At 49.8% G+C, this 71703-nt stretch overlaps 3 protein-coding genes across 3 annotated transcripts in view; 1 reads left to right on the top strand and 2 right to left on the bottom strand.

Moving 5' to 3' along the window:
* The window catches only part of LOC119101331 (protein vestigial), a 24030-nt gene extending 7347 nt beyond the window's left edge, over nucleotides 1-16683 (bottom strand). The window contains exons 1-3 of the mRNA XM_037224637.1: nucleotides 16410-16683; nucleotides 6027-6172; nucleotides 5398-5489 (exon numbers count right to left, since the gene is read on the bottom strand). Coding sequence (XP_037080532.1) covers nucleotides 5398-5489; nucleotides 6027-6172; nucleotides 16410-16535 — 364 coding nt within the window. The 5' untranslated portion in view covers nucleotides 16536-16683. The remainder of the gene's footprint in view (nucleotides 1-5397; nucleotides 5490-6026; nucleotides 6173-16409) is intronic.
* A 21807-nt stretch (nucleotides 16684-38490) lies between these two features.
* On the bottom strand, nucleotides 38491-61036 carry LOC119099839 (glycine receptor subunit alphaZ1-like). Its single transcript, XM_037222934.1, has 3 exons — nucleotides 60975-61036; nucleotides 45157-45598; nucleotides 38491-39228 (listed from the first exon to the last, which is right to left on the bottom strand). Exons 1-3 carry the CDS (start codon nucleotides 61034-61036, stop codon nucleotides 38491-38493), a joined length of 1242 nt encoding a protein of 413 aa, XP_037078829.1.
* A 4570-nt stretch (nucleotides 61037-65606) lies between these two features.
* Nucleotides 65607-70877, top strand: LOC119099838 (mediator of RNA polymerase II transcription subunit 15). The gene is made up of 6 exons (XM_037222933.1): nucleotides 65607-65684; nucleotides 66753-66838; nucleotides 69225-69680; nucleotides 69753-69899; nucleotides 70235-70476; nucleotides 70874-70877. The coding sequence occupies exons 1-6, from the start codon at nucleotides 65672-65674 to the stop codon at nucleotides 70875-70877; spliced, it is 948 nt and encodes a 315-aa protein (XP_037078828.1). The 5' UTR covers nucleotides 65607-65671.
* The last annotated feature ends 826 nt before the right edge of the window (nucleotides 70878-71703 follow it).

The following is a 71703-nucleotide window of genomic DNA, read 5'->3' as shown; positions in this document are numbered from 1 at the left end:
GTTTTGAAACTGCTGGGATGGTTTGGTAATCGATGTTTTCGTATGGCTTTCTTCCTGGCTAAATACTAATTTAATGACAGAAATTCATTTGGCATATGTTTCTTTGGCAGGAAACGTTGCTGGATAAAGCAGATAAGATCTGAGTTGTAGAAAGCTGGATTGGTTTCCTGTTACGAATTTCACAGAAATGGTCCAGTGAGGCTCATCCTCTCAATTCAGTCCAAGGGTTGGCTGGTGTTCATTGTTTAAACATGTCATAAGTAGTTCAATCAATCAGGTGTGCCTACAGACCATTGTGTGTATGCACGTTATCTGTACAATCTGCGACCTGCGATTTATCGGCAAAGGTGTGTAAAATCATGAAGTGCAGTTTTGCGAAATATGATTGAGGTAGGCTGAGCAGGAATAAATGTCTAAGTGGTTGTCGTTCCTAAAGAGCTGGAGCTGGAGCCAATTAAGCGAATAGGAAACTACACCCATGACAGAATCTACCACTAATGATGGTTTATCTCAGAATGGCTCTTAGTCTTGAGTTGGTATTTCATTCTCTCGGAATGTATCGTTAAGTATCTAACTGTACGTTGGAGAGTTATTAAGCTATGTTAGTCTACTCTTGAAGCTACAGCAGGTAATAGACTATTGTTTGCGGAATAGCATGCATTGCATTACTGGAAAGCTTAACAATGAAATGTAACTTTCCTATTTCATCACTTTTGTACAGGCAACTAACTTCTCTTTCTATCAGCCTTAGTATCAGCATTTGTCAGCTAGTTAGCTACAAATTTGTGTCTGATATAACGCAAGTGGGATCCTTTTACATGTAGAATGTCTCCCAATATCCGCAATGAAGCCAGCAATACGCGCTAAAAGTCCTAAAAACTTTTTAAATTTAAGCCCGCATGCTCTGGGCCTGCGGGCAGCAAAAAGGCGGTACTAGCAGGTCAGATCGAGCTGTAGCTACGGCACACACACCATATGGTGGCATTTAACAGCTGTCGTTTTTCCATGCTTTCATTTTCAGAAAACTAGTTTACAGACGACACTTTAAACTGAGAATGCATTATTTGGCCACTTTGTATGCGTGAAGAAAACTATGAAGATTCAAATAACAAATTAAGTATGACATTGTAACAGCTATGTTAGCTGACCATATCAACTCATGTTTCGTTTGCATTTACTTTTGGTCAGCTAGCATTTTTGCTGTGATAACTGTCTTGAAATAAGAACCGTCAGAGAGAAAATCAGAATTATTACAATTTATTCATAAATGTACAGCAGAAAATTCGGCGATCTTTTTCAGAGATGAAATTGCAATTGTGGCAGCTGTGTCAGTTCATCCTGTCGGCTGACATTTCGTTGACATTTGCCGTAAGGCTGCCTCTTGGGCTTCTCCGAAATTGGAGACCAAACCTCAGGTGACCCAGAACTTTGTTATCCATGCTGCCGGCAACGCCCTGAACAAAATGGATGAATTCGTGGACTGAGTGCACAATTTGTGATAATTGTGAGCATTGGGATGGGTAGGAATTTAAGAAAAACAACTAACACGGATGCTGACAATGAAAAGTGCTGCTTGCTTGCTAGTTTATAAAATGTTTAACAACTTAGCTGAATTATCCCATGACAGCCTACAAATCATGACAATCCTGGATAACAGAAATTGCTGTGATGCTGCCTCGTGCTTCCCACCGGCGCTGATTTTGCCATGGCCCACTCACCGCAATATTTGTAAAGCCCAACATTTTCCACTTGACTTTGCTCGAGCGAATCAATGAATGGAATGCTAAGATGCGTCGTCACCCACCGATCACTGTGCGCTGCTCAGTGGTTCCCTGTTACGTCTTTCATGTCTTTTTTCATGTCTTACGTGTATCACGTCTTTTCAACTGTCTGACACTGTTTAGACTGCAGCCATGCATACCTCTGAACCTCAGTATGAGTACAATGATGTCATTTGTACTAAATGAGTGTAAATGTGGATAACACATCTACTGATGGCAATGGTGGGGTAAGGTGCAAAAATTCGATAATATTTGGGACATAACAAACATTAAATTAAGTTAAAAACAACTAGTTTTCAAGCTGCACGTGGCTATTGAAAACGATTGGGTAAACAGAGAGAGGGTACAATACACCTTTTCCCGATTCAAACCTACCTCATTGTATTTCGAGTGTGTGTGTAGAGGGCGGGCTAAGTCTATATGCAGTTGCTGGCGAGTGGGCAGAGTTATGACTGTACGAGTAGAGGGCAGGTTTAGGTGTGACAATCTCGTGAAGGGCTCCAGCGATGAGTATGAGAAAACATGCTTTCAAGATACGTTTTTATGTTGCTCCCACAGTTGCAAATATATCATAGACAGCCAGTGTTTTTTTCGCAATCTTCCGAATGCATCGGAGTAGCCTACACATAGCTAAAAATGTAACCGGACAGCACATTTACTGGCATGGTCACCCTTGTCCTCTTGCACAGGATTAGCGTCTCGCAATAGCTGCAGTGACTCGCAGGCGCACGGCCACTTGTCAGAACACGGTGCGTTGACCCAATATATTTAGACCACATCACGGATGGCATCAATCCGCGGACGGCGAGTGGACCCGTGGGCGGGTTGGAAAGTTGTGAACAAAATTCGGGCTACACACTGATTAGGACCGCAACGTATTGAATAATTCTCAGGATCGCACGGACAGAATGAACTGAAAATCCATTAAATTTCAAATGACACTGACTGAAGTTACAGCGCTTATTGCAGCAGCCCTATTAAAATAGCTTCCATCCTACAAAAATGACGATTTCAGTCATAAGTAATGAAGCTTTATCCTAAAGTAAGGAGGATAACATATCTGGGCTATTTTTCTCACAAAAATAGATGTTCACAATTAATTACAACAGTTTGAAAGGTAGTCACCGAGCTAATGCCTACCATTTATGCAGGTGACGTAACCCATAGCTGCTTGTTAGTAATGTAGGTAAAACGCATGTTGAAAACATTCTACACAGTCACACCGTTACTAATCTACCCAGCTAAGATCAAAACAATTTCGGGTCAGTTGATGCTTGGTCCTCCATTGCTGAGATGCCCGAAAGCGGCTTTGCCCAAAGACAAACAGAATCACAACTGACACGGTCAGCAGACATAGCTGCCGCAATTTCAAACTCATTTCTCAACAAGATCGTGTAACATTTCGTACCTTACTTATAAATTCTGACAATAAGGAATTCTTCAAAGCAGCATCATTTTATGCAGGCTACCTATTTCCAAAGTCGCTAGCCGAGAAACGCCAGCAAGTCAAAGGTGAGTGTAGACAAAACGGCAGCTGACAATGTCAATTGACACAACTACAAACAGCATCCTAAAACCTTGCACAAACCTTTTTTACCGGAGCTCATGGATACATCACGTGATATTAAAATATTGCGTATGATCTTGAATCGCCCTCTGTAACTTGTTAGAAATCCTGAGATGCAGAACATTGCTATCTGTTTTGATGCGGCTAGATTTATTCCAAACCTGAACTTTCCTTTTCGCTGAACTTTTGCTTCGAAATATAGAATGAAAGAAAGAAATCACGATCGTAAGAAAATTCCGACGGACAGACCGTCGTTATGGCGACTTGCCGGGGTCGTGGTTTCTTAGCAGTCTCCACCACTGGCAGGCGGATTACCGTGCACGGAGGGACAGCAGCAGTCCGGGTCGGCAAGGGTGGCCGCCGACGGAGGGACAGCGGCAGCTCGGGTCGGCCCGGGTGCCCGCCGACGGAGGGACAGCGGCAGATTGGGTCGGCCCGGGCACTCGCTGACAGAGGGACAGTGGCAGCTCGTGTCGGCCAGGGCACCCGCCGACGGAGGGACACGCCTGGTGCCGTGAGGTCGCCCGGAGACGGTGGCCTCAGGCTACCGCCGCCACTACAGGCCGCCGCACCCGGGCACTGGCGTTCAGAGGTCTCGTTATGCTTGTTCAGGCTGTATCTAATGGCGTGCTTGTTTACCTGTGCTAGATTTGTCTGCGTGGTGCATAGCTGTCCATGACGACAGTGTGGTCAAAGAACTTTGCCGCCTCTTCAGAACGTGACATTCATTTTAATTATGTTTAGAAACAAGATTTAAAACACAGCCTCCTACTGACTTACGAAACATTCTATTGGCTTGGGGGGCGTGTGAAGCGTGCAAATTTGCTTATCTAACAGACTTCGAACAGCCCGGCAAGCCCAATGCACAAGAATACTTTTAAATCTGAATGCCACAACTTGAGAAGGATTATTGCATCGCTTCAGATGTATTCACTGTACACACAGTGCCAAAGAAGCAGCGACCGGGTCCTTTCTGCATACTTCCATACTAGGCATCCGCATACTACCGGTGCTAGCTGGTGCCGTTAGATCAGGGCTCCGCCGTAATGTGCATACATCCCGAGCCCTGACACATCTTATAATGCTCAGGCACACATCCCGAGCCATAACCCACATTGCAATACTCGGGCAAGATTGCTATTATTCTTCACTGGGTTATGGGACCGGAGCGGCCCGAACGGACTGACGATGTCTAGAGCCTGGAGCATTAATATAAGTCCTGCAGCAAGGCCAGGGGGCCTTTAACATATTAAGCAAGCGACTAACGCCGAGTAATGGTCTCGCACTCGCTGATCCAGGTCAGAGGAAGGGTCCAGGCAGAAGCATAATCGAGCGCGCGCAACCCATGGCATTGTGTGGCGGCGCGCATTGACGTCCACGAAAATGCTGACCGTTTTCTTCAATGCAGTCAATTTTATTGTCAATCTTTGAAGATTCGTCACCAATATTCAACCTGCCTGCACACGACTTAGAACAACAAATTAAGAAATCATACATGATCAGCTTGGTCTTGAATAGTCTCTGTCATCAACAGCACGCCGCACACACACTTTTAAAGCGCTGAATGGTGGAAGCGTGCACGCCATGCCAGTGCTGCACAGTGAGCCTGTAACTGAGCTGCCATGCTGATGTCTTCATCGGCGTAACACCAAGGACGTGATCATGCCGATAGCAGATTAAAAGTGGGGCATGTAACTAACAGCGTTTTTGGAATCGTTGATTCAGATCGTCATGCGATCGCACACTGTCGTAATGATGCCAATCCTTTGTCGTTTTCAAAAACGTCTAGAATGAGCGAAACACTTAAGGTATTGGCAATGCTTACAGACTTTGTGAACAAACGGGCCAGATAAAGATGAAACTACCGCTGCCACAGATGAAAGCCACTTGCAACCGGCGATAACAATTCAGGGAAATGTGCAACACGCGTTCACTGCGAGATGGAAAAGATAAAACACCAGCAAAAGTAAGACAACACACTGTATCATCAGTGTTCTACGGTCTCGCTTCATAGCCACCATGTGGCGAAGACAACACAGGTCGACCCACCTTTATCAGAAGACGACACGTTCAGGGCGCGGGTGAAGTGGTCGTCGACCACGGACGAGGCGCTTCCGGCGTAATGAGTTACCAGCATACAGCTGAAACGGCCAGACCACCCTGAGTTACCCATGTCCAGCGCAGGAACACGCGCCAGGTGAGTGATAGCAAGCGGCGACGGAAAGCGAACTGCGTACTGCACCAGCTGTCAACGGCGGGGCCAAGTGACGTCACGAGCTGTGGAGCGGCATCCGAGCCTCCCGCCGGCAGATTTAGACAAAATCGGCTCCGCCAATGTGACGTTCATGACGACAGGCGTCACACCCACCTGGAGGAAAGTCTAGGACGTCCCTCTTACTTAGAGGTCACCCAGGTAAGCCCCCTAAATTTTGAGGATGAACGGGACGTCCTCTCACCCGGAGGATAAGTGGGGAGGTACTGCTGACCTGGAGGACAAACAGGAGCGTAGGGGAGGGGGCGAGCAAGAACGCGGGGGACAAGCAGAGACACGCCACTAGATTTTAGAATAAACACGGTAACTTTGCTTAACTAAACAACAAACTAAGGCGTTTCACTTTCCCAAATAACAAGCAGTAACGACCTAATTCATCCGGGGACACCGGGGCCGTGTCACTCACCTGGAGGACAGGTACTTGACGTCCCGCTTCTCCTCCTCCTCATTAACGGGAGACGATGAGGACGGCAGCGGTGAGGACGGCGACGGCTTCAGTGAGTAGTTGCTGGCTCCACCCGCCCGGTACAGGTGCTCGTGTAGGCGCTGGCGCTGCAACGGCGCCGGCACGTTCAGGAGTCGCTTGTTTGGGGGCGACACCACGCAGACGGTGAGGCGGCAACATCACGGCTGCACGGTGGTGAAACGGGCAGGATGTTACCGACAGAACACCACGGCACATGTCCTTCAGAGAAATGACTGACTGGATTTGTTCGTGAGAATACCTTTGGTAGCCGTGCCATGTTTCTTTGGCCTGTGAATGCACGCACATTGCACCGCACGGCATTGTTGAACTCTCTTCATGCTTCATGGTGCAAATATTTCCGACCATCAGCTTTACGCACCATCATCCTTGCCAAATATTTAAGAATCTCTGCTGCCGAATCTCCCTACAATGCCCTGCAAATAGCTTACGACATGCCTACTTTAATATTAAATCATCCCATCTTCTTGACGGTGTTTTCTATAGCGTACGCAAACAAGTAAGCACCCTCGTCTGTTATGCTTGCCTGCTTTGAGGCGCCAGTACGTACGGCATGGAGTGCATTGCCCTCTTCGCTCTTCTAACCGGGGTTAGCCGACGTGGCGGTGACCCCCATCAGCAGCCTCCCCTCTCTCCCACTGATAGGGAGGGGCAGCATTGGAGGATTGGAGGGATCGCATGAAACGGAACCGACCCAACTCCGCAGACGGACGCTGGACGTGCCCCGTGTGGGCTATGCTGACCTCACAGGCAGCTGGCAGTACCCTCTGAAGCTACCCGGTGTGACCTCACAGGCAGCTGGCGGTACCCTCTGAAGCTACCCGATGTGACCTCACAGGCAGCTGGCAGTACCCTCTGAAGCTGCCCGGCGTGACCTCACAGGCAGCTGGCAGTACCCTCTGGAGCCACCCGATGTGACCTCACAGGCAGCTGGCAGTACCCTCTGAAGCTACCCGATGCGACATCACAGGCAGCTCTCGGTACCTCTGAAGTCACCCCCATGCGGCCTCACAGGCAGCTCGCGGTACCCTATGAAGACGCCCGATGCGACCTCACAGGCAGCTTGCGGCGCCCTCTGAAGTCACCCCATGCGGCCTCACAGGCAGCTCGCGGTACCCTCTGGACCCATCCGATGCGACCTCACAGGCAGCTCGTGGTACCCTCTGAAAACACCCGATGTGACCTCACAGGCAGCTCGCGGTACCCTCTGAATTCACCCCATGCGACCCCACAGGCAGCTCGTGGTACCCTCTGAAGCCATCCGATACGACCTCACAGGCATCTTGCGGTACCCTCTGGAGCCATCCGATACGAACTCACAGGCAGCTCGCAGTACCCTCTGGAGCCACCCTCGCGCCCAGCCGATCTGAACGTTGACATTGCGTGCTCGGACTGCGGGCGTTAAATGCAGAACCCAGGCGCATCGACGGCCACCACTCGAAACCACGTCAGCTCGCAGGAAAATAGGAGGTGGAGAAACACCCTTTCGACTGTCTTCAATCCATGTTCGGCCATGCAACGCCACAAAAGTTTACAATAAATGCTTGCTTCCCATATCGGGGTCGATCGCCCCCTCTGCCTCGACCGATGGCCATCGTTCAGTCCATGATCGCCACTCCCCTCCCTTGCCTCATCTTCCCGCGAGACGGTGGTGTCTCTGCGTTATTCGGCCGCGAAGGTGTTGGTAGTGCCCGTGTGTCCGCTGCGTCAGCGTGTGCGCGCCGGTTACGGTCTCCGACAGTCCTCCGTGGGTGTCGGTGGTGCCCGTGTGTCCGCGCGTCACGTGTGCGCGCCGGTTACGGTCTCCGACAGTCCTCCGTGGGTGTCGGTGGTGCCCGTGTGTCCATGCGTCGCGTGTCCGCTCGGATTACCGTCTCCGACAGTCCTCCGGTGGGTGTCGGTGGTGCCCGTGTGTCCGCGCGTCACGCGCTGCGCGCCGGTTACGGTCTCCGACAGCCCGTCAGGAGGCAAGAGCGGCATGGCCTGAGCACATCAAGCTTCTAACAGAACACCCCCATTCAACGCATGTTCCATTCCTTCATTGCAGCCAGACAAAACTGACTACCAAGTGTAATCAAACCTGTCTTGTTTTGCATGTCATCAACTGCTCGGTCAAGTACACCTTCCGTTTTTATCTCATGACTAGCGTTTTCTTCTACTGATCAGATTCCGAGGCCTTGGCTCGAGTCTGATCCCACGTTATCAATATGCGAATCCTTTATTATTCACGTTGCATCGCGCCAGTGTTCGCCGCGCAGCCGACATACACTGTGACAAGAAAGGTCGCCGCGGACTGCGTACGACAGCTGCGACGGCCAGCGCTGGAAATCGCATCCGATGATAGAGTCAAGCCAGCCAACATATGCCTATACTAATGCAAGGAGATCTACCGATACCAAGCCAGCAGATTTAGGTAGTTCTCGCACACCTTATGCATGTTTTGTTTCCGAGTGGAAAGTTTGCAAGTGTACACATCGGACAGCTTTTATTAGTGGCCAACTCGAAATGGTTGATTTACACATCCCTCATGCCATACGCTGACGGCTCAAGGCTTTAATGTCGCCGACTCTCCGGACCGTATTGCGACTTCGGCAATGAAATATGCTCGCCTTGCGCTGGGTTGCGACTCAGTTTCCAAAATCAAATATGGGTTTTCCCAGCCCCAGGAGAGACACCTCCTCGTTCAGATTGAGGGACACTGCAATCCCACGGGCACCCGAGGTATAAGCTTACAAACTTGGACAGAAACTGAGCCTTACTTAGGTTGTGGCGCATCTACAAACGTAAGCACACGAGCACAGCCACAGAACAAAAGCCCCCTAAGCCAAGGTAGAGAGGAACCTCCAGCCCAAACAGGGGGATGAATGAATGATATTTCAAATTCTCGTAGAAGGACTTCCGCAGCGTCCGATAAAGGGACGTTGCAAGGCCGAAGAAGAGAGCTCGAGCCAAGGCGAAGAGGCGGACCAAACCCAGGCAGAGTGGCTCCCCTCAGCCTTACCAGATAAGTGCCGTCGGTAACTGAAAGGGGGAGGTCGTCAAGGTAACTGAAAGGGGGAGGTCGTCAAGCGGGGGCAGAGGCAGCTTCCAAGTAAGGAGCATGCCTCCCATTGTGAAGACGTATGAGTTGGAAGTGGTACAGCGTTAAGGATGATACATCTACGCACATCGCGCAGCTGCTCACAGATTATGCACACGAATGGCCTCCTGGTGTGCTACAGGGCTCTACTCGACTCCATCTGTTCCCCGGCCCGCGGTCAGGGAAATCAAACGGAACCCTCTTCACACCTTTTTTATTATTTGGGGCCCGCTATGCAAGGAAATCTTGGGGGCGCGCCTTGTTGTGATGCCTATTCGCTTTTGGTAGGCATTGTGGAAAAAGAGCAAAATTCTACAAGCAAAATATCGAACACATACGAGGAGCAACGTGCATCTTTACAGTTAAATAATACATAGGTCAGCGAATAAGGTGACAAGGATGGTGTGGGCGCATGGACCACAGCCGTGATTTGATTGTGATGTAGTTTTTGGGCGCATCGGCCGCGAGAGGTCATGCAGCGATAGCAAGGGCTCCGCGCTTGTAGACAATCTTTCGGCGCAGTGCGTTGGTGTGTTATTGAATAGGACAGCCCAGCACGATGCTGAGCAGTGTCAGGCGACGGGTCCCTGTGTGTCAATAGCACAGCCCAGCACGACACTGAACCGTGTCAGGCGACGGGTCTCTGCGTGTCAATAGCACAGCCCAGCAGACACCGAACCGTGTCAAGTGACGGGTCCCTGCGTGTCAACAGCGCAGCCCAGCACGACACTGAGCTGTGTCAGGCAACGGGTCCCTGTGTATAGTCATCGCTGAGCGATGTCATGCACAAATTATTTCCGAAGCGAAACAAGCCCAGGACTAGTTGTCTTCAAGCTCCCTGACATTAATGTTACGGTGTCTAATGGTATGGTATTCTAATGGTAATGGTATCTAATGGTAATGGTATCTAATGGCAAAGCACCAAAGGTTCGGAGCTTTATTTTATTGGAAAAGGAGTTTCTTTGAAAACAAGCTTTTGAGACCTATGTTGGCAGATCTTTGGAACAGATGGGGTGAGGGTGGGGAAACATGTCCACGATTCCTTCCACACGATGCACGGACTACCACCTTTGTGCTCCCTGCGTCGGCTCACAGTCTCATGACCTTTGGCATAAAGTATTGCCGTACTGCGTGTGCAGCTGCAATGTACCGTCCTCCCACCAGGCCCATTTTATCCTCAATCTTGCCGACATGCTGCAGCGTAGAGAGCGAGCGGATGGAACAAGACAGATGTTCTACAAACTACGAGAACATGCCGACATTTTCTAAATATCTCCCCCCCCCCAATATTTTCGGTGGGCTCTATCCCTTTCAAGCGTATGTGTCGGCGTGTGTGCGTGCGTGCGTGCGAGCGTGCGTGCGTGCGTGCGTACGTGCGTACGTACGTACGTACGTGCGTGCGTGCGTGCGTGCGTGCGTGCGTGCGTGCGTGCGTGCGCGTGCGCGTGTGTGTCATAGCCAGGCCTGCACTCGATTCCACGTGAAGTTGGAGTCGACTGTAGAACCACACGGCGTTCGTTGAATCTGGGCTGAACCAATTCATTAAAGGGAGTGTGCAGCCTTTGAGGCATATGTCAAAAACATATTCTGGTAAGACCTCCGGACCAGTTACGTCTAGTAATAACATTGATGTCACTGTTTAGCGACTCACTGCAGCACCATGAATATCAATACAGATATCAATCTTCATTATTATCGTGTCCACATTACGCTGCCAGCGCTTTTGTAGCAACATTGTGCTTCTTCCCTGCAGTCGCAACCACCAGCGTCATGACAAATACCGTGCGCACCTCCTCTGGTGGGAATAAAATAGCGTTTGTGATTGGCCCAGCGGACAAGGGCCCTATTCCCGAGAAGAGCGTTGGTTGATATTTGAACCAGATCGTGACATGGATCGTGTGCCACTCCCAAAGCTAAAGTGTACCTAAAAATGAGCCACTGTGGTGAACACTAAATGGGAGAAATCAGAGCCTTAGTGCAAAGTACTTCGTGGAATCCGCGGGATAGCTCTTTATGCTTGCATATCTTTTTGTCTAAACAGTGTTTCAGGTTTTCGTTGCGTGTATGACACAAACATTTTGACTCAGTAATGCGTGGCAAACATTACGGAACACACACGTTGGAAAAAACAATGCTAGTGAAGTGCATCACGTTCATAGTGGTGAGGAAGAGGTGAAATGAGATTCCTCCCGGAGGGTCAGCTACTTCAAAGCCGAATTCTGAGCTATTCAGAAAGATTTCGGGGAAGGCTAGCATTACTGATCAAATCGTACGCGTCTGATCTAACAAGAAGTGAAAGTACAAAAATGCGGGATGCTTCCTGTAAACAAGGTGCTGAGCGGAGATGGAGCTGGGAAAACCACACCAGATGGGGTCGCCGATGAGTGGGATTAACTCAAAACTCGAACAATCAAACAAGAAATTCAACATACCCATTTGTAAACCTCAGCAAAAGCACTTAACAAAACAAGAGACATTTGCAGTAGTACTAATACAAGATACGCATGTTCGAAGCGCTCTGTATGAGCATCAAAGCTCGTTTGATCGGCTGAGCTGATGTAGCCAGGATTGAATCAGCCGGAATATACCGCAGGATCGAGCCATAAGCACCTAAGTCGGAATCGGAGTCGACTAAAAAATGTGTTGTAACGTTTGACCCAGTGTCAAAATCAACCCAATGCGTTGTTTCGCCGCGGTGAGAACCAGCTTTGCTTGAGCACAAGCAAGTGGACATCCACTTCACGAAATACCTGGCATCACATGCCTTCATGTTGTTTATCTGCTATCTCATTATATTTTAGGTGTCATGTACATGTAAAACATCAAACAACATTCAATGAATTCAATATATATATATATATATATATATATATATATATTTATTTATTTATTTATCGATTCTATTGTTGCAAACTCCGTTCAAAACGACCGCGAAGGTATGAAACATTCCAATGCAATGCTTAATGGAAGGACGCCTATAACTCTTCTCTAATCTCTCTTGTCAAGTGTCCTTTTTACCTACGGATATTTTCGATGCCAAAGCGCATCTATGCATGTCAGTTGGCCCGGTAAGCTGAATACGGCCGGTTTATATAGCACATCCAACACAATGGCGTGCCCCCCACCCCCCACAAGTCCTGCTCCTGCGGTGTCCGCAATGGGAGATTTCCAACCCGGTCACTTCCTGGTGCCCCGAGTCGGTCACTTCCTGGTGCCCTGAGTCATGTCCGCTTTAGTGCCTCTGCCGCGCCTGCCGGACACCTGCCCCTGCGTCCAGGTGCAGGACCAGCACCCCGCGGGCACACAGCCCCGCAGCCGTTGTTCGCCGGACAGGTGCGTCGGAGGCGCTCGGGCTACACCAGAGGGGGGGGGGGGGGAGAGGCTCATCGGGGGTCTGAAGCGAGATTAGGTGCCGGGTCTGAGGAGCAGCTCGGAGGTCTGTCGGCCCGGCGGGCTGCGTGGTTGGCCGGCTTGGGGACGGGTCTGGTCTGTTGACGGGCCTGGACCTGAGAAGCACTCGCACGGGTGGGCGGGGGGGGGGGGTAGTGGGTGAACCAGGCAGGCTGAATCTCAGGTCAACTGCTGACCTAGCGGGCACGTCACTCTGTTTTCCACTGGCTCTGGGGCACGGTAGTGTTTCGGGTGGACTCGACATCAGTGGCAACGAAATGTCAGGCGATCATTCTGAAGCTGATGTTTGTGAGCCTAAAACAACAGATCGCGAATCCATGGTTCTTTAGTTATGCTTCGATGCTTGCCAATACATGTCATTACCGCTGTGACATCTGACACCGCTGGTGGCCAGGTTAATGGGCCTGTGGAATATGCACTGATCGAGGAAGTCACTTGGAGTGCTTCCGCCGGGGAGAAGGGTGCAGGTCACTGCACCCCTGACACCCTCCATGGGGAGACCGCAGGCCACATCAGACATCATACTGCTGCGTGCCATCGAAGCCCGTGTGCGTAGCCTCCTCGAAGCCGGCTGGCAAGGCGAAGTGGATCCCTGTGGGGCTGACCCGGCGCATTTGTCCTAGTCGTGCCGCGACGACAGGCAATGTGTTAACCTGAGGTCAGGATAAGGACGTTATGTGGAAGGGAGGCCGTTCCTGGGACCCGTCACATGACGCAGCTCGCGGCCGGTGGCTTGACGGACGCCGATCATTTCAATGGCTTCGGATTTGACTTTGGTGCCCTCAACTGAAGTTTCCGCAGCACGCAGACTTTAAGCCAAGCCTTTAAGCCAGACTTAAGCCAATGCCAAGTCTGCAACAACAAGATAAGAATGAAGAAAATGCAGAAGGAAGATGCACAAATATTTGTGCCAAGCGGAGAAGCTCTCTTACGGTCCTAACCGCATTCCTGTCGCACGGCACACGCTCATTTCATGAGCCGCACGGAGCCCAGAGATGAACCAGTGATTGTGCACCTTGTGCCTAATGGGTGAATTTACCACCTATTACCTAGACGCTACGTCCCGTTCGCTTCACGGAGTCCTTGCGTTCAACGTGCTTAAGCCATGAGAGCATCTCGTTACAGTGACAGGATCAATGTCGCCAATCCGGTACATCCCGTCAAACGGCCAATCCAGCAGAAATCCTGAGCGATCCGTCAAACGGCCGGCCGTCACAGCCCTCTGTCAACAATGAGGCAGCGTGTCCAGCCAACGCCGCTGTCGCCGGTGCCAGAGCATCCTGTGCATCCAGCGCTGGGCGTACCACAACATCCTGTCAGTGTCAATTAGTGGCGGTCGCGAAATATGAGACCTGCTGAGCCGTAGCCTCCTTATCGGCACGTCGGCTACTGGAATATCTCTCCGGTTGGGGCCTTCTCGCGAGGCTGGGAGCGGCGTGCCATGATCACCGCCAGCTCGTCCCCTACCTACGCTGCTCCAGAACATCTCAAAGTCCCGCGACATGTTCACAAGCACACCTTGGGATTTTTCCGCAACCACAGCGCGGAGCGGTCAATCCCGGATGAATCCCGGAGCGGTCAATCCCGGAAACATCTGGGTGATTGTCGAGCTGATTAGCGTGCGGCGCGGCGGGCCGCGGGGCCACCGCGGCCGGCTCCTGTGGTCAGCACTGAATCAACGGCTTGTCATCGGACAGGGCTCCGTAAGCAGAAAAGCCACCGACCGCTGATTTGAATACATCTGGTGGCGCACCCAGAAAGCAGGGTGGGGTCTGTCAATGACGTCCACGCCGTGTCGTACCTACTAATCGATCTTTCAATCAATGCGTTCCTGCGAACTAATATAAAACACAGGCTACATTAGCATCGGCTCTGCAAACATCGGGGTTCCAGTTGCAGGAATTCCTTACTTACGAACCCTCACTGGGGCAATACGGGCGGTCATGGTACTTGCAGCTGTGAGCCTGTACGGGAAAATTTAGTTACGCGTTGGAGAGATACATGGGAACCACAGGGCCAGGGCTACTGAAACCCCTCCCCCCGAAAGAAAACGTTCTAAAAATTTAGAATTGGTCGAGAAGGACGCCGGCTGAAAAGAATCAACCGAAAATGGTCACCGGCCCTCGGGATAACTCGGGAGAACCTCCGTCGTTCCTGGCTTTGGATGTTGGGGTGCAGATCAGTGCAGTTGTGCTAGTGATACCTCATTCTAACAGACCCTGCATCCACCGGACCCTGACGGACCCTGTGGCCATCAGACCCTGACAGGACCCTGTATCAACCGGACCCTAACAGTCCCTGCGGCCATCGGACATGCGGCCATCGGACTCCCACAGACCCTGCGGCCATCGGACCCTGGCAAACTCCGCAGCCAGCGGGCCCCGACAGTCAGGGTGTCAGGTCTGTCAGGGTGCCATGGCCACAGGCGGCCATCGGACCCTGACAGACCCTGCGGCCATCGGACCCTGACAGCCCCTGCAGCCATCGGACCCGACAGTTCCTGCGGCCATCGGACCCTGACAGAGCTTGCGGCCATGGCACCCTGACGGACCCTGCGTCCACCGGACCATGACAGCCCCTGCGGCCATCGGACCCTGACAGCCCCTGCGGCCATCGGACCCTGACAGAGCTTGCGGCCATGGCACCCTGACGGACCCTGCGTCCACCGGACCATGACAGCCCCTGCGGCCATCGGACCCTGACAGCCCCTGCGGCCATCGGACCCTGACAGAGCCTGCGGCCATCGGACCCGACAGACCCTGCGTGCCTTGCAGGCCGCCCCGGCTGGCCAGCATATCGATCCCCATTGGCAGCTCCAGTGAGCGCCGCAGTGCACCTGCGCCTGTCACAGCGCTAGTAAGCGTGTTGCGTACTTTCGTGAGTTCTTCCCAAGATGTCCCGCAGTGAAATGGGCCTGGAACAAGGTGTGGCAGCGAATAGAAGGGTAACGCAGGCTCCCTTAAGAAACATACCCTTCCGATTGTAGCCCACGCGTTAACAGTCGGTTGGTTCCCTCACACAAGTGTGCACTTTTCGAGTCAAACGAGTTAATGAGTCATAACCTCACGCCACATCTGAAGGCGCCGGCGTTAGATTACCTCATGGGCGCAGCGCCGCAGACCGTGCTGGCTCTGTAATTTGTTTCCAGGATGGAACACCGCAGAGCTGCCCGGCATTGACTTCAGTTTATCATTGTTCCGCCGACAAATGACCTTGTTGTCTGCGCTGAATATTGCATAGCGTGTCCAGAAAATCGGTCACGACGTTGCGATGCAAATGCCTCTGATACAAATAGGACCTAAGCAGTCGTTCGTCAAAGCGATATTGTCTCTTGACTGGAGCAAGTGGAAGCAGCGGCGGCGGATCGTCTCGGTAGATGATGAAAACAATTCAACGTATTTTGGGTAGTCGCTTGCCATGCAACGTAATGCGGCTAATGCATGATGTTTGTGGGAGATAAGGGCGAGATAAGGAAATGAGGATGATGGGCGATGTTCCCCCCCCCCCCCCCGTTTCTGACGTCCCTGATTGGAAATCTGCCAGCGACGGACCCCTGATCAATGGAGCCGGTGCCGTATGCAGTGCCGGTGACCCCGATCAAAGCCGTGGTGCCGATCTCCCCGTTCCCTTACAACGTCCATATGTAATTCGGCCAAAGTGCAGGCATGTAACAGCAAACGCGCACATTTATCGACACATTAAGAGACGTTGCCGATGATCCCCACCAGAAGCAGGGACAGACACCTAACACACCGATCGGCGGTCGGCGCGGGTGGGCCCGCGCGGCGCGCCTCAGCGCAGCCCGGCGTACCCACCTTCTCCTCCATGCCGTGCCGTGGCGGGCCATCGGGCGAGGGGCGACCGCCGGCGCCGGCGGCCCCGGCAGGCGCCGGGTAGTACGGAGCGTGGAACGGCTGGTACATGGCCACCGCGCAGCTCATGTTCAGCACATGGGCGCACAGCCGTCGCACGGTCCGGGCAGGCCCGCTACGACCTCGGCTACGGCCGCCGAGGAGCACGCCGCGATCGAGCACGTCCGCCGCGCTGCCGCACCTGGCTCTGCAAGTGACGCCCGCCCACCTCCGCCGCTGTCCTGCGCACTGCCCGCCGCTGCCCCGCGCACTGCCCGCCGCTGCCCTGCGCACTGCCTGCCGCTGCCCTGCGCACTGTCTGGTTCGTGTTCGGCCGTCGGCCGCCGCCGCCTCTGGCCGAAAGCTACACGCGCTTGGTCGGACCGACACCGGAGACTGCCGCGGAGCTGCGCTCGGCTTGACGCGGCGACCACTCACCAGTCCCGGCGGCCGCGCGGTGGACACTGTCCGGCCATGGCGGGCGCGGCGCGCTCACCTGGCGGGCGGCGCGCGCGCCAGGCTCCGCCCCTCGGGGGCGGGCCGCGCGCCGCGGCACAATGGGCCACCGGCTGCCGATCGATGAGCGGCGCGGCCGGCGCGCACCGGGGTCCAGGGGAGCCGGGCACAGCCGAGACGGCCGCCGTCATCCAGCTCTGCTGTGGAGGGGGAGGGGGAGGACCCTCGGGAATGGAGCGCTGTGATAGCACGATGCGGCGGAGCTCAGTGAACGCAGCGGCGATGGCTCCGGCGCGCGCGGCGCTCCTCGGTGATGACGGGCTGCCTCCTCTGTCGGTCGGTCTGATCCTTGGCTCTCGGCGTGATCTGTCGCGTGGTCGTCGATCGGGCATCCAAGCAGCGTTCCCATCGTCGGAGAGAGAGAGAGAGAGCGCGAGAGAGAGAGAGAAGAGAGAGAGAGAGAGAGAGAGAGAGAGAGAGAGAGAGAGAGAGAGAGAGAGAGGGGGGAGGGAGAGAGAGAGAGAGAGAAAGAGGGAGAGAGAGAGACTGTGGCGCGCTCAACTCGATAAAAGTTTTGTGTTTGTGCTGTCACCCTCCCCCCCCGCCCCAATGGACATCCATGCGTATGCCCCTGTCTAACAATACATCAGGCTCGCAATGAAGTTGTAGACAGTTGAAAAACAACATGTTTGTAAAACCTCCGTTTCTAGATGGCAAGCTGTTTAAACAGGTGAAAGCCACCGCACCTCGAATGGTTTGCACGGCTTCAGTAGTAGCAGAATAAGAAGGGCAGCGTGGACTGGTGGCGCTTGTCTGAAGTCCATGCCAGTTGGAACAGCCCCCTAGACTCCAGCGTGTCTAGATAAGATTACGGTTCACCACACATGTATAAATCGGCTGAAAGAAAAATGCACACGGAAGAACGTGCTACATGAGGTCTCTTAGAAAATCTGCCCAAGAACATCACTTATGAATGAATATGAGTTCTATATGAAGGCAAAATGAAGCTCGGCGCTCGTAACCAGTTTTATGAACTCTGAAAACGCACGTTTACGGAGAGTGCACACACCCACGGTGATCACATGGTAGGCTGACACACGACAATTGCAGACGATGCAACTCATACCAGCCTTGGAGCATGTATTTTAAGAACAGCAAAATACCACGCGGATCTCAGGAAATAAGGATTATTGCGCAGCCGTGATCCTCTCCCGAAGCTCGGCGCATAAATGCAGTCTTGGGACCTTGACGCTCTTACGCTTAGTTTTTAAATAACTTGCCGTACTTTTTGAGCAGCGTCATTTAGTTGTATGCGTTTAAAAATATTTTGAAATCGGTGCATTGAACACTTGACGACCGCCGGCCAGTTTACACGCTTTTACTTGGTTGCGTGTCATCAATGCCTTTCCGTTTAGGCGCCTATGTTTAATCTAAGTATCATCACTCGATTGCGGCCAATACAGCAGTTCGCGAAAACTGGAAAATGAAACTGGATTTCAAATTTCCCCAGGAAAGATCCAATTAGGTCGAGCAACTTTTAATCTATATCACTTTGAGCTCTTATGTTGGAAATAGCCGACCTTTAATCTACTAGGTAAAAGAAGGTAGGTAAAAGAATATATCAAACAACCATCGTGACATTACATTATGAAAATATGCAAAATGGTGCCTGATGTCGTTGCTTCACCGGCACCTGGTGTACTGAAGGTTTTTTTTGGTAGAAGGGTCCACAACGCAAAAGAGCAAGAGTTTAAGGTCTTTCTTGCTTGTATCAAAAGCGTACATGAAACTCAGAGCGATGCGCTTCTGTACAGCATTACGAAAGAGTGTCACTGTTTCTAAACCCCCTGCAGGGAATCCGGATGGCAATCTAATCCTGTGTTCAGTCAACGGAAGTGCTGCCGTCCAAAGGTAAAGCCCCACATGTTAACTTTGTTTTTTTTTGTGTTTTTTAAGTTATCTCATTGATCTCCTCACGCTGAGTTCATGTATTTAAACCATCAGTTGAAATTTTCACTGACTTTTAGCCTTTATTAATGTAAAAGTTCGTGAACTTTCAACTATTGGTTAAGTATTTCGAATTCAGCATGAAAAAACGAATCAGATGACATAAAAAACACAAAATGGCCAGAAATGAACACATGGAGTTTTACATTTGGACGGAAAAGTGATGTTACTTTTTTAAACCCCGTGAAACTCCGGTCGTCATTGTGATAAGCCACGCGTCATCGGGAAAAACTCAAACTCAGCGCTGTTTCCTGCTTCGGTCGGTAGCACGCGAGATGCCAGAAATATACCAGAAAAACGGAATTAAGCTTGAATCTACGCCGACGGATTGTGAAAGAACCAGGACCCGGCCTTAAATATGCAGAAAAGTCAGCAAGAACCAAGACCCGACTTGCAATTGTGCCGATAGATCCAGCAGGAGCAAATGCTGAGTCAAAAATATGGCCATAGCTCCCATAAAAACCCAGAGCCAGCTTGCAAATATAACGGGGATCCAGTAAGAACCAAGATGTGTAACGTAAAGTCAAAGACGCTAACGATAACCATAATCCCACCTGGAGGTGCTGTTAGAAACCGGTACGTATTCTTTTCATCAGTTCACATTTTGCACTCTGCGCATACAGATACTTAAAAACACATGCAAGGCATATTTGAGTTCAGACATTATTTATGTGGCGGAATGTCGTTTAATGGCAGCCTAAGCTGGTTTCTATGAATGGGTCAGTGACAAGCAAAAGTCAGGATCAAACGGTTTGTGAGTGCATTAATTGAAACCAGAAATGAGAGTGCAGTGTTTGTGAGGAACCAATTGGAATTAAGAATCCGTATGTTGAGTTTGGTGAGAAAAAGACAGTGAGAACCGGAATCTAAACAGTAGTAGTGATTCTCTAGTATTCAAAATATTACAACTTCTGCAATTTTTCCAGCGTTGTAATGCCAGGAAAACGTCGTAGTGGTAATGCAGTGTTCGGCGGTTTTGGCCTTATAACAGACCGCATGGGCCACAGCTTTTTAAAATTTGGACAAGGAAGCTGGCGCCTTGCGGGCGAAAGATGGATATGAAGTAGGAGTTAGAGAATCATGCTGTATACATGTGTTGCGAGTATTTTCAAGTGCCGAATGCTCTGACTTCGTTTTTTAGAGAACGCTGCATGGTTAATACAACATTTGTAATTTATTGCGTTCTGTGTGTACCAGGAACTTTGGAAATATACCTATGAACTTTGATTACATTCACATGCTGAAATGTCAAACAATTACACATCCACGTTTCCGTACTGAAGCCACGCACTTGGCGCCAATTTTACAGCTCTTAAGTTGCAGTCACCTCAGCGCTTCATTGCAACATGAATCAGCACGGGTTGACCGACATTGGAGGTGTAATATTTGCCCCATTCATCTCTGTATTTTTGTTTCCTTAACATTCTTCACGCCATACTTTTTTCCATGTGCAGCTACTGTTGACATCACGGTGATTCGTCTTGACGCTTCAGATTGGCCGTAAAAATGATGAACTCATTACACGAAAACCATTCGTTCCGAACAACAACATTTACGCGTAAAATGTGCTTTTCAAGATGGCCTCTCAGAGTGTAGGCGTATAGACGCTAAAAACATTTCTTTTCCACCTCTAGATTCTAGAATGTGGCGCAACACGGACCAGAGCCAAACCTTGAACGAACTACCACAATACAGAATCTGGGGTTTGTTACCGTGGTAGCCGTTGTTTAATTCTGTGACGATATGACTTCTCTAAACAATGAAAGGACGAGTATGACGCCCCAATTCGCGGCTACTCCCAAATCCTTAGGCTCTACATTTACTGAGATCGGAGCGTTCTACCCTACTGTTTCTACAGCCTTGCATAGATACATACTGCAGAAACAAAACGTGGGACTAAGCGATGGAGATACTGTCTGTCGTTCGATCCGCCGCTAAAAAGTCGCCGCTGCTCCATACTAGAAAAGCTACGTGGTGTCAGAACACGTGCAACGGGTGCCCAATAGTATGTTGGAAATTTTGGGCGTGATTGCGCAATATGCCGGGGAGATATTCGCAAAAAGCTTAGGGCGTTGCATCGACTCTCTCCCTTCAAGGCGAAGGTTTATATGATATTCCGGATAGTTTCTGGCGCTGATCACGACTTACTCTTTTAATAGATTCGTCTTTATCACAATGATGATGAGGGAGGCCGCAATGCAAGCCAATCTCGTTCGAACGAAGCACGGATTATCAATTTGAGCGTCCGGGCTCGAACCCGACGTCGCGCTTTCTGGAAGCTAAAATCAGTGCAACTACCGCTAGCAATGACCTGCAGCTTTCAGCAAGAAAGAAATTGAGCAATTATGGAGAGACAATTGTGGTCGAGCTTGCGGCTGATAAGTTTCTGGTGTTCTTCTTTGATGGCACTTTTTGCGTTTTTGCATAATATTGTGAAGTGCTTCTTGTGCTGTGTTGGGTGTAAAGCATCACTTCTTTCTGCTCATGCCTTGATTTTCTCACAGTCTCGGATTTGGCAGATGGAAGTATCTGAAGTTGTATCCTTTTAGCGTCATGATCAATTTCCGCTGTGTAAAGTTATAACTTTTTAGCGTTGTGATCAATTTCTTTTGAAGAAGCACGGTTACTGAATCTACAGGTTATGTGAACTTGGCAACCAGTGACCTACTCACGGGGGCTATATTTTCTTCTGGATACGGTGTCTTATCGGCTATATCGCTGGGCTAATGTAGCTTGCCTCAGTCATATGGCCTCCTCTGAAAAATTAATGTCGTACAATCGAAGAACTTGGTGTATGGAGTAAGATTTTCATTGACTTGTGATTTTGATGTATATGTATACAGATATATTTAATATATATGCCCATATATATATACATATATGTATGTATATATATATATATATATATATATATATATATATATATATATATATATATATATATATATATATATGTATATATTTATATATATCTGTGTGTGTGTGTGTGTGTGTGTGTGTGTGTGTGTGTGTGTGTGTGTGTGTGTGTGTGTGTGTGTGTGTGTGTGTGTGTGTGTGTGTGTGTGTGTGTGTGTGTGTATCAAAGCTAGACCGGATATATTTGGTACATGCTATTGTTGCATGCCAAACATTTCAGCAGTGCTAAATTTAATACCTTTACAAAATCCATTCTTGTTGTTATGGTTGTCATGGTTACGGACACTTGTCTGTACAGTCGGATAACCAAGATAAGATCGCGGAATAAAGTTTGAGGCGTAGAAAGTCCTATTTAGCTATTTCATATCGCCAAGGCTTTCCTGCGCAGAATCATGTTCCGGTGCTCCGCGAAACGAGAATACAGCTGGCCACTGTCTCATTATTATTTTTCAATGAACTAATGACAAGCATGCACATTACGGCATGGTTTCGTGACTGCCGCCATAAAGTGCCAGTTCAAGATTTTTAGAGCAAGGGTTCGTTCGAAGCATTTTGTTACAAAAGGATTCCGAGCGTGATTTGAAGTTTTAACTACTCCATCCCACGAAGGACCCTGCGCGCAAGCCCGACGTGGACAACGCAAAAGGAAGCCCTTCCAGTGGCGGCGCCAGGCCCCTGGGGCAACTTAGGCACTGAAGCGGGAGCTGGCTATTCAAGCAGATACATGGCTATGGCTTTTGCATGCTTCTCTCTTGATGTGCTCTGAAACTTATCAAACCTCCCCTGATAAGAGGGTCGATGAGGTGGAAAATACCGTTGGACGTCCTCCCCTCCATACAATTTGTAGATACCTTTCCGGCGTGTCGAACAATCGTGCCAAAGTTTTCTGTGTCATCTGGGACATTCATTATGTGTGTTTGGACACAAAAATGTGTCCATAGTATTTGGCTTCTGAAAAGTGGCATTTTTAGGAACACTGCATGGCAGTCTTCGCCCGGCACGGACGGCGGGCGTCCCCGCCGCCGCGACAACCGGCAAAACCGCCTTTCGCGGCGGCGGGGAGTCAACTGTTGCAGTAATAGAGCCCTACATTATGCATACATGCTCAAAACACACGAAACTAGATGCTATATGCTCAGTATCAAAAAGGTGACACGCTTGTTGACTTTCATGGTGGAGGGGGGGGGGGTGTCCACTCCCCCCCCCCCCCCCCACCAGTTTGTGTCATGAACAACAGCGAGTCAGGGCGGCGGTTCAGCTCTCAGTTGGCGTTCAGAATAAATGGCGTACCATGCTCACTCGTTTATATGCCAAAAATATTGACAAGCTCCAATTTCAAGCGCGGGTGATAATGCAAAAAAAAAACGCTCAAAATGTCAGTGGCTGGGCAAGACGTTGGTGGAGGCTTAGCCCTATCCAGAGCTTTAGGTCCCAAAATTACTACTGTCAAGCTAGCAAGATATCTATATCAAACCGTCGGTCGGCAGTTCGTACCGCCACAATTTAGCTAAGGATTGGCAGGCTAATCAGAACTTGGGCCATGGATCTCAAATTGAAAAAGCCAAGTTGAACATACAAAGCTTCGCGAGATATGTGCCCAAACTCAACGTTTTAAAAAACGTGGGCACTGGTCCACGAGCGCACATTTTGAACTCTATCAAAACGGTCCGCTATGGTTATATGAACTTGAACCTAAAATTTGTTAGGCGGTGCTGAGTGCCCGGCTCACCTATTCAGCTTTTGAAACGCCTAGGCTTAACGTTATTAGCCTAGCAATTTTTACCAGATTATGAGAGTCCTGAATATCGGTGCATGACTTGATATAAAACCGCTGTTAGTTTGACAGACGTCCCGAACTTAGCTTAGGCTGGGTCAGGCATGCCCAAGCACCCATGTTCTCGGCGTGCTGCCAGGCCATGCTTCTAATGGGGTGAGTCAAAGTAGAAATTCTACGGAAATACTATTATGGATATATATGTTATCATAAAAACTCAGCGCAAACTTCGAAGATTGCATGGTTCATCATAGGTTCTGATGAGTGCATACTATTATGTACATCCGTTTAAAATGCATTGTAAGAAACGACGTTTGATCACCGTCTGAAATAATGAATCTGTTGAAAAGATTTTGCAGCGGGCTTTAAAATTAGGTAAGGTGGTGCTCAAATGGCCTAAAAAGAAGCGCCGCTACTGATGAATTAGTGTTTACCCATTCGATCAGCAGTGGCAGTTTCGGGTCCACCGACTAGCTCCTTACTATTCCGCTGGTTGGATGGAGGGCGGGGGTCTGATCAGGCTGCGCGCCTCGGTACGCTTCCTAGAACTGGCGAGCACATTTCCGGGACGCGTGGTTCTGATGCGTAGAAGGCAGGTGACGGCTTCCCGATTACATCCTGCTACTATCAGTTGGCCTGGACGCAAAGCCTCCAATGCATCTCTGTGTGTTTCAAAGCGGACAGCATGACGCCTTGCTTGTCCACTGCTACGGCCCTTTTGGCGTTATTGCTGTTTCCTCCGCCTCCGGCATTTTGTAGGTATATGATTATCTGATATGGTGTTGTATAACTGTGTCGCATTCTTTTTTACATGTGCCTTACATCCAGTACGTCGCAGCACATGCACTGAAATGATTAGTTTGCTTGGATTTGTAATCTTTCTGCATATGGCCTGCATCTTATACATGGGGAGACTTATCGATTTCTTGGTCGTTTCCGGGGACGAGTTATGTTTCCACCAACCTGCTCACCTAATGCTTATGGTGAGTCCGAAATGTCGGATGCCAATGCCACACATTCAATATTTAGCCAGTCTAGGAGGGTGGAAAGCGTCCTAACGTGAAACTTAGCAAGTTCACACACGTGACGTTCAGGCTAGAATGACACGCAGTTGAGCCGGGAATGTGCCTTGGTGACCGAAGAAAATAAAGGAAAGGCATTTGCGCGTAAGATATTAAGCTATTTGAAACCCAGCAAGCACAGCTTGCATTTCAACACGCAGAACGCTTCGAGAAACAAGGTGTATCTGGGAAAGCTGGAGTAGTATCATAAGCCATTGAGCAGCGCTAGCGCCATCTATAAACTGAATTGGCATCAGCAACGCTACCTACGTTCGTGCCGCAACGCTTATGCAAAATGACTTGTTGTTCAAAGCTAAGACACTGAGCTTCAAAAGACACCTGGCGCACGGCAGAACGCACGGTTTGATTAACGCTGAAAGCGTTTCAGCCGTCTGTACCTTCTCAATCTGCCTAAAGGCTGACTCTGAAAAAACCCTTTCTATGGGCATACAACGCTGTGGCTTGTCGAGGGCCCCACGGTGAAGTCACGGCGGCATTGCTAGATACACTTTGCAGGGCCCTGTGTGAAAGCCTGCTCCTGTTTTTCTGTTGAATTTCATACGTCATGTGGCAATACAAACGTGACTTTTTGGCCGACGACTGGGCAGTTATGAACACATTTCAGTACCTAACCGCAAGTAAAGGGCAGCGTGCTCGTTCGCCCACACACTGTCAGATGCATTGTCAGTACTTCAGTGCTCATGGCTAGCCAAGGCTTCCACACCCACTCCTGTAGATGGTCACACCCCTTCCGTGTGGCTGCGCAACTCCATGATGATACCGCCGTCATCACTTCAGCAAGCACAGAGGAAGACGCCACCGGCACTGCTAGAGCTGCTCAGAGTGTCCAAGCCGCTGTTACCAACGCAACACGCTCTGCCAGGGATGCCACCACCGCCAGCACAGGACAACTTCCTTGGCTCTCGCCGTCATCACGGCAGGTGATGGTGATCACGGCTGGTGGTTCCGATGACTCGCTCATAGAGCCACCCGTGGGTCAGCTGCCGAGGTCTGACCCGGGGACCAGTGACATGGCCAGGGTGACAAATAATTCTGCCGACGGCGCCGACCAAAACATTATAAAATGCTCTGCCGAATGTCCCCGCTATGAAACTAACAGCAAGAAAAAGAGACGCATCAAGTGCAGCCTCAGCAGCCAGGAATGGCACCTCAGTTGTGTCCACGGGAAGGACCCAGGTGGATGCCTCCAGCCGTTGGCAGTGTCCTTCCTGTACCAGCCCTGATAATAACATAACCCAGTTCGGAAGGCAAAACGCGATGGAGATGTCAGCTGGACTTATCCAGGTTAACGGCCACGACTTGAAAGCTTCTCTTGCCAACCTGAAGCAGGTACAAGTTGTACGAAAAATATAGGGGCCAGTATCCCTGTAGCTCTCACGGTACTGATTGAAAAAGCTGTGACGGAGAGAACACCAGAATCATCGGCAAGGCTACTCAAATTCCCGCACATCTCCTTTGCTATGCCTCCGAAAAGCGAGCTTGGCTTGGAGATGACGTCATCGTTGACCTCCGACATCAAGCACCAGATATCCCTAATATGGAGTCCGTTCCTCCAGACCATACACCGACGTCATGTGAAACGTCCCGAGGCGACCCTCCGCAATCCAAAACTGCGCCAACTTCTGAGCGTCTGAGAAGATGCATCTCCTTACAGCTGTCAGACGGTGATGCTCGAGACCCCATACAACTGCTTCAAGCGACGAGATCGCCAGATCTCCACCAGACCTAAGTCTCTCGCCCGGCCCGGGCGAAAGTACCCAGCCACGCTTGGCCAGGAAAGCTGATGCTGTTGCAGCTATCGCCTCCTTCAACACCGATTCCAGCGCCGGGGTAGATGGCTTGAGACTGGCCCATCCCAGGGATCTGACCAACCGACCTGCGGGAGAGGCTGCATCACGTCTCACCACTGCATACACGGGACTGGTAAACCTCGACACTGGTCCATCTCAAGGATCTGACGCGCCGATCTGCGGAAGAGCCTGCATCACGGTTCACCACCGCATGAACGGGACTGGCTAACCTTGCACTCAATGATGATATTCTCTCTTTAGCTCGATCAGCAATCTATGGGGCCTCCTTGATGGCCCTACGGAAGTCTGATAGCGGCATTAGACCGATCACGGTTGGTTTGGTCTACCGTAGGCTAACGATTAAGGCGGGCCTCGAGCCGTTAAGTGCTCCGCTGGGCCGGGAACTGTGTCCCATTCAGCTGGCATAACGTACATCGGCAGGCTGTGAAACTGCGGTCTGTGCTTCACGATGGTCCGTTAAACACCTGGAGGAAGGTGCAACATTGTCGTAAAATTCGTCATGCGCAATGCTTTTAACACCGAGCAACGAGACCACTTCCTCTGTGTCGTGACAGAGCGTGCACCGTCTCTACAGCCACTCCGCTGGCAGACTTATTCCCAGCCCACTCCTCTCTTCTACGGCATCACTAAGATTACGTCACCGACTGGGAAACACAGGATAATCCATGCGAGCCCGTCACATTCTCATGCAGCAATTGACTGATGATGATGACCTTTGTGGCATTGACTGAATTACCAGTGCCGCCAGCTCAGATTTTCACTGCTGGTACCCGGACGACGGGGTCGTAGATGGTGGTGCTGAATAGGTTTGTGACAACTTGCGGGTTCCTGCCATGACCAGTATCGGCCTTGGTCATAACGTAGCTAAGTGCGAGGTCATCCTGCCCTTTAAAACCTTCGGACAGGTATGGTGCCCCACTATAGACAAACTTGATCAGCTTATCTCAGGAGTTGCCGTTCTGAGGGCGTATCATGATGTTACTGGCGTGCGCCTGACGCCTCCCCTGCTCGCGCCGCCAGTGCTGCTGCACGTTGGTACGCCGCTGCCCCGACTGGCGGTGTACCGCCTGAGGCGCCGCCCGCCGGGGTCGGCGCCGCCCTCTCGCCTCGCGGGTTAATACAGTTGCCGTCTCGCAGCGCTCGTGTCTGGTCTGGGCAGACAGAACACGTAAGACTTGAATAGAGGGAAAAGGAGTTAACAGGACTAGGTCCTTCCATTATAGGGACTGCGGTCGAGTTTGTAATGGCTAAGAAAAAGGAAGATCTAGAAGGGATAGTGGAACGCCATCAGCAGACACCCACTCATCCTTCTTCCTTCTGAAAAACAGCATATGAATACCTAAGCTGCAGTTCCTTCTGAGGACTGCCCCGGTATATCGAATATCAGAACTCCGAGAGCTGCTAGATGACACCCATAAGTTAGCTCTCATTCGACCCGTAAACGTTGGTTTTGATGACAACTGCCGGAGTGAAGCCGTCCTGCCAACGAGATACGGCGGCCTTGGGCTCCGTCGGGTCAAGGACACGGCTCTGCCAATGCCACTGCTGCGATCAGTTTGTGACTTTCATGTTGCCAGCATCAGGTCTAAGCGCAAGCGTGGTGCGAGAATCCGAGTTGGCGGCCGAGAGTTGGCAAGCTAAGGCCGGCGATTTAGAAGCTCAACAGGGTGACGCTCAGCGCCAGCATGCGGACATGGGACTCCGATCTCGCAGAGTGTCCACCGCAACTCTTGCTTTCGGAGGCCTACCAGTTTGCCCGAGCCCGGCTGCTGAGCGCTGGGGCCTCTGAGAGCGGTGCACCTGGCTGTACGCCGTGCCACCCTCCAGTTTTGGTACACTAATTGACAACAGGACGCTCCACATCTCAACAGCATCGAGGGTTGGAGCCGATGTGTGTAGCCCAAACCAATGGAGATGCGCTGCTCGTGCACACAATCAGTATTGCTATGCCTTCACATGCCGTCTCAGCGCTGGAAGATATCCCTGACATACAGAGCTGAACGCCGTCGTCAGGCGTGCCCTGCAGCGTGCGGACATACCCGCCATTCTGAGACCCATCGGCTTGGACTGTGGCGACGGCAATCGACAAGACAGGTTAAGAATTTACCAATACTCCCGGGGGGAAAAGCCTTATTTGGACGCTACCTGTGTCAACACGTATGCAGAATTCTGCGTATTATCTACGGTGATAGCCACTGGACCGGCGCACAAGATGTCGAGCCTAGAAAATGCTAAGTACTTAGATCTCGCAGGCAGATCTCAGATCGAGCCTGTCGCTTTTGAGACGGGGCGTCTGCGGTCCGTCAACTAAGGCTTTCATCAGAAAGTTGGGGTCGCGGCTCGTGGAAGCATGTAGACCAACTTGAGGCTGGCTGGCTCTGGTAGAGGGCTATCAATCGCCATCATTCGTGGCAATGCTGCCTCCGTGCTTGTCCTTGTCGCAGTTAGTTCCCTTAACGGGCCTGCCAGCGCACATCACTGGCCCGCGCACAAAGGCAAACAGACTGTGGTGGGCTGGGCTTGGCATACGGAGGCAGCCAACAACATTGTTAGCCCGATTGCTGGAACGCCTAACTCGTCGCCGCCTGAGTGTGGGCCTCACGCATACCCTTTATCGGTCCGTCACCTTCTCCCAGATCTTCATGATCTCTCGGTCAAGGCCTCGCTCAGTGTGTTGCCTCCCGCAGCTGCAGGCCGAGCTGAGCAACTCCACTGAACAACTGGGAAACACCCAGATGGAGTGAGAGGGGAAGCAGCAAGCCAAGTGGGCGCGTACCGAACAGTGAAACCGTGGGCAGCTCTGCCCGGTCTCCTGTCCGGGCCCGGCCGCCTCCCCGTCGCGCTGCTCGGGGATCATTAGCTCGAGCGAAGATGGCGGTAGGACGCGGCCCGCGACTCGGCCGCTCAGCCTTACGGGACTACGGAACATCGCCAATACGTGTTTCATAAGCGACGTGCTACAATGCCTGGGAAACCCCCGTGCCCTGCACAACGACATCCTGCCTGACGAGCATTCGAAAGAAATCAACACGGCCACCACCATGAAGGGTGCTCTCATCACAGCATTTACCACGCTAATGCGAGACCTATGGAAGAGCCCAGATGAGGCCGACGGGGCGCTGACAGCCTCCCATTGAAGATAAAATTCCAGCATTTTGCGGCCCAATTCATGGGCTATCAGCACCAGTACGCGGAAGAGCTCCCAGCTACTTGCTGGAGGGCTTGCACGAGGGACGTGAACCGTGTCGACAGTCAGCCCAAGCCCAAGCCACCAACATCGGTGACAGCCTCAGTGCTAGGCAGAAACCGCTGGAGGCTTGGAAGCGTTTCTTGTTCTTGGAGAACTCTAAGCTCGTCGACCCTGTTTGTCGGACAGCTCAAGCCCACGCTACGGACCCGGGGCCGCTGCCAGTGGCTAGAGCTGACAGTTCAGCAGTTAGACAGTGTCTGGGCGGTGCCAACGGGCCCTGAGAGCCGGCCTGCCTAGCGGACACTGCAGCTGCTGCCCCCGGCCGCGCGCGGCGGTGGTTTGGGACTCACCTGGCAGGTGGCCCTTCGCAGCGCTGCTGTTGATGCAGGAAGCTAAGATCCAGGGGTCCAGGGCGTTAAGACCACTCTTGAGCAGGACGCCGTTTCGGGCGCCGGCGAGGCCTCCGCCGACGAAGGGTCGCCAGACGAGCTCGGCGTGTCAGCGTTGTAGGGCTGGACAACGTAGTGGCTTGGATATACTGGTGTCCGTTAGTCCTAACGACGACATATTAGGTGACCCTATTATACCAGATCAAAGGTCAAATGTTTCCGAAAATCGCACTTTTCAGCTTACATCCTCGTATATTCAAGACCATGCATTGTTGCGACACGAATTCAAGTGCGCATATGCCTTGTTCAATTTTGCGTACAACAGTGTACATTTTTATGTGTTTTGACTAAGCAGTTATGATATATGAATGTGTTAATGTAGCAATGTCGCCCCGCCGCACGTGGTCTGCGTCATCGTCGGTTGCCGCTCGTCGCTCGCTCAGGCCGCAGATCGCCGCGCAGTGCTCCTAGAAAACCGTCGCTGCTCCGAAATAGGAATTGCTATGGACATGTTTTTTTGTGTCAAAACACGCCCAAGGGATGCCCCAAAGGCTATTGAAAATTTGGGCGCCATTGCACAGCATGCCGGAGCTATTCTATCTTCAGAAAACCTCAGGGGGATCGCATCCCCTTCAGGGCAAGAGCTGTTGGTACAACAGTGGTAGAGGATCGTTTCAATGGCGTTATTGAGGAGGCAGGTTACTTCACCAATGTCATCCCTGCCCGAAACGTTGCCGACAATGCTCACAGACTCGTCGTCGGATGTGATGGAGCCCACCTGTGGTGAAGGCTATGGGAGTGTCTCGTGGAAGCTATCCAAGTACTCCTCGGTGCTTTAGAGACGGGCTATGTCAAACCGCGGCAGTTGGCCGCGGTTTGACCGGCACAGAAATGACAGAGAACATCAACCTCAGGGAAATGCCTCGGTAAGGTACTTGGGAAAACCTACGCACTTACAGCTCGGCTGTGCGGGGTGACTGGACAGTCATCCTATGACGTTTTCTTATGCGTAGTTGACGAGGGTTGACTTGGTGACCTGCTTTGTCATTGCTTCAGCCTTCGGCGCTGAATTCCTGCGGAGATTTTCAAAACTATGGGCGATGCTGCAATGTGTGGGACGATAATTCACAGCAGATCTGAGAGTTATGATTTATCGTCATGTAGATGATACATAAATCTATACTTATGTGTGTACGCTGCAAAACTGAAAAAATAAATATGCTCATCGTCGGTAAAAATTGCAAGATGCTGCGATCAGCAGTGGCAAACAAAACTTCTAGAAAGCGTGACAGGTGGGCCGTTATTAACTGCTTGAAAGGGATTTTCCACATTTGTATGGGGCTTGAACGGAGATGGCCGGCTTAATGACAATTGCATGAAATTCACAAATATACCTTTTCTGATTTTCGAAATCCTGTAGCTTCTGGGCTTGACGTAAGTGACATTGCACGGACTATGGGGTTACAGCCTACCACCATGCATGTATGACGTCATAAAACGTCACGAGAGTATCATATGTCTATCAGCTCAAGAGCCTTGATCGACGGTAATCAGCTGTTGAAATTGCGTTGAAAGCAAGACGTTGGGTAAACATTTTTGGAGGGTTTGTGCGCTACGGTCCAAACATTTCCTTCATTTTCGATCGCCAGCGTCGAACGCTACGCATTTTGCGTTTTTGTCTTTGATCTTGAAAGCATTGGATGTTTGGCGCTGAGCTCACTCTAATTCCGGTTCGGCAACAACTCGAAGCGTGAATGTGCTACATAGCATTGCTGTAGATGTTGTGCCTGTCCGAAAACAAGGTCTGTAATTTTGCTGCGCAGGATCCACCAATTATTATAATACTGGTACTAACAGATAGGTATGCTGTAAACGTTGGTCAACCCAGTGCAAGATAGAGCCCCTACGAACGTGACAAGGGCGGTAGAGATATGTTTCGGGCAGGCTGCTACCCGCCCTTGATGGAACAACAAGAATTTGGATTTGGCTGCTGCTGAGAAATGTTAAGTTACACTTGCCTGAAATACAACCAACCTAACATGAGCTTGTAGCGCAATGCAAGTAATGTCCTTACGTATTGATAATTTTCAGAGGCAGAGGAAAAGTTTATCTTGTTGGCTATCCGATTTCGACCCGTCTGTTGTTCCCCCCCCCCCCCCCCACCGCAAAAGAGATGTCAATAGCTTGTAAAACTAATCCTATTTTAAAGATCCATGAATTGTCATCGATTTCTAGTGGAATAAAAGCTCCTTTGCAGGGGTGTACTTGAAATAACTTGAGCATTACAGTATCCTATCAGGAACACCATGGCCTGAAAGTCACCACTTGACTTGGTACAATGCATCGGAGAATGGCACTGGTGAGGTAGAGGCATCGTGCAAAGCATTCCAGAAAGTTCTGCATATCTGTGACAGTGCATCAGAGGGCAGCTGTTCCGGGTCTGAGAATGCCCCTTTTGGGATCATCAGGCCCCTTGCAGCATTCTCACGCCCTTTTGTAAACCGGGAGGCATCCTGCTTTGGATTAGGTGGCCCAATCAGATGTGGTTTGGCAGCCTTCACGCCAGCTATATTGCCGACGCCGCATACATGGGTGCATGCTCATCTGCACGTACTTACGTCTGCACGCACGTCTTCTCCTCTAGATTTCCGTCGAATAGCCTCTTTGCCCAAGAGACGAACTCTGAAGTCAGGGTGATGAAATACGAGGAGGCCATGTTTCCTTCTCTGTGGTACTCCGGTGGCCCGGTGCGTTCACTGTTTGCGGAGGCAGCGTCACCTATACCCCCTGCGAGCGCCCTGCCACCTATAGATTTAGAACTGCAGGTACTCGCTCCTGCATCGTCTGTGCCCTGAGTTCTTGTCCAGCCCAAACTAAGCTGAGCGGCGTAGTCAGCTGTTAGATATAAAAACCACGTAATCGCGCGCTGATCATCTTTTCAAACAGCTCACAAACGCAAGACATCAGTGAGATGGGTCAGTAATGCGGGGCGGCCGTGCCGTCTTTGCACGCCTTTGACATGGATGCGACGACTACTACCCTCCGCTGGTCTGCAAACGCATCGGATTCCCAGAATAAGTCCACTTCCGATATCAGACGCTCCAGAGACTGATGTCTAGGGTTTCTCTGCATTCAGTCACGACGGTATCTCAACCCAGTACTATATTCCGCGTACTACGAAGCGCTGCCGTGAACTCTTCCACGGACAATTTCGCATCATATGGATTGTCATGGCTAGAACGGACGTCCATAGGACGGTTCTCGCATTGCCTCTTATGCCGCAAAAATCAACGATCCAATGACCTCAGATCACAACGCTGTGATAACACCAGCCCGCTCGTTAACCACCTCTACCGAGTTGGCGATAGTGGTGCCCCCTATAGCTAGACGTCATACCTGGGTCGATGGAGCCAAACGGCAAACGGATGCCTGTCACGAAGTCCTGCCATGAACGAGACTTGGACTTGCGACCAGCCCGTCTCGCCGGTGGCCGAGCCTGCGACTCTTGCCGCTGAGCATGGCCAACGTACATTGCTCAGAGCACCAGGGCACTGACAGACGCCGTGGCTTGCAGTACGTCAAGGTAATGCATCCCCTCGCTGCCGCACCGTAGTTGACATGCTCTATCAGATATGTGATTGAATCCATGACTGAGGGACGCACATCGATGGAGCATCCGGCACTGAATGTGGTCTTGTCGCCTCGTCGGAGCTTTCACCGTGGTGGCGGGATACGGGGGGGGGGGGGGGGGCAGCACTGTGGTTTAGCCAGATGGCAGAGTGATCGCTTTCGAGCCGTCCGCTGTTGACATGTCACGAAAACTGGCTCTAAAGTGTTGACGTGCACACCGAAAGATCAATAGCTAAGTGTTACCCGAGAAAAATAGTGGGTTGGTAGGGGGTCCAGTGTTGAAAAGGCAAAGGGCCTCCAAGCCTTCTCTCCTCCCCCCCCCCCCTTCTGTTGGTAGCATCGCAATCCCAGGACGAGTTATGCGAGACTGAATTGCCTTGGACAAATAACGGTGATCAAGCCTCATCGATCATGAGAACGTCCAAGTCGGCGATCATGGCGATAGCTTGCAGCTTAGTTCAAAGAACGAGCTCAATGCAGGAAACGAACACTGTTAAGCACCAAAATATCTGCCCCGCCATGGGTAGTGGCATGTGCCCTCATGTCGATCCTGCATATGCCTTGCAGGAACGACGTGAGGTCACATGCCTTGATGAAGACTTGATCTGTGTTTGAAGATGGCTTTATTTCCTGCAAGCACGCTGTCACTGGGTTGCTGGAAAACAGAAGACTTTGCAGGTCGGTGGCATTGGCCTGGTCCCAAAGCCCACGAGCGTTTCATGGTAGAGCTGAACACGACGTGGTGGCTTCTAGTCGACTAGTAAGCAAGTGTCATTGGCTTAACACGCGCTGAGGTGGGAGTGGGGGGGTGGGGGTTGGTCAAATTGACCCTCCGAAGCGTTTTTTTTCCGGGATAGTTTCTGACAGTTGTAAAAATCATGTAGCAGATCGTATGATATCAAAACTTTGGATGTACTTTGAAAGATCGCTGACCTCCGGCAGGTCAAGGTCGGGCTGTGGATTAAGCGAAGTCATTTTCTAGGGAATCGTTCAATCTAATGCAGCAACGGAATGGTGGACGAAGCCGTACATGTCAGAGATATTTTCTTAGGCAACACAACAACTGAATGAAGGAATTCCAGTGACCAAGGGTCAGATGTGAAGGTCAGACCAAGTTTAAGACTAACCTGCTTATTATTCGAGGGCTTGCTGTTTGGGGTTGTTTCTGGTACTCATTTCGTATTTACTGATAACAGGAACCGTACTATATATCTTCCATACACTTTTGAAATCACAGAATAGGTCACTGGCCCTAAGATGACCCGGGTCAACAGTTGGCTTTTAGGAACAAATTATTTGGCGTGATCTTTGTCGCTTATTTAAATCCACAACTCAGAATAGTTTTGTATCATCTTGGTCACCATGACCTGCAAAACGTCAAACAAGGTCACTGACCTTAAATGGGCGTGTCACCTTTTGCTTTGAACACTAATCTAGGTTCTGGGGCACTTTGGAGGCCAACCATGAGTTTGAATTTGTTAGACCTTATTTGATCCGAAGGTCATGATCTAGGAGCCTAAAGCTTTGGCATGCGTGACTCCACGTACAGGCCAACACACTGTAAAAGTTTGGTATCTCTAGCTTTTTCAGTTCCTGAGATCTTCGGGGTTCAAATTGACACCACCCGACCGAAGGGTACGCAACCGGCCACCTGGGCGGGTGTTGAAAATGTGACTCGGCTGCGGTTCTTTGCCGAAAGGGCTGCGCATCGCGTCGTACGACATCAGCCTGCCCGGATCGAGCCCCGGGCCGTACTTTTGGGCTCCCATCGTCCGTGGGAGACACAGGCCACGATGGGGCTCGTTTCGTGTCCCGGCCGTGGGCGGGCGATGGTGTCCTGTCCGACGTACTCACACCGGGAGCCCTCGATGGTGGGGGCGGGGAGTGGAGCCACCAAAGCCGTCGGGCGAGGCATGGTGGCCGGTGGTGGTGTTGCTGGAGGCGGTGGATTGCAGGGGCCCGGATTGCATGAGCTGCGCGTCCTGGCGCCTCCATGTCCAGCGCGTTAAGCCGGTCTGCCAGCTCGTCCCTAGACGACGCTGTAACAGGGAATGTCGGGCAGCAGGTAATCTTTCCTTCGAACGAAAGGAGCTTCCCTTTGGAGGTGCTTAGCAGCGCCAACTGGCCTCCAGCCAAATGCACCCCGAAGGCTTTGGTTACCAGAAGGCCAGGGTGCAAGCGTTCCCGCTGCTGTCGAACCGTCCCTCGCAGCAGCGACACTCACTTGAGAGATCGGCGGCGTCTGATAAACCCGTGACCCCCGACCACGCAGAAGGGGAAGGGGTGATCACACAGATGGCATAGCCTGTGGGGAGTCTCCGCAACCGCCGGAGTAGGCCCAGTGCCACTGCGCGCGGCGGAGGGCGCGGTTCCTCCAGCAGTGGGAAACGCGTTGGCCTCCTGGGTGCGAGTATCGCGGTGAACATTTTGATACGGTCGCCCACCGTCGTGTTTCAAAAAGCATCAAGACTGGACGATGTCAGCACGTGACCAGCGTCGACAAGGGGCTCTGTGGGTCTCGCAGACGTGGCAACAGCATCGCAGTAGCTCTTCTTACCAGCAGCCGCCCTGTATCTACACCGTACGTCTCGAAATCAAACTCCTTCCTTGATTTTGGTGGTGACAGTTTCTTTTCCAGCAAGGAACACCGACACTTTCTGAAAGAGATGACGTGGTCGTCGCCACAGGTCGAGCGTTTCGGGTGCTCAGTGACGCAATATTGGGACTGATGCCTTTAAGGCCCGGCGGCTCCCTTCGTCAACCGTCGCCTATCCCGCTTAGCTGCTAGCCAGTCCCGCACAAGGAAGGCATCTGACAAGTCGGCTATCCGCGTGTGAGGTCAGCACGACGCGGCCACAGGTGCCTTGAGTCAGAAGCCAGAGTCAGAGGCCTGGTGGAGGCACGTTTAGCCTGGCTCCTCCTCTTTGGCCGGAGGGAGGCTTTACAAGCCTCCCAAACATCACGCAGGGTCATTAATGCTTGTCTCCTTATCTTCAGATACGGTACGCTCCCTTTAACAGACAAAGGTGATTCAGGTTTTTTCGATCCCTTAGATCGTTTATCGTGGAGAGTAATTTCACGCGGGATGGAGCTTTTTATCCCTTTCTGGGACATTCCTACTTAACCCTGGCGTCTGACACGTGTCATTCCGACGTGATGACAATGCCAGACTTTCCAAATGCTGACACCATTTAGGATGCAGTGGTGTCATGTATTTTGGTGTCAAGTCACTCCGCTGCAAATAAGTCGCAAAGCTTTGCTTCTGGCCTTCTTATTGAAGTCTTGCTCTTGCTCTCGTGCTGACATTCAATGATAATATGATATATTTCGACAAAAACAGGCCACAACAAAGCGTTTAATGCACTCAATGACTAGATAGCAGTCCGATTAAGGCAGGTAAATATAAGAACTCCAGCTGAGCCGTACGCGCTTTCGAAACAGATCTCAGCTACATGTACACTTGATGACATGTATTTCTACACCACAAGCAGAACACTTACAAGGGATTGTGGCAAGGACACAACCGTTAACAACTGCCGCTCAGATACGACGCCACAAAAATCACCTGAAACAAAAAAATACCTGACCTTTCCAATTCTATAGCCATATGCACCATGGAACTCAAACAGTTTATTCTTTGGTATTGTCATCCACGTGCCGCGGTGAAAAAACGAGAAAAATATACACGCTCCTGTAGCGTCTTCAGGCTACAGGAGCGCCGACAAAGTAAACAGAAGTTGATTGAAAAAGCCTCTTCATCCTCCTCAAAGAGTGTGAAGAGCCTAGAAACCACAGAAAAGATTCACGGAAGAAAAAGGGCTGTGTTGTGGCTAGTAACATATCCAAGGATTTCTGAAGCGAAAATTATCCGCATATCAGTAAAAGTAGCCAGGCTTCTAAACACAAAACCATTCAGAGTCATATTTCAACCACGTTATTGACACTGAACAGGCAGGCCTGAGGCCTGATTACGTATCTGATGTAAGCAAAAAATGTCATGAGCTGCCGAGAGCGAGTTGGGAGTTTATATCAGTTCCGGTCATAATGCATCTGCATTACACCAGGAGGAGGATTACCGACGTTGTCATGCGAGTATTTGTTTGTACGTTGACTTACTCAAGCACACAGTGACTGTAATGTCTTGTTTACTGCGGCGTCAGTGACAAAATTTAGACGTTTTTGAACAAAGACCGCATCGAATACCAGATGCTCCCTGGGCTGCATTTGCCTCTTCGATGGTAAAACCCTGGATAAGCCACTATATTCATTTATTCAGTATATCTAATTCATTCTCTTTCAGGCCCCGAAGCATTCAAACGGTGTAAATAAGTCTTGTTCGTGGACCGAGTCCGACATAGAACGCCTAAAGGACTCAGATGGACACTTGTTTGCGCGTGTCGTACGTTACAGGGGACGTTGTATAGCAGTATAGGTGATACAGATTCCACGAACAAGGAAAGCACCGAGTCACCAGAGTATCAAAGAAAAAGAAACGTGATCTCCCCGTCTTTCACCATGACTTAAGAAGCCTTCTCTTGGACATGAGAGGCTACTCTATGGCAATTTAGGGCGGGAATACGTGCGTGCACGTAAATAAGCACAGATGAACGTACTCGGTTGTGGCATATGCAGTATGGCAGGCGCGAAGGCGACCGTACCAGGTTTGATTGAAATTAATGTATACGCTAAACTGCACCTGAGGAAACTCCCAATCCATAACAGGATGCTTACCAATTCCCGAAGGGGTGTCCCAATCCTACAAAATGCCTCATTATCCCAAAACAGGGCAATTACGCCTCGTACGACTTCTCCATCAGCTTCCGCTTCTCACTCTGAAGACCGGAGTAGTACGACCAGTACGCAATGTTGAATATGACGAAGGCCGTGGGAAAGAATATTTTAGAGATGGCATCCACCAGGTCGGGTCGATTGCGGGTGAGGCCTATTCGAGCCAGAGCTTGGTGAACGGAACTCTCAGCAGGCTTATCTTCGGAACGGGCACCTATAGGCCATACTTTAGTCACCTCCTTCTTCTGAACATTTGTGCAGTGGCGATAGGATATGGCGAACTCGATCAGCGTGGAGAAGACGGCGAAGATGCAGAAGAACATCCAGACGTCGCTAGCCTTGACGTAGGAGACGGGCGGCAGTGACTTTTGCACGGCCTGCATCTGGGTGGACAGCGTCAGCAGGGTGGTGATGGAAAGGGCGATGCGTCCCGGCACCACCGTTACCGGCACAAAGAAGCTGAGGAAGCTGATGCCGACGATCATGAGGGAGGGTACGTAGATTTGCAGAAAGTGATAGCGGAAAACGCGTTCGAAGAAAAAGACGGCGCGCACGCAGGACTGTTGCAGTGCGGTGCCCTGGTACATGTACGTGTAGCTGCAGTTACCGGCCTTCACATCACGGAGGTCGAACTGCGGGATCCGGAACTTAAAGTTGTTAAAATACACGCCGGGATCCTCGAAGCTGAGGTCCAAGTACTCCTTGTGGTAGACGTACGGCTCTATTCCCAGCTCGCAGGCCTGAAAAGGGGCCAGAAGTTTGATCAACTGTTCTCAGGATCAGGTTAAATCATTGGATATCAGTTGACACTTATACATACGTGGCTATTACGCATCATTAGGCTAAGAAATAAAACAGAGTGTCAAAAACGCAACGGAAAGTGATGAGTGATAAAAACACATACGCGCATGCACGCATTGACAAAATAATCTACCCTATTGCACAAAAAAGGGCCCGGTAGCGCGCTTAAAACTTGTTGAATTCAGTCGTCGAACATCCACAGGGCAACTCATTAATGAGACTCCGCTCGGTATGCAAAGGACCGCTGTCCATGCCGCCGTGCACACCGCCGGGAGGGGGGGGAGGGGGGGACAGGTTATGGTCCAGGCGGGTGGTTCAGGCACTGGTCCACGCATCAGCGTATGTTTGGAGCAAACAAGCAAGACCCGCAGGTTCACCCGCCCACGGAATTTTTGCGCAGCGATAACAGTTTGTACATTTGAAGATTCGGCGCGTGTTAAAATTAAACGTTCGTCGGTTTATTAGCCCTCACTTTCCCCTCTCCCCCCCCCCCCCCTCCATTATCCCTTGCCTAAGAGGGTTGAGTCTAAGACCAATTTTCATGCCAGCAGGTCAATTTGCTTATCAGGCACAAAGGAGACCATGTGCAAAGTGATACGCTCGGTCGTCCAGACACGCAGCAAAATTACGGTCTCGAATAGTTGCTTCATACCGTTCTCTTCAGTCTTTTCCCATGTGTTGGAAGATATTTGGCTAGTTTCCCATGAGCAAAATTGACACGCGAATTTTAAAGAGCTGCATAAGGATCATTAGCGTGTTTTTGGGCTTGGATTTCGGAACCTTTCGTGGTAAAATAGACCGTATCATTTTTGACAGCAATGGCATTTGTCTACGTTGCATTCACATGAGCATGACTTTATGCGGCTCCGCCGCCACTGTATGTCCCCGTGCAAGATCGCTGAATTGCGAGATTCCTCTATTTTTTGCGATGGAACTTTTGCTGTGTTGTTACACCTTGAGAGCATTTCTGAATGAAAATCTCTCATCTTTCTCAAAACCATCTTGCCTTTACGGAACTCGGGATGCATCTTATTCATTGACGCTATTTCAGCGTTCAAATATCATGGAAGCCAAATGCCAGTGGGAACAGATATTGAGACAAGTTTTTAATAGAGGTAACTTTCAGTGGTAATCTATGTTGCCAGTCTGTATGGTCTATACTAAGGAAGGGTCGTGATAAAATACTCAACTCCTGGTGACATAGCTGTCATATTTTGTGTATAATTCAGTGTTAGATTCGAAACTTTACGACCGCGTTGGAATGCTTACTAAAATTAGCCAGCTAAACCATGCGCAATCAGCTAGCTGCAAGCATAAGCGACACTAATTCAGCAAGAATTATATGAATTTCAGATGCATTGTAGCCAGCATGTGTTCTTAGCCAGCGTGCGTCTGGCTAAGAACCCATGCTACTTGAAACAACAGTGGTTTCTGTTTGGTTATGTTGGCCTACGGATATGGATCGTAGGCCCCGTAGCTTCGCGGATTGAAGCAATGCTATGGCCCATGGTAAGCGTTGCAGCACCGAGGTGAAGTATGCGTTGTGGTGGTGTGGTGAAGTCTTGGTCCCGTGTGGACGTCTCTGATCCTTCACGTCGTAGTGCATCATGACGGTCACCCATACCATTTTTGGTCACATAAGTCACCGGTATTTTGGTACCTATTATGTGCAGAAAAGGTACCAATATATATAATTTTGGTGCCTATTTACTATTAACTTTACCATTTAGAGCAATGCGGACTTTTCCTTGAATACTCCTCGTGGATTAACAGGACCGTGAAACTTGCGAAAACAATTTCAGTCATGTCAAATTGTATCGGTACATGCTCTGGTCGCAATGTATTTGCATTTGTATACGGCGTCTAGGCGCACCATTACAAACTCGGAGAACCCAAGAAACCTGCTGATTTGTGAAATAAAACATTGTAATGACTTCCAGTACTTTTATGGTTTGTCATACCATTTGAAAATTAGTAACCAGGTCATTCCCTTTAATGAAGAATAGTCGTTTGTATCGTTACAAGAGCCCGGCATACATTTGGTTTCTACGACCGCCTTCCTGCAATGTTACAAATGCAGCAATGATACCTCACGTAACGCCGCTTGTATAAATGAAATGTTCAATGGTCAACCCGATCTATATAATGTCGTTACAGCACTACACCTTCGGAATTTCGGGCGACAGGTGGCGACCACCAACGAACATAGGGAAGTTGAACGTCTGTAAAATTTACAGGTCACTCGCAATCATCGAATTCGTCCGCCGATTGTGCGTGCTCTGTCTGTCTGTCTGTCTGTCTGTCTGTCTGTCTGTCTGTCTGTCCGTCTGTCGTCGTTTCTGTGCTGTCTGTCTGTCTGTCTGTCTGTCTTATTCTGTCTGTCTGTCTGTCTGTTTGTTGTTGTCTGTCCGGTTGTCGGTCTGTCTGTTCTGTCTGTGTCTGTCTGTCTGTTCTGTCTGTTGTCTGTCTGTTGTCTGTCTGTCTTGTCTGTCTGTCTGTCTGTCTGTTGTTGTCGTTGTCTGTCTGTCTGTCTGTCTGTCTGTCTGTCTGTCTGTCGTCTGTCTGTCTGTCTGTCGGTCTGTCTGTTGTCTGTCTGTCTGTCTGTCTGTCTGTCGTCTGTCTGTCTGTCTGTCTGTCTTCTGGTCTGTCTCTGTCTGTTGTCTGTCTGTCGTATGTCTGTCTGTCTGTCTGGTGTCTGTCTGTCTGCTGTCTGTCTGTCTGTCTGTCTGTCTGTCTGTCTGTCTGTCTGTCTGTCTGTCTGTCTGTCTGTCTGTTCTGTTGTCGTCTGTCTGTCTGTCTGTCTTTGTCTGTCTGTCTGTCTGTCTGTCTGTCTGTCTGTCTGTCTGTCGTGTCTGTCTGTCTGTCTGTCTGTCTGTCTGTCTGTCTGTATGTCTGTCTGTCTGCTCTGTCTGTCTGTCTGTCTGTCTGTCTGTCTGTCTGTCTGTCTGTCTGTCTGTCTGTCTGTCTGTCTGTTCTGTCTGTCTGTTCTGTCTGTCTGTCTGTCTTCTCTCTCTCTCTCTCTCTCTCTCTCTCTCTCCTCTCTCTCTCTCTCTCTCTCTCTCTCTCTCTCTCTCTCTCTCTCTCTCTCTCTCTCTCTCTCTCTCTCTCTCTCTCTCACCTCATATATATCATAACATGGAGAATAGGTACAAATAGCCTAGTAGCAAGTTTGTAGCTTAAACCTACCAAATGCAGTGCAGCATACGGTATGTTTCCTGTAACTCTGCCACCAACCAGCTCTCTCAGGTCTCAGCTCTATACTAACATATTCTACCCGGCGCCCACGACCCAGACGCATCAGTTATATAGCATGAAATGTGGACTAGACTGCATTCAACCTGACAGTTGGCAGTCTGCGCCTACCAAGTACCAGCCAAGTGCAAGCACACATAGGTTATCACATTTCCACTAGCCAGTACTAGCGATGCCGTCGGCGATGGCCTGCCAACAATGCAACATCGTATTGCAGTTCTTGCAACAGCGATTAGCAAGCATAAGTGAAAAACATATTGTTAGTTTACATTCCTACCTGAACTTAATAAGTATTACGAATAACGATTGCATTTCTCACAAACAAGCCCAGCAAAAATCAATTTCACTCGACTCACGTCTTTCAGCCAGCAAAGAACTGAACTGAACTGAATGAACCCTGAGTAACTGAACTAGAGATGGGCTGACGTAGGCGCCGGTTGTCTCTTCCACCAGGATACGTTAAGCTCACCTCATCAGGTCACTCTATGATGGGTTAGGAGTCAAAACCGGCATCTTCCACGCTGCGTAGAGATATGAGTGATGTGCGCCTCTTTACACGCATTCCAAGAATGCCAAATTTGTGGGCTAAATTTCCGCTCGTAACTTGCGTGTTGCATTGAAAAAGTCGTTGATGGAATCCCGGGACGTCACATTTAGCGGCATGCAATCCGCACATGAGACTATTGTTGTTTAGTTCATATAGCCTAAGCAACAGCATGCTTACGGCAGTTCAAGCAGCAGTGAATGAAGGGATGGGCATGGGTTAGTGCACTGTCGCAACCATTGGCACTTAAAGATATGAACAACCCTGGAATTTTATAGGCAGCAGACAATCTTTCACTAATTTTAGGGTAGGATATAGGAATGTGGGATGTCTGTACCATGCAATGTCCTCTGTTTCCTGGATGAGATTCGACAATTAGTTCAGGATAAACAATGTTGTGTTTGCTGCTTAGCAATTACAATATCAAACTTTCTGCTGATTTTGCAAAAGCTTTATAACCAATGTTCCATGCTGTTATTTTTAACCTACCGAAATCGTCTATTAGTTCGTCCGGGGTGTGCTGTGTTTCCTCATGTCAACATTTTCATGTCAGTCATATAACTCACTGATTGTTACAGTATTGTTAGAAATGATCGGCTCACGACTCAGCGTATGAAATTAATGAAAAATGAGATTCAGCTCATGACTCAAAGCGCCATTTTTTCTAGTGAGCCGACTCAGCTCACGACTCACCCCAAACCGATTAACTCGCGAGCCGATTCATGACTCAGCTCGAGTCGAACACAAGTCTGGTGGATACAGAGATGACCGGTCTCTGCCAGCGTCCACTAAGTGACCACAGGAGCGGCCCAGCGGGAGCGTCCACCGGCCGCTGTGTCTGTTGGGCTCCTCTTGCGCTCCTTCTCCTCTCCCCCGTTTCCCTCTTCACGTGACAGTATCGCAGGTTTTGTCCCTCGTTTGCCGGAACCGCCTTCCGCTCCATCTGCAGCGTCACCTCGCCGAGATAGGTCCAGTTTCGAAGTTTCTCCTCCGTTTGCCAGGACCGCCTTCCGCTCCATCTGCAGCGTCACCTCGCCGTGATAGGTCCAGTTTCGAAGTTTCTTCTCCGTGTTCTTTCCTCTGGCTCCAGCGCTGAGCTCGCCTCCGGCGCTTCCGTCGGCCGATGCATATCGACCCCGTGACCGACAGCTGAGATCACGTTTTCTGGACCATCAGCCTTCTGGCCACAGTCAGCTGTTTCCACGGCTTACGAAACGGCAGCTCCGTTGCGACAACAAGCGCGTTACCAGCTGGTTTTGAAGTAACGGGTGTTCGCTGAATATTGGGGTACTTGTGTGCACCAACCGTATCGCGCTGGACGCTTTCCACGGCTTCGAGGCATTAATTAAGCCATTGTCATTGTCTTTGTTTCTGTTTTCGCAGCGCCTGCCTGGCGTTGAGTCTTTGAGGTCGCTGGCGTCTTGGATTGATCGCGAGCGTCAACCAACTTTTCTGGGTGTTACAATGAGCTTGGATGTGTATATGTATGCATATATATATATATATATATATATGTATATATATGTATATATATATATATATATATATATATATATATATATATATATATATATGGCATGTATAATACACAACTATATGTGTCCCTGTATTGGAAGCGCAATCATGTAACGGAGAAAGTAAAAAAAAACGTGGGGTCCACCTCACACCTGCTGGCACACTGGGACATAAACGCAGCGCTATCTATGTCCCCATCACCACGGCCAACGCTACTCCGTGCTTGTGAAGAATGCTGACGTGCGTGCCAGAGGAATTGGCATTCCACGTGTGTTTTTACCACGCCCGGTTTTTCTCCTCCGTTTATCATCATTTTCACTGTCACGTTGGCCCCAAGTGGAAATTATTTCTCATCATCGAAACAATTTTGGAGCCGACCATTCTTGCATTCTTACGTTGACATCAGAAACGCAAATCGAAGTGACTGAATTCCGAGGAGAAATCAGGATTTGGGGAGAGGTTAGCGCAGGTTACACCAACTTTATTGGCTCAGCCTTTCCCCCTCAACCAACTTAGAAAGTAACACCGCTGCAGCTGGCCGAGCGCCGCCACCCACCTGGCTGTCCATGGGGAAGAGCTGGAAGTCGTAGTTGCAGATGACGGTGAGCGTGAGCCGCTCGGACAGGTACAGGCTCGAGCCGTTCTTGTTGAGTCGCAGGGCGGCGTTGCGACGCATCAGCATGTGCTGCGTGGCGCGCTTCTCGCCGATGAAGTACACGTCCGGGATCCAGAGCCGGTCGATCTCCGTCGACTCGAGCAGCAGGAACGGCCGCTTCTCGCAGTCGGGATACGCCACGCGCCGGTCGTGCCACTTGAGCCGGAAGTACAGGTCCACGGTGAAGTCGGCGGCCAGCTCGCTGACGGACGTCACGGACGACACCCAGATGGACGTCTGCACCGGCAGCGGCGTGCCGGGCACGAACGGCGTCTTCGTCTTGTCGTAGTCGTCCGGGATGAGCCGGCCCGACCAGCAGTTGGCCACATTGGAGGTGCAGGCGCTACGGGGAGGGGTCACGCGATCAGTGGCGCCGCCGAACGAACGTGTCGGGGTCCGCACGGGGGCGTACCAGTCGTGCGGAGTCAGGGCGCGGGCGCCCGTGGCCGTCACTGTGGGCAGAACGGCACCAGCCATGATATCTCTGAGAACTAGATGTTAGTAAGCAAAAATAGCAGCAACAATGCAGTCGTGCAGGGGATCAGGGGTGGGGACGGCGAGGGTGGTATAGTGGTTAGGACGCTCAGCCCTAAACCTGCCAGTCTTGGGTTCAGGGCCTCGCCGCGCTACCACCGCGTCCCAGATTACACCCAGTAAAGGAGTCCGTCTCGAAATGGCCCTGGCTCTCGGTGAAACGAAAAGTCCCAATATTTCTTTAGAACAGGGTTACGTGCCGCGGAGCCGCCTCTGCGCCCCGTCTGTAAAACTCCAAGACGGGAGCATAGCATGCTACATTATTACTGAGCGGCGTTACGAGGCGCATCACCGGTCCTTCCGACCACCAAGCGGTGTTGGAGCTTGTTCAGAACTTAGCCCCGAAGTTAATCCGCCTTGTGTTGGGCTGAACAATTCATCAGCATCTAATGCCAGCGGGTGACAAATTAGTGCATCGATCTGAACCGAAGCGCACCACTCGGCGGCGCTGAATACCACAGCCCAACGAAGGCCACCGTATGCTGTCAACAAACTAACATTCGTAGATGCAACGATTCCCATGAACCATTCCGTCGTAATGGTCAGCTCGAGCGGACAGCACGAGCAATAAACCTCAAACGGCCCGGCGGGCGTCCCATTCACCCGTCCGCGCCTGGCCGTGTCCAGCTGCCGAACTGCCCGAGTCAATGGCATGGAGTGCGTCACAAGTTTGTGGGCCGAGCCAACATTGGTCGCCACGTTACACCGCACGCCGCGTGAACGGTATCGCTCCCTTGCCGTGCAGACGTGGAATCGGCGCGTTTGTTCTGAGTTAATGACGCTCGTAAAACGATCATGAGAACTGGGGCGAAGGCACGCTTAGAGGAAGTAGGTGGGGCTAGCAGTGAGCCACTGGGCGATCACGCGAATATGCAGGGTCAGTAAGAGTGCACTCCACAGTTCAAACTCTGGTCTGAAATTCGCATTCTGAAAAGTAACCTTTCACCTTTATGCGAATGCCCCAGCAAAAAGGCAGACCTGTAGTTTATGCAAAAATTTCAGACCTCAGAAACTGTTTTAATTCTACTGTTCCTATTTACCCGGGTTGTAGAAACTTAGCTGAGTTGGTGACCTCTTGGGCTTCCGGAAAAAGCTAGGGTTTATAACTCTAGACCGCGATTTGTTTGACTCATCAGGTAACGAGAAGTGACGACACACCAAAATCAGATCTCTTGATCTCCTGGTTTTGCCTTTTGGACGGATGTCAAGAAGATGAAGGCTGTGTTCGGTCCGTCATGGGTGGCTGGCTCGTTGCATGTCTTTGGTGTGGTTGCAGCGTGTGGATATTTGCCTAAGAATTGGCCATATCGTGGCATTTAAACACAGTCTTTGCTAAATAACTGATCGAACCGAACTGCCAGCACGAATTATCTCAAAGTGTCCCCGTAAACATCGGCACACTGGCCGCACATGTCTGGTCGTTTTTCTCGTATAACCCGTGCCTTTAGATAGTGACGTCTCCACAGCTATACCTTCACCTACCGACGCCTCCACGGCTATACCTTCATGTACCGACGCCTCCACGGCTATACCTTCACATATCGACGCCTTCACGTCCATGCTTTCATGTACCGACGCCTTCACGGCTATACCTTCACATATCGACGCCTTCACGTCCATGCTTTCATGTACCGACGCCTTCACGGCTATACCTTCACCTACCGACGCCTTCACGGCTATACCTTCACCTACCGACGCCTCCACGGCTATACCTTCATGTACCGACGCCTTCACGGCTATACCTTCACCTACCGATGCCTACACTGCTATGCCTTCACCTACCCACGCCTTCACGGCTATATCTTCACCTACCGACGCCTCCACGGCTATACCTTCATGTACCGACGCCTTCACGGCTATACCTTCACATATCGACGCCTTCACGTCCATGCTTTCATGTACCGACGCCTTCACGGCTATGCCTTCACATATTGACGCCTTCACGGCCAGTCCTTCACATGCTGACGCCTTCACAGCTATACCTTCATCAAGCGACGCCTCCACGGTTATGCTTGGCTTATCTTCACGTACCGACGTTATGCGTGACGCCATCTGCTTTCAGAGAAATAATTCCTTGCTGGGCAATAGGTGGATAACTCGGCGTGAGGACATAAGGAGCTCCTTTTCATCAATAAAAAGGCTCTCGAGGCGTCTCGACGCAGAACACGCGACTTCCTCATTTAGCCACGGTGCTTATACAGGCTCCCAGCCAAGAATACAGGGCCCCGGTGCGGCAAAACCTTTTCGAGAATGCTTCTGGGTCTTTGAGTTCTAAACCTGAAAGAACCGGCTGCCGGCGACCTGAAATGTTACTGTAAATAACTTTGTATCAAGGCTGTGCTAAGCCTCTGTGCCGTCTGAAATGACGCGTATTTGGAAGAGCTGCAAGCTGCAATGCATTATTTCATATGTGAGTGGGGAATTATGAAGTACTGCCAAGAAGCTGTGGAACAGGAACCAAGAAGCTGTGGAACAGGAACCAAGAATGGTGGACCAGCTGGACCCCGGCTTCTCACAGTCACACTCCTTCGGCAATAGCTGATACATTTGGCAAGACAATTTGCATTCTGAGGTTCGCGTGTAAACATTCTGTTCAAACAGCAATGTATTTCGGTGGTGCTTTTCAGCGGTGTCATTCTCTTTTCAAGTGTGTGTGGGGGGGGGGGGGGCCCGGACCCCCTGTCAACTTTGTAAAGGAAGAGGCTCAGATCCAGGAAGCCATTCGGCTTTTTAATGAATTTTGAGCAGCAGGGTTAGCCATTTTCGCTGCTTATCCCCTCCCCCCCCCCCCCCCCCTTGACTTATCCAGCAAACTCTGGTAGTATCGGCGTAGGCCTCACACACTGCCCGCTGTACAACAGATTCAGGGAAGTAGCCGGTTGGCAGGTGTGAGCTAAAACGCTTTTTATTGCCATCATATTGCACATAGAGCTAGATGAATGTGCCAGCAGTGCAGCAGCAGCAGCAGCAGTGTAAAAAATCTGCTGATACCAGTGTTGTATTGCTTTTATACTAGATTCCGTTCATTGAGCTCATATTGAGAAGTGCGAAGCTTACGCTGGCGATACCAGTGACTATGCGAAGACATTAAAGGTCACCAACACTTACGCGGATGGTACGATGACGTCACATAACTAATCACCGTCAACCTGGAGATAGCCACACGCACGTCTAAGCCCGCCAAGGCCGCGGTGGCATCTGGGTGCTCCTCGTCACACTTACGGTCCCTGGGAGCGGTGACCGAAAAGAATCAGGCTGAACAGAGGGGAATCGTTCGGCACCGTACGAACCGGACCGGATCGAGCGGAATCGGACGAAAGCTCAGGAGACAACGCGTAACCATGTCAAACCAGACGAAACCGGACGGCATGAGACCACACGGGCCCGGACGAAACCGAACGAGACCTTATGATGATGGGATGATGGGACCGCATGGGACCAGCCGGGACCGGATTGAATCGAACGGGACCAGATTGGACCAGACAGGATCCGACGGCATCAAACGTGACGGAGTGGGGTCGGACGGTAAAGAGAGGGATCATACGGACAGGATTGCGCGTTATGTAGGCCAAATGAGACCGGACAGAACTAGACTAGAGCCGGACGTGACCTGGAATTACGCTAGACTGGACGCAGCCCCACGGGACCAGACATGACTTGACGTGGTGGACGTGATCGGATGACAAGGGACGTGACCAATAGAATCGGGACGGGACACGATGGGACCGGAATGGGACAGTCCTGGACTAGGCCGGGAGCTGGTCTCATCTGATTCCATCCGGGGCCGCTCAGCATCGTCTGCTCTTGCCCGGTCCCGTCTGGTTTGATCTGGTCCCATTCGGTTCCGTGCAGTCGTGTTCGGCCCTTCTTAGTCTGTCCAGTCTCGTCCAGTCTCCATCCGGTTTCGTTCGGTCCCGTTCCATCCTGTCAGGTCCCTTGCGGCGCCGGCCAGTCCCATGCCGTGAGCCCCATGCCCGGAGTCCCATGCCGGCTCGGACCGGTCTCTTCCTATCTCGCGCGGTCCTGGATGGGCTCAGCACACTTCATCTGGCACCGTCCGGTCCTTCCAGTTCCGTCCGGTTTCTATCCGCCTCGTCCGATGGTGTCGACATCGTTTGATTCCGTTCGGTATAATTTCGTCATTTCCAGGGCCGTTTGGTCCCATCCGGTTCGTTCGGTTCCATCTGGTCTCAGCGCGCTTTATCCGGTTTTATTCGGGACCATTCGACCGCGTCTGATCCGGTTTGGCTCCGTTCAGTTTCATCTCATGACATCTGGTGTCGTCTAATACCCTCCGGTCTCGTGCAGAACTATTACCAGGTTGGCAGTGATTTTGAATTTAGTGACATCACGATCAGCTGAAAATGTGTGCGTAATTCATCTTCGTATAACCAACTGCCGCCGCACCATATATTTTGTGAACTGACCGCTTAACAGGTGTAAGGTAAAACGTTGTTACTGTCATTGTTCCTATAGCAGAATGAAGGTGGGAGAAGTGTTCAAACAATGTGTTGTTGCGCATCTGCTAATACCAATATTATATGGGTTTCGCACCAGATTCTGTTGATCACGGCTGTGCTAGGAGGCTTGAGACCTATGCCGGCGAAACCTGTCCTACGCCCCTGGTACTGGCCTAAGAACTCAGCATGAATATTCAAACAATATCCAGTCGCATGCCATAACATCATACCTGCGCAGGTAGGTACCTAGAAATTTACTTCAGAGAAAATGCAATCTTCTCCACATCGTGCCCGTTTCCACTAAATTTCACCAAATCCCCTAGCATCTAGCGTAAACTTCTTGGCTCGGGGGTACGTCTGCCTTTGCCCTTCCCTTGGCTTCCCTTGTGAAGGGTGAAGCCGCATGTAGTACCGCGCATCGATGAATGACAGTAGGTAAGAATGGTGTGTGTAATGTGTAGCATGTAAGTCTGGTGCGTCCGATGCGAAAGCGTGCTGGCGTTATTTATCATAGCTTTATGTTATATATATATATATATATATATATATATATATATATAAAATGACATTTTATCATAAATATATGTCAAACGTGTGTTTTGATGGGATGTTCGCCAGCATGACAGAATGAGTTTAATAGTGTAGCTGTGTGGGTGAGGGCGCGGATCCCATTAATGTTGCAGGGTGCGTTGGAACCGTAAGTTTACATAAGCTCGTATAGGAACGTACAGCGTACATGCGTAGTATTTAGTACAAATATGCTTTTGGACGTCTTGTACAGAACAAGAAAGTGCATTACTCGGCTTTGATTGCAGGATGTTCTTGGCGAGTCGACCAACGGTCTCATTCCGAGGAATGTTCCCGTGGCCTAGCATGCAAAGCATTTCGATGTGTCGGTGGAGCGTAAGTGGTGTCATAATGTTGCGGATTTCAGTAATGGGGAGATGTGATGCGCTGCGTTGCGCGTTGAGAACATGAGGTCAGAGGCGCTAACAGAACCCGTACAGGTGGCTACTTTGTTTCGTGTTGGAGACCTTAGCGCGTCAAGTCGCGGCGGAAATGAACATCAGTCCAGCGGTGTAAACGGAGTGGAAGTCGGAAAAGCTACAGACGGAAACTCTGGCCACAGATGTGCCGAAGATGAGATCGCACTTGCATGGCGTTGTTTGCAGCCTACTGGAAAGTCAGGAAACGCTCAAACGATTTTCTCCGAATCAGCATCAGCCACCAATCAACCACAAACGCACCACATCACCACCGGACTGGTGTCGTCAGACCACTGGAATACCCTGGTTCGCCTCTGACCATCATCTCCGAATCCCTCCCTTGGCTACGTCGTTACTTTGAACGAGCTGGAAATCGCTGGCTAGGCAAAGACTATGCGTTGACGCTGCAAACACGCTGCACCAGAATTTGAGAGCTGTAGCGTCGTTTTGAAATTTGGTCGGCCGATTAATGTGTGAAACCTCACAAGAATGAGCGCACTCACTCTTTGAACTCGGCATTTTTAGACAGAGGCCGTTTGAGTTAGGTTAACATACTTTTGTTGTTCTCACGTAGTGTGTTGTGGCATAGTGCCAATTATACGGTGGGACTTCCAAAAATACTTGAGGAAGTAATTCTGTGGATGAATATGACACCATAATAAAACACCCCCAACGCTATGCAAATGCCAACGTCAATAAAAATGCAAAAACTATTCTGAAACTCGGAATACAACAAATAATATCCATGGGACGTAGACAAATACATAACAAGACCGATTGCACATCGGTATTGAATAATATTCTATAAGTACACCTACCACTTGTCTTAGATTAGCTAGGTGCTTCTTACAGCCGAAAAAGCTCAATGGCTGAATATTCTACAGAAATTTGCCTTGAATTACTCGTTTGATAATTTAGGATTCCAAGCATCTGCTATGCAGCGCATGCTGCCCGCACCATGCAGCCACGAGCTGACTGGCGTCGTCCTAATTGACCGGCTAATTTGCCACTGGTATTTTTGCCATGAGGTATGCGGAAGGTTCCGCTTGCCGTACAATGCTACGGCACAGCCATCCTGGGCTGCGTTGCCCCCCCCCCCCCTCTCCTTGGTCCGTCACCAGCCGGCCTTCCAATGTCAGTCCTGCCAAACGGTGCGTCCGTTCCAGGACTTGTGTCCAATCCCGCTGCATTACTAGCTCAGCTCCTCTCTTTTAGACGGCAAAGACGGTTTCACCCCTAGGCTACGCAATCATGATGACCTTTTACCCCGTCTTTAGCCAACCAATTATGAAGCGATGCGGTTCCTGAATTTGCCCCCAACTACCGCATCAGTAAATTCCTGCCTTCTAAACTGCCGTGAAGCAAGTGCATTTCAATACATTTTATAAACCGTATTTGCATGGGTTCCCAAAGCCGTCTGTCTCCAGTCGCTTTAGTTTTTGGCGTCACGTGCACGAGCTTTCGTGTCTGTTATCACCTGTACATCGTACGTCACGCAATCTGCCTCACTATTGCAACACCCAAACATTAGCCCAGAATTGGCTGGCGTATTAGACATTCATTTGCACTTACTCTGAGTGAGACTGTGTAACGTCCCCGCATATGTTCCGAACCAAAGAAGCGATAGGGTTTTATCAGGCAGAAGAATATGCCGCCGGACTGTGCAGCCTCAACATTTGCCACTCCGTTGGCATGTAAGCCAGTCATGTTTACATATCTATATTTCTGTACACGGATCATTCGCATCCACGCGAGGAGGAAAGGGAAGCAAAGGGAAAGCATAAATTGTACAGATTCACGCCAGCCAACACGAAAAAACGCGCGGGGATCCAAGGTATGATCAAGACAGCGATGAGGTGCCTACTTAATAAATTGGGTGCCTACTTATCAGCTTATGGACATTTACAGTATTACCGCCCATTCAGTACCTTATCAGCAGCTCATCAACGGCCACAACAAATATCACGTCTAATCCAAGCCTCGTAGCATTACCTGTTTGAGACGTCCTCTTCTTTCCGGCATGCCTTGCTGCATCACCTCTGATGAAAGTGCATTGGATTTGCTAAATGTGCGCGAAGGTCGTCTTTTGGCCGCGTTGGATTTCGCTCGGAGGCACTGGCCGAACCGTCCGGATAGACTGCAGTTTGTCACTAACATTTCAGCTCTGTCAGCGTGTTTCCCAATGCTTAGCGGTGTCTGTGAGAGACGTCTGATGGCATGACACCATTTGATCGGCCCGAAGCACTCCGATGCTGATGAGCCTGATGGTAAAAGATGGCGCAACATGCTCAGAGTGAGCCATCGTGATTAACTTACCTGTGGTTTCGGCTGACAGCTGTTTGATGTGATGATCGAAAGAAAGGCAGCGGTCCAGACCGATACATTTTCACCCTTCTGCATTCCGAAAGAGCAGACGTGCCAAATTTGATCTGCGCGCGTGGCAATTTTCTCAGCGTCTTTGCGGTGCCAAACACAATCACTTGGGTTTTTGAAAAACCCACCAAAGCATGCTGGCAGCACAGCCACTCTACGGCGTGGTTTTCCTACTAGTCCACAGGGTTCGCGTGATAATGGTCTGCTTTTTTTAGAGCTGTAAATCTTATCTTATCGCGCCAATTCCGATGACCCCATGACCACAAGACAGATTGTGTACTTATCTTGCGCCGATCCATTGGCTATTTGTTGTATAAAGAAGCAAAACTGTCACGGCGTACCGAGTCAAAGTTTTTAGGCACGGTACTCCGTGCATTTCACGACTTTCGAAACACGCTAATTGGCCTCGGCAGCTCAATAGGTAATGTGTCGGATCCATAATGGAAAGGTCGCGCGGTTGAAACCGGGGTGATCCTGATTTCTCACTGAATTCGCTGTGTTGTTGGTTAACAGCCGATATACGCTCTCATTGTAATACAGTGTAGGGTTCCTCGAGAGCTTCTTGCAAAAATTCTGAGCATCAGAATCATTGTTTTCAAAATATACTCACTATTATAGCAATTGAGTATCGCACCTTCAGCTACTGGCTACCAAATCTTAAACGCAACCTAAAAATTTAGCCTACATTGCACACATAGTGTATTTCTAGTTTTATCCTGCAATTTATGCACTGTACTTCGTCTTACGCGGGATGTTTCACCTGCGTTTTTTGATACCAATGAATATTAGCAATATTAGTAATATTAGTGGCATTAGTGAGTAATTACTTAAATGGGGTCCGAGCAAAATCAGGTGGAAACGATTTCTAGTGTTCTCTCCATGGCTGCAAATAAGCCCTCAACGTGCTACTTTTTGCCTCCACTATGTTTTGCATATCAACCGCATGTCGTAGAATGGTCGCCTGACCAATTAAAGGGAAAGCTCGTTTGAAAAACGAAAACGAAGCAGGTCCCAGAATAATGCCCTGATGCACTCTCACCGTGATCGGAAGTAATGCGGCACGCATGAGCCTTCTGGTGCTATTTCGTGCTTGGAATGGTCTGCAAGGTGGTCAGAAAACCATTCCCGATCGGTGTTGTTGTATGTAAGCTTAATTACAAGAGTCCCGTGGTCAATAACGTCAAGACATGTTGTCCATCTTTACAAAATTTTGACAATAAATGGCAAGACGTTTTGTCAAAACATTGACAAAACATTTGATGACGTCATTTAAACACACACACATACACACACACACATATATATATATATATATATATATATATATATATATATATATACATATATGTACATATGCATTTGTGTGTATACACAATGCATAATCCACCTCACAGCCTATGTTTACGTCGTCGTAACTTTCACGTCGTGATAGGTCAAGAGCTCAAATGTGCTGTTGGCATTTCCGCGAAAACCGATGCATGCGCTGGCTCGTCACCACGATGCGGCGTCGGCAGTACAAAGTCATTAATGCACTCTCTTGGCGTGACGCGTGATGCGCTGTAGATTGTATGTATGCTCCCAATTCTGCCACACACGGTGCGACTTATAGGCTAATACAGGCACGAAAACATGCTGTGTGAGCACGACGTTCTCAGCCCAGGACGTCCTCAGGCTTAAAGGGAATGTTCCGCACTTGAAGATATTGAAGCAAGCGTTAGATGTGATGAAATAAGCTCCCTTATAAACATTGTTATAAACGACACAATTTCTCTCTTAATAAATATGCTCCACAGTTCGTCATTATTTCATTGCATCATCGTGCCTTCCATGACACTGATTGAGAGCCAAATGACGGCAGCTATATTTAGAAATCTTGCTCACAAATGCCAAACATGGAGGACTCTACATTTTTTCTTGTCCTTGATCGCGGCATGTTCAGTGGAATGGCAGGATTCAAATGGCAATATTATGACGCCATGGATGTCTGGGTGACCTTGAACTAGTCTGCACGACTCGCAGGTGTTTAGCTCAGAAACCAAAGGGATTTAGGTTAGATTACATTTATTATGGTAGAATAAAATTAGATTAAAACGGACAGGGATGGGAACTGCGCCGAATGATCTCCAAGATGGCTGTTTCAGTTCAAAACCCCATACAAATGTGGAACACTCAATTTCAATTTGTCTGGTGTGAGCTCGTGACACAATCTGTGGCCTATCAGCAAGGGCTAGGCCCCAAGTGGTCCCGCAAAATCTTAAATGGAAGCAGTAAACCAATTTCATTACCACAGGTCAACTCGTGAAGTCACCTTGACGTGGCCCAGGAATGCATGCCTCTTAAAATGTACATCTAAATGCTGCCATTACCTCATAGGCATGCTTCAGCAGCTTACTTTCAAGTTGGGAACATAGCGTATAATTTAAAGCAATTCCGTGTTCAAGTCTACGCTAAAAATTGAAAAGATTCAGTTCAATTTAAAGAGCCTGACACAAATCGAAAAAGTTTTGTCTAAAAAAGAAGATAGTAAGGGTTTGTGCCGCGTGGGACATGCCAGATGTTTATCAGATCAAAATGACATTAGAGTAATAAATTACGCTTTGGATATTAAGTAAAATACATTTCGAATGAATGTTCGGGAGCATACCTTGAGACAGATTCAAGGAATAAAAGGACGGCAGATGCAATTCAGCTTTGAAAAGGCACGTCCATAGTTGTTGTTTTTCTCAGAAGAAAGGTGATATGGCTTTGACCCAGTGCCCAGGCTTGACCCAACAGGAAGCAAGAAATAAGACAAAAGGGGATATCAACGACGCTGAATAAACACAGGTGATGAGATTGGCCACGAAAACATGCTCCTTTTTAACAGGGGCTTCAGTTTGCTCTTGTGGATTTTATGATTAATCATGATTGTTTATCGTGATATATTTTGATTGATTGCTTGATGAAGATTGATAGCATGATTTATACCTATGTTTCATGATGGAGTGGTAGCTGTTTTTTTTTTGCAAGCTATGAACAGCAAAATAATTCCCATCACCCGGAATCTCAAAGCTCTGGTGCACAGAGAAAAAGTTATCAACCATGAGGTTCTCAGGAGTCTTGTTCTTTATCCCATGCCCGGCCAAGTGGGAGCTGACTTCCCCCACGGTTTTTTCATCACATTTAAAAAGCGAAGATTTGCAGCCGCACCAAATTTTCAGTGCTTCTTCCTCCATCAATTTGGCATCCTGTGTGTAAATTTGAATGTTAGATCTACCAAGGACGGTGGCCCAGGTCACCTGAAACATGTCAACTTCAAGCTTGACCACGCATAACTTTGTTGTGCGTTGTTTGCCATCGCTCAAACTTGCTAAAGTAACAGGACACAATTGTGTCTTCAGTTGGTTCATTTCAAATTTTTCAAGACAGGCAATGTGGGTGACCTGAAGTAAGGATGATGTTTGCTATTTTTCGTAAATAATGCAAATTTGTGCATGTTTTTGTGTCGTTTTTGTGTTTTATATAAGGAAAACACAATTAACTCAAATACGCAACTATCATACGACCACAGAGCACATGTCAATGGTGTAAGTTATGATCTGTTTGTATGGGTGCCTTCGGCATAACACATGCTGAACTCAAAATATGTTGCATTAGTCAATTTTGGTCGTGGAATTCCAGTATTCCACTGAAAATATAATACCACGCCACTGTAATGTGTAATGAGGTCACAGTAGGTCACGTGAGTACAAGCAAGTACATATGAGGTCATCCAATGCCAATGTCTTTTGTTGCCAGCGGCGGAGAAGCCAGATGAACGATTGCAATTTTTGTAACCACCTCTCTATCATGTTTGTAATGCTCATGACGCGCAATTTCATGTACCAACGAGCCTGTTCCCAGTTTGTTGCAAATCCATTGCCAAGCGTGAAGGGACCATGTCTGATGTTCACAGGAGCTATGCGATCTTGAGCACCTGCACATGTACAGCACACTTATTGTGACAACGAAAAAACTGGTCACTTAGATCCAGTTAGCATTTTAACTTTTTATGATGGATGGCTTATGAATTTAACCTAAGTTGCTTATTTAAGAATTTAAGCTTTCCTCAAGGTAAGCCTAAGATGGCATTTGGGTGTCTGGAGTACTTTTTCTACAGCTGCACCTAATGAAATAAACTTAGGAGTACATCGTGAAATAGAACACCAAAAAGGTCGTTCTTGTAGGGTTCGGGTAGAACAGTTTTGAACGGTGACCTGACCTGACCTTGCCCTTGTGGGGAGACAAAAATAGTCGGAATGACTCCGCATAGTTTTATCAATTACTTCTGCGCCCTCAATTTCTGTCTTGACGCAGTAACATATGTTTTAACCGCGTTTGCCAAGGCGCCTTTTTTCCTTTTTTCCGTTCAATGCCCATTTCCTTTCCTTTTTTACTTTTTCTTTCGGACCGTTTTTTTCTTTCGTGACCTCTGTTGACTCCAATCTGACTAAAGCTCAAAACGTTGGTGTGCATTCTTGCGGACTAGACAAGACGTTCACAACGATAAATTTGTATTTCTCGTGCGATGTCTGAAAGTTGGAGGTTCCAGAGGGAGTCATCTTCCCCTACCGGGCGCGGTTGTCTCAGAACCCCGGCCGGGCACAGGATAAAATCACGAGCGCGCTCGTTGAAAGGTAGCCCGATGACCTTTTTGATTCGCTCGCATACAATATGCCTTCACCCCCAGTTCTCACGTTTAAACGGTACGCAATACATACAAAAGACCACAGACCATTGCCTTTGGGACCGATCATGACAGAAATGACAGCTGACCAGAAAATGTATACCGGGCTTGCTTAAGGCTTAAGGATCACAGTAAAAAGGCTTAATCGAGAAGACGCTTTAAAATATCGTGTAGAGCAACGCCGTCCAAGGATAGAGCATCAGTGAGAGCATAACCAGCAAACAAAAAAACAAAAAAAAAAACAGCACCAGTAGGAACGCCAGCACCATACCGTACGCTTTTAGCTGCTGTCTCAAACTCCAAGAAATACAATAAATAAGCTGTAAAGTTCATTATATTTCGGCAGGCATGCCCTCTTCAGATGACTTTTAAAATCTGCATTTCATGATGAACCATCACACATAATTCAAAAGCTTAATAAGAATAGGCCGGGAGCATGGAACGTTTGTGGACGCAGTTGTTGCATAAGTTTGTTTTACCCCGACACATTTTAACAGGTTGGACCACATCAACTTTGCAATATTTCGTACATTGCCGACAACAGGAGACTCGAGAGCAATATAGAGCAAATAGAGCAAATAGAGCGAACAGATGACGATACAACGACGACACAAATGAAGGCAGATGGACAGATAAGGGCGTACAAAGGCGGCGTACTGAGGACCATATCGGGCAAGTGTTCTTGGCTGCACTAATAACGGCCAGCTATTAATAATTTTTATGGAAGGTTTTAGATCCCGAATGAAAACCGCTTCTGAAAGTTTCTTTTTACGTGCCCACGACGCTTGTACAATGTTTTCCCCGTACTGGCATGTCAGGAGGAAAACCCGTAATGGGTCTGAAAATGAAGTCCAACCTGATTGTTGATGTCTTTGCTTGAAGCTGCGCACCGACGGTCAATATTTTATGACGAACCATAAAACATAAATTGAAGTTTAATCTGAATTCGGATTTTATCCGATTCGAATGTATACCGATTGCACGATGGTACGGCCTCCTTACAGGTCCCAAACCAGGAACGCCCTTGCGCCATGTTGTATCGAACTATTCCTCCCCACCGGCAAACTACTTAGTGGGGCGTGTCCTCACCCAACTCCTTCAGTTTGTGCCAACACATCTGACCAGTTCAAGATAATTGCCTGACAAGGTAAGAGCAAAATACGCCTCAGAACTCCCTACAGGCGCATTTTCTTCATGATGGATCTGTCACCACTACATACCAATGCTCCTGTAGATGAGGCCATCGCGGCAATATTTGATATGCTTCAGCGCCTTATCAACAACATTCAGGCGTTTGGCCTTCTCGCGCGTGATGTCGAAAACCCCATGAGATTATGCCCAAAGAATAGCTTTTTCAACTGAAGGATGGTTACTATGCGCGAAGCGCGGGAGTAGCCATGCGGAACAAAATGGGTCCTCCGGTCTCCATGCTGTGCACGCATCACCCATATGCTCAAACTGATGCCATTCTTAGTCCTAATTTTTTCTTGCGCTACATGACTTTTTTAGAAGTGAACACAGGCGACCAGAGATTCTGCCGGTTTCAAAACCACATGAAGTCTCTCCATCAATTCATATGGTTTTCAACCGAACGTCAAGATAAACACGCCGTTATCCCGTTCTTAGGCGTCCTCTTGACAAGCTCTCGAGACAACACATATCAGTAGAACGTTACGTTAAAGAAACGCAGTTTGGTACAACCTTACACTTTCATCCGCACATGCAAGACGCACAAAAGCGAAAACACTAGAAAATAAGCCACGACGTGCTGTTACCACCACAGCACAGAACATATCGCACATATACTTCAAAAAAGTGGACTTCCTCCCAGGCTAATTTCATTCTTAGGCAAGCAAGTTACAGAATCAGTGTCCTGATCCCAATCATTCCCCAGGAAGAAATGACAATATGGTGTACTTCGCATCACCTTACATCAGCATCATCGAGTCAAGTTAGGCCGCAAGGTCCGAACATCCGTTAAAAAAATCATATAATGTGCAGAGTTGCCGGGACCAATTCAGCGTCACCAAAAAGCACCTGGCGCGCACCGCCCTGTGCAGACCAGCGTGTCCCACCAGAATGAGCAGGTGCGTCCCGTGTGGCTCTGGATTTGACAGCGCTTGCCCCACTGACAATGCGGCTCTCGCTCTCTGTATTCCGCTACCCACATTGGAGAGGAAAGGTGTTCATGTGGCCATGTAGAGAATGCAGCCGATATGACCGCATTCCTTTTTTGTGTTAAGCATTTTGTGTGACCAACCTGTCGATTTCACCCATTTTGCTTTTTTATGAACGGTGTCTTGCTAGCCAACCGGACCATGGCATATTTAGGCCATGTGGTTAGTTGGGGTTGAGTAAGGCTCGGTTAGGTTAGGTTGGGTTAGGCTAGGTTAAGGTATGCATGTTCTTCTGCTTTACTTCCGTCATTCTCAGAGCTTGCTCCATGCAATGAAGAAGGCTTGGAGACCGAACGTTATGTACTGGCGGGCCAGTTTTCTGACGTTGCTTCGACTAAATCTCAGGACCTAGGGATTTGGTCGGTCATTAGACATGCCCCATCTCTAATTGACGGACACAAGGTGCTTGAGCAACTGCTGACAAGCACTTCAAGCCGATCGAGTGTGAAGAGCCGTGAAAGACTGCAGCGTCAGAACAACTCACCAGAGGGCGGGCAGGGTCCAGAGCAGCAGGCTGACCAGCCGGGTCCGCTGCTGGTCGGCCATGACTGCCAGCGCCGCGGCGGAAGGGGACGAGCGCCTCTAGTCCCCGGTACTTTGCCGCTTCCCGCCCGTGGCGTGTGGCCATGCAGTGTCCGGACCGGGCCGGCCAGCCCCCAGCGCCGCACTGTTGTGACGACGCCGGCGGAAGCCGTCACTGCCGTGACGCCCGGCCGCGGGCCGCCACGGCCTGTAGTGCCGCCGCGCACGCAGCGCGCTTCGTAACGGCGCCGACACGCAATCGATAGCTCGTGTTTCCGGTAGGCAAAGCGACCAAAGTAATGGAGGATGGGTGACGGAATGCAGATTTTTAGTTTGGGATTATCTCGTCACCCAAGAAGCAAGAAGCGTCAGGAAGCAGGTCACCACTTCGTTGTCTAGTTATTGTGTGCGGCAGGATGGAGAAAGCCTGATACACAATCGCAGGCAATTTTAGATCATTCCCTAATCGGCCGGTTAAAAAGCACGCTAACGGACATATGCTATTTGCATTCATTCTGCGCTCTTCAAAATGCACCTGATGCTTAAGGCAGCCCATCATGCTGATTATCACCTTTGTGTGCACCAAGCTCAGTTCTTACCCATTGCCTGTCACCGTAGCACAGTTTGATAGAGCGCCTGGCTCCCATCCCATCCGCAGCCGTTGGGGTGAGCCCAAGTCACTTCCGAAACTGCTGTTCGTCCCTGGCTAGGGTGGCCTGCGGTCACTGGCAGCGGCCGCTCAAGGTCGTATGAGGTCAGAGGGCTGGGCGGACAGTGCCAAGCATTGCGGCACGCTAAACTTGCGCATGAAAATAAATTGCATAATTGGATAGGGCAGTCAGGGTTCACACAACAAGCGCTGCTTGTCGTGAACCCTGAGAGCAGTAATCCACCTAATCGAGTGTTTTTGGCCCAATCTATGAACACATAAAGTAGGTGGTCTGCTTCTTAGTCATCCAGTCAAAATCATGCCCGACAGCTTGGACTTAAAACACGCAAAACACCAGCACGGTTTAAAGGTTGTCTTAAGCAGTGGGTTGTGTGGGTTTTTGCAGCATTGCTTGCAACTTTATCGCATTTGAATAAGAACATCCGGAATTTGTTTTGCATCCTCAAAATATTGATTGCTGTCAAAAAAAAAAATGGTTAGCAGCATTACAACGACGTTTGATCAATACCTCCTGGTAAATCGAGGGCCAGCTACTCAACATTTTAGGAGCTTTCAACGCATAATTCCGCAATCCAGGGGCTCAAAGGCTTTCTTTCCTATATGAAGGCAAGACAAACTTACAGTCGCACTTCCACACCTACCTATGATTTACACAAGAGTACGTTAACGAACCATTGCCGTCCTACCCCCCTCTCTGACCTTTGCCAAATGTCAATCAAAACGCCATGCCAGTGAACTAATCGCATATTTGTCTCGCCAGGCCATTAGCCACACTCACAGACCTGTTAGGGGCGCAGGGTGTATCGCGTTGCTCAATAGTTATTGTCTGCGCAAGTGCGCCAGATCAGGGATGTTGTAGCTCATTCCATCAAATGCATGATGGCGGTACGAGCATTTTCCATAGGTAAGCGTGTACATTTCTTGCAAATTTGAATAACATCTGTCATCGTAGAGGACAGCAGTAGGTGACTACCACGAACTTTTTAAGGAATTTCGGATAGAGAGGAAATTGTGAAGATATGGGATCCCAGAGTAGATTCGCCTGGCCTATTCTAAGTTACGATTTCTCCTCAGGTTGAAGCCACTTTTTCGTGCTCTGATAACGATTCTGAAGTTTTTTTTACCTCAGAGCCGAGAATATCTCCATTGACGCTTACTTCGGAATATCACGCAAGTTGGCAAAGGCGCGCAGTAAAACGATATGTTCGTACCTATAGCATATTTTGTTCACCAGAAACCTGCATGACGTAGCAAATACATGTCTCTAAGAGTTGAGGTGGAGAAAGTTTAAATGGTTTGATTGGATCGTTGGCTTACTGTTTTTCACCACTCAAACTCAATTTCTGAATTGAATGACTCCCTTGATTCGTCTAAACCCTCAGTTAAAGGAATTGTTAGAATATCTAACGGCAGCTGTCAACACTAAAGTCGGGTCTCGCTGCACACGACCGGCGCGGCTGCGATGGGTGTCGCTACACACGACCGGCGCGGCTGCGATGGGTGTCGCTACACACGACCGTCGCGGCTGCGATGGGTGTCGCTACACACGACCGGTGCGGCTGCGATGGGTGCCGCTACACACGACCGGCGCGGCTGCGATGGGTGCCGCTACACACGGCCGGCGCGGCTGCGATGGGTGTCGCTACACACGACCGGCGCGGCTGCGATAGGTGTCGCTATATATGGCCGGCGCGGCTGCGATGGGTGTCGCTACACACGACCGTCGCGGCTGCGATGGGTGTCGCTACACACGACCGGTGCGGCTGCAATGGGTGCCGCTACACACGACTGGTGCGGCTGCGATGGGTGTCGCTATACACGACCGGCGCGGCTGCGATGGGTGTCGCTACACACGACCGGCGCGGCTGCGATGGGTGTCGCTACACAGGACCGGCGCGGATGTGATCGTCGCTGGCCGCACTGGCGCGGTGCGCCGGTTCCCGTTCCGGGCGGCCCACCCGTTAGCCAGCCCCTGCCAGCTTTGCTACTCTGAACCCTTCCCTCCTCCACCTGTCGTCATGTGAGCTGCACCTGGATCATAATGCGCATGCGGCAAGGAATGCATGTAATGTGGTTCGTTCTCTTCTGCATCGGTAGGCATTTTGGAAGCCTCTTAACTCGTAGCTGTTGCCACGGTAAAAGAACGGCCTCAGGATATCGTAAAAGTATTGGCAACTGACCTTACCAACACCAAATAACTAAAGGCAGACTGCTCATGTGGCTGTGAATGCGGATATCGTCATTAATAGGGGCTGCCGTTCAGGTAATAAAAAGGGCCATTAGCATTAATCACACACAGCGACTTCACCGGCTTTGCCAGCGTAGCATGTTGTATGGATATTTTAGCCTGTGAACACGCAACGTAATAGGCAAGACTAGGAGTTCCCTCGTTTCTGCGTCACAACAACAGATCGAACAGGAATTTCAACGTAATTAGAGGATCTTGGACCATGCAGTGAATGTCAGGAATGGGGGCCCAGCAAGGTTCAGGGAAAATTTAGGTTAGGTCAGGTGCAGCTTCATCGTGCATGCAAAGTTGCATGTCTGGCGAGCAAGTAAAATGATATCAGGCTGGACATCGCATCTGTGCAAATCACGGCTCCGCCCCCTCCCCCCCCCCCCACACCCCAGAGTGAAGTGAAACACTGTCGGGGTCGACCGAAAAAAAACGATCAAAAATCCAACCAGTGTGTTATGCTGTCAGCTGATAGCACTATTCCAACGCAATCAAATGCACATGGTCGCAATTTACGGGTTTGACCTGAAATCTATTTCCGAGCCGCCGTTGTGGGCCGTGCCATTACTCCATAAGCCGACAGACCACTATTAGCTATGCGCCGCCTAGGGGTGATGGAACAAATATGGTCCTTACGGCCGATGACAAATTTACATTACCGGTCGACAGTGCTCCCACAATGACATCGTGTGCGCAAGGGTGCACCCATCGCACGCAAGAAAAAACATTTAGACATCGTGTTTGTGCAAATCAGTGTTCCGTCTAGCCTCCAAACGTTAGGTGTTATCAAAACGGCCAAGATCGCAGGGTCTAGTGTTCTTATCATCCTAAATCGCAACATCCAGTGTCCGTAACATCCTAAATGCGTCCAATTCCTTGCTCACTGGCGAACTCAACAGCATCAAAGCTCGCAAAGCTCAAACTCAAACAGGCAATTTCCCTTACATTCAGTGGGCACGACATCCAAAGTAAGCATATATGATGCATGTGAGCATTTTGCGTGACAATGTTTTTGGGACATAATCATTTTTGATGGTGTATTCGCATTGCCCTGCCATGAGACTGTCGTTAGTGAACGGGGACACGCACTGAAGCTAATTTTGTATACAATTCCGATCGACTTACCCTACAACGGCCCTTTGTTCTAACGGGTATATTTTAGGGCGGGTGGGGGTATTATTCTATGCGGACCATTTTTATGCAACCCATCCAGCATTAAAGATCTGCAAATTAACCAACACCTAGGAAGATCAAAGCACAGCAACAGCAAAGTTCTTGGCACCTGCCCTCCTCGCACAGTACCTTATTTTCACATTTCACTCCATAAAGATACCACAGTACGAAGATATATACACGATCGTCACCCATTGATTGATTAAGGTAAACATTACTCATGATATTTATTTATTTACGCACAAATATTCCTTCGACAAAAACGCATTATATATAGAGCTGCAAACACACAGCAGCCGCCACCCCAGCCCACTTCTACGTTATTAGTGCGTGATCACAACATTGCGGCGCATTAAAAACCATAAGAATATACCGGGCAATGGTGTCAAAGATCATATTCCATGCCATACTTCTACCATATTAACCCGTCATATTTGCCCGCCCTTTCGACCAATGCACAAACAGTAGGGAAAACTTCACCTTGAAAGAACAGACCTCGGTTGATCCCAAGGTCCTAGAACAGAGGTTGATCCAAGGCCAGGTTGATCCAAGGCCCTAGAACAGAGGTTGTTCCACCGGGATGTCCTTGACGCGTCAGTATCGTGCCAACAGTTTGTTGGGGTGAGATCAAGGCTGTCTAACGGGTGAGATTCCCGGGCGTACACCGTCGTTATCGAAATTATCGTATGCTGAGGGCAAGGTGACAGGTTGTCCATGAAGTGTTTCTGTTTTATGATTACTTATGGTGTCGTAGATCTTAAAAACAACATGTAGTGAACAATTGAACGTCGCAATGTTAGGTACCAATGTACACCATGACTGTCATTCGTCAACACCAGAAACAGTTATGGAGGCAACCAAATGTTTGTTTTACTTTCCTTGCTGACAGTAGGATGCAAAGTAAAGTCGCTGAAATCCAAGGATAAATTGGACAGAAGGGTGGGAATAAAGATGGCTGAAATCTAAGCAAAATTTGGCATCTGGGGACTTCATTAGTTAGCTTCTGTATTGTCTATACCTCCTAAGTAATTTTAGAAAGAGACTACAATGGGAGAAGAAAATGTCCAGTGAAACCAAGCAGCATTTTAAAATGTATGGTGTGAAAAGCAAACTTGAGTGTCATAGGACCCTGAATGTCATGATCATGTATCCACATTATCATATTGCCATTACCATGTTTGCTTCAAATGGCGAGTTATTCCTCAATGTTACAACAATTTTGGAGCCCAAATACTTTCTCTTTTTGCAGTGTGCATGCACCCTTGAATGCATTTGCCTTTACTTGTCAGCTTCAATTCAATACAAATTCTTAAATTCATCTATACTTGTATTATAATTATGCTTTTTAGCACTATAACACAAATTTCTTAGGATCTCTCATGTGGTCTTATACTTTGTACAAGTTTGGACTACATAAACAGTTGTAACTGTGCTTCTTTGTGGTGGCAATCCAGTTGTGTGGTATGTGGCAATGTGATAGGATATGACCTATGTGTGGTGCTAAAGTCTATGCATATTGTGTTGGGTGCAGAGGTTGGGTATACTATGTTTCATCATCATTTATGTTGAGTGCATTGGACTTAAAGTCTTCATGCGAACAAACATTTGTGCGAACTGAATAAAACTGCTGAGATGTGTTTTCTGATGTATATTTATTTCAGGCTGTTATATAAACAAGATGGCAGATGACTCAAATGACTGGACAAGCTTGGCTTACAGGCAGAAAGCCAGGCAGCACATTGAGGATGTGAGTAAAATATGCATACTTCCATACACTGTATGGAATCATGTCCATGCTTTAAGCTGGTGCCGAAGCAATCTGAATATTATAGCAGAGTTTTGACTTTTCTCTTACTTTACTCCATTGATAAGGTACACACAATGCACATTTGCATGGCATCCTTTATGCATGTGATCAAGACCTAACAAGCTGGCTGTTGCTGTCAATAGCTAGGCATGCAAATTGCCAAATCATTTTGATGGCTGCATGATATATTTACATAAGATGAGTTGTGGGGAGGGGGAGGGGGTTGAAGGGTAAAAGCTGACTCAGCCTGCCCACTAAATATGTGAACATGCATGTTTCTCACTATTTTAGGCTCACTTTCTCCAGACAGTTGAGGAGGGGGGAGGGCAGTGCAGCAAGCAGCCCCCCAGAAAACTACATCCATGGTTGTTTGTGTGTTATTCCCGCATGATAAATGCAATATTTTTGTTGACACTAAGTTGTGTGTTTCTAGTTCAATATCTGAACCATTATGCCAGGTCAAAGACAACAATTTTTCAAAAATCAAATTTATCCAACTTCACATGCTCATATATCACACCATGTGCCATAGTGGCATTACCCCCAAACAGACATGCTCCCTGCTAAATTCTGAGTACAATGGTGTATAGTTTGGTGTGTTTTAACTATACATTTATGATGCATGGCTTCAGAAATATAACAGTGTCAGCCTGCTGCACATGCCCCATGGCATGGTTGGTTGCTGCCTGTCGCTTGCTCAGAAACTTACAATCGATGCCCCATAGGCTACTGAAGATTTGTGCGTGGTTGGACGTCATGCCAGGGAGGCATCCACAGCAAATCTCAAGGAGGGGTTGCATCAATCTCCCACCCTATCAGGACAAGGGCTAATGCTCTGTTTAGTGTTTATTGTGAATTTGGGGCAAAACATAGCAATGTTAATCTTGAGTTCTCTCAGTGAATTCCTTATGCCAAGTTGCCAGAGCTGCACATTGTAGAAATGAGTTTTGTGCCTGGTTATCCAGCAATGCCATCACCACTCATGTCCTCCCTTCAATGCAACTGGATTTTGGGCTGGACCTGGAGTGGTGCCCGTGGAAACTCTTGGTGTCCATGGAGGGGTAAACCTTGCCCAAAAATATTGGCTGAGTGCCTGGTCCCAAGCCTGATTGAAATCAGAAAAGGTCTGTTGAAACTTGGTGACACTCAGATACGGGGACATCTGGGTTGTGTTTTTATGAGGAAATGTCAGTGCAAGCCTTCAGTTTCCTATGTGTCACCAGGTGTGGTCCTCTATTTAACTTGTCGTAAATACAAATTTGAAGAATGCCTAGTGTGTACTCGACTTGCACCATTGACTGCACTGCCTCCAAATCTGAAAGTCAGTTTTTGCTCATTTTGACACCATGAGCTGTTAAGGATGGATGGTGTTTGGCCTTCTCTGAACAAACATAAGGGGGCTGCATGGTATCTTTGTTGCAAATGCATCACTGCTATTTGACAGTCACTTATGATGGAGGACTCCTTTACTTGAGTTTAAAGGTCTTGCTTATTCTTGAAAGTTTTGAAGCTCTCCATGAGGCTGGTGCACCATCAGTAATTTTGTGCCAGTGGTCCAGTCTAGTCCATTGTGGGAGGTCCTGGTGGGTTTCTTGAGCCTCTCTTAAGATATATTGTGAAATTTCCCAGGGTTCTGTGTGGCGATGGGCGAGCACTGAAGAGGACTGGTGAAGGAGAGTCATTAGGCTGGATTTGCAACAACCCTATCAATAGTTTGTGCAGTTTTTATGCGTCGTGGTCGTTATGGAAACTCAATGATGCACTCAGCTGCTGAGGCTATGTGTGGTCGCCTACCTCTCACCCTGGCGGGGAGAGCGGGTACCGCGGGGAATCAAACCACGTACGTCTGGTTTCCCAGACGTGCAGTGGTTAACGCAGGCGCCTTAACCACTGCGCTGTCAGCACCCAGCTGCAGCTTTTTATGCGTGCTCTGTACACTGCATTGTATTGGTTACTTTTTTCTGAAGTGCGCCAACGACGGCGCTCCGATTACACTTGAATTAAGAGCGCGTGCATTTTCGGAATGCTGTTGGCATTATTCTACCTCCCAAGCCAGGCCAGTCGTCCGTTGGAATTTTTGGTGTCGGCGGTAAGCAAGACATGGCCATCGGCCATGCTGTAATTTATTTGGGCCGTTACGCCGGTATCGTAATGATTAGAGTGCTGGTCCGTGTCGGATGACTACCATTTCCTGACTGCTGCGGACGGTCAGCCTGCCTTCCAAGAACGAGCGGTGTACGACCTGGCCGCTCTTTACTAGCCGTATTGAAAGGCACCGTGCTGCAACGAGGCCAGTCCCCCAGCCAACTCTCCCTGTTTTCGGCAGGCCATCCGCATGTCCGGCAACCCGACCAACAAGACGAGCGCCGAGATGGAGGACCACGTTTTCCAGCGAGCCAAGAGTCGCGAGGAGTACGTGGGCTTCCTCAGCCGCCTTATCCTGCACATCAACAAGTACAAGCAGGTCGGTGATCCGATGAACGCGCTGCAGAACATGGCTGGTCAGCAGCAGCAACAGCAGCCGCCGCAGGACCAGGCGGCCATGCTGTCCATGCAGGGCATGGCGGCCCGCGGTCAGATGGCGCAACAGCCGCAGGGCTGCCCGATGTCGGCCCTGCAGCAGCAGCAGCAACAGCAACAGCAGCAGCGCATGCAAAGCCAGATGATGATGCAGGGCGGCGGCCAGATGAACATGCTGCCGATGGGTGGCATGGTGCGCCAGCAGGCGCCCGGCATGGGCATGATGGGGCCGCGCGGCATGGCGCCGTCGCCCGGCGCGCTGGCCGCCATGGCCGGCAAGCAGCAGCCGTCGCCGGCGTTCCCGGCGCCGTCGCCCGGCGGCGGGCTGGGCCAGTCTCCCATGGCGCCCGGCTCGGTGAAGGTGCCCAGCCAGATGAGCGCGCCGTCGCCACAGCTGCACACGCCCGCCGGGCCCGCCAACGCCACGCCCTCGCCGCGCAACCAGCACGACGAGGCCCAGTACATGGAGAAGGTTAAGCAGGTGAGCGGCCCAGGGGCGCCGGCCCGCTCGGGGCGAGTGCTGGTCCGTGAAGACTGCCATGGAGAGACTGGGGTAAAACCGCCAGCACGTTTGTGGTGTCTTGTCGGTGGTAGCAGTTCATATCGGGTGAAGTCAGAGTCGCGTTTCCTTGATAATTGTCAGTTCATATATATATATATATATATATATATATATATATATATATATATATATATATATATATATATGTTGGCCGCCGAATAAGCTTTCGGCGGGGTGCTCACCCGCTCCAGCTACTGACACTGCCACATCTTCTGCGGGCCCTTCCCTCTGACCTGTCGTGTGATATTTCTCAGTTGAGCAAGTACATAGAGCCGATCAAGCGTATGATCGAGAATACCAGCCAGCAGGACACAGCGAAGCTCAGCAAAATGAAGAAGCTGCTGGACATTTTGGAGAACCCCAGTCGACAATTCCCGGTGGATCTGCTCATAAAGTGCGAGCAAGTGCTGGAGAAGCTGGAGATCAATCAGCACAGCGACGCGGCACACGGTCATTCTCAGCAGCAGCACACCACACACAAGGAGTACCAGGTATGGTCATTCTCAGCAGTCCCACATCACGCACAGGGAGTACAGAGTTCTGGCACTCCCAGCAGTAGCACACCACGCACGAGGAACAACAGGGATGGGCATTCTCAGCAGCAGCACACCATACACAAGGAGTACTAGGTCCCAAAGTGTGCAGTGCCCGGGTTCGAGTCCGTCTTTTTCGCCGTCTTGTTCGGATATGTCAAAATGTGGATGCACTTTGCCAGTGTGAGCCTCGGACTGTGCGTTCTCAGCCCGCCTCTGATGTTCTGGTGTGGGGCGCCACCACCGTCCCCGCGGCGCGGGCTCCGGTCTCGCCGCGCAAACTGCCCACCCCCGTCGTCCGCCCGCTCCCCGTCCGCCGCCGTTCGCTGTCGCCGCGCGGCTGACGCCCCGTGCGCGCAGGTGATTCTGGACACGGTGAACGGCTTCAGCAAGTCACCGTACCTGAACCACACGCTGGGCCGCACGATCGGTCCGCCGTACCAGGCGCTGCGCGGCTGCACGCTGCGTCTGCCGGCGGCGCGCCGGCCGCCGCGGCCGCCGCCCACCACCGCCGGCCCCATCCCCCGCGCCCTGCAGCGCGAGGTGGCCGGCATGGAGAGCCGGTTCAAGGTCAGTGGCCGGAGGTGGAAAGCGGCGCTGGGTGCGGCACCATCTGCGTTCGGTGACGAGTCTTGAAAATGGTGTGTGGCGGTTCGTAAGGCGCACTTCGAGCTGGAGCGCGAGGTCCAGCTGCCATTGGTTCCTGTGGAAGTGGGAAACAACGGACATTGACAAAGATCTGTTGGAAGGATAAAGAGGCCGTTCATAAATTACATCACGCGTTTTCCTCGCTTCTGAACTTCCTCCCCCATTGTTACAGTGATTACGCTGCGTGGCCCCTGCCCTCCCTGGTTGTGCTATGTTAAGCATAATATCGGAAGCGCGTATGTCCGTTTGGACCCTAATGGAGCTTGAGGCGCGAAACGAAGAGGGACGGGTCGCGAGTCATAATGGGAAGCCAACGGTGGCTTTGTTTCAAAACACATTATTTGCAACCACATATAAGCGTAACGTGCTGTCCAGTCCCCTCACTCTTTCCATTGTTACGCCTCGGTTACGCTTGATGAAAGCACCCCATGCATGTGGACTCCTCCATACGGACGACCTAGAATTTAGCCTGCTGAAACTGTATAATTATGGTCTGGGAGACTTCCTCGGCCGTCGTTGAGTTTACTGACGCCGAGTTCATT

Source organism: Pollicipes pollicipes, unplaced genomic scaffold (genome assembly GCF_011947565.3).
Source record: "Pollicipes pollicipes isolate AB1234 unplaced genomic scaffold, Ppol_2.1 Scaffold_4881;HRSCAF=5763_pilon_pilon_pilon, whole genome shotgun sequence".
Lineage (NCBI taxonomy): Eukaryota > Metazoa > Arthropoda > Thecostraca > Pollicipedomorpha > Pollicipedidae > Pollicipes > Pollicipes pollicipes.
This window is presented reverse-complemented; position numbering and strand designations above follow the sequence as displayed.

Coding starts and splice junctions, on each gene's coding strand:
- LOC119099839 (XM_037222934.1), bottom strand. CDS start 61,036: ATGGCCGACCAGCAGCGGACCCGGCTGGTCAGCCTGCTGCTCTGGACC. Junction 45,599..60,974: donor TGGACCCTGCCCGCCCTCTG/GTGAGTTGTTCT, acceptor CCCTCCCCGTAG/CGCCTGCACCTCCAATGTGG. Junction 39,229..45,156: donor TCTTCCCCATGGACAGCCAG/GTGGGTGGCGGC, acceptor GCCCCTTTTCAG/GCCTGCGAGCTGGGAATAGA.
- LOC119099838 (XM_037222933.1), top strand. Junction 66,839..69,224: donor CCAGGCAGCACATTGAGGAT/GTGAGTAAAATA, acceptor TGTTTTCGGCAG/GCCATCCGCATGTCCGGCAA. Junction 69,900..70,234: donor ACATGGAGAAGGTTAAGCAG/GTGAGCGGCCCA, acceptor GATATTTCTCAG/TTGAGCAAGTACATAGAGCC.